The sequence below is a fragment of the Theobroma cacao genome, chromosome 1 (genome assembly GCF_053813885.1).
Source record: "Theobroma cacao isolate CCN51 chromosome 1, ASM5381388v1, whole genome shotgun sequence".
NCBI lineage: Eukaryota > Viridiplantae > Streptophyta > Magnoliopsida > Malvales > Malvaceae > Theobroma > Theobroma cacao.
Window position 1 is genome coordinate 20,710,240 of NC_142639.1, and position 72,089 is coordinate 20,782,328.

Genomic DNA, 72,089 nt, shown 5'->3' on the forward strand with positions numbered 1-72,089 from the left:
TTTTAAACTATTTCCAACTTAAACAAATGAAATATTAATTTCCGTCTCACAGGGGTATTTTTGTCATTTATCCCAAAAATCTCAAAAATCATCTAAAAATATAGTATGTAAGTGGAAAACACATATTTCTTAATCAAAAATAATTTTGGATGTCTAAAACATTCGTTTAAAATGGAATTATGACTGTTATAATAAAATAAAAATATTCAATAAAATATTCAATTTTCACATAAAACGATATTTTAAGAACACTGCATAAATAATTTTTATAGCGTAAAAGCAAAATAAATTCTTACATACCGTAATACAGATAACCAAAGTATAGAATTTAATTTACAGTGACACGTGGGCCCACGAATGACCAAAAGTATCAAAAGAAATGAACCTACAGTCTTTGGATGTGGCAAGTTCAACTGTAATCCTTGCCGATATCAGTTATCTACAATCTATTCTGAACCTGAAATGGGTGGAAATGAGGGTGGTGAGATTATAAAATCCCAGTGAGTAAACAAACATCACTCAAAATATCTAAAGTCGAGTAAAAGGAGACTATTAAAACATTTCATCAAACTGTAATTTATCATCTTTCAACTTATTTCAACCAAATGAAATCAATTTATTTAAAGCAAGTAATCAGTATGGCTTATGAATTTCTTAAAAAGCTTGGCTCATGCCAAAAATTATTATCATACTCAGTTATTTGGGATACCTTGGCCGAGGGCTATCCCAACTGAGTCCGCCAAGGCTATTAGAAAGTCATGTTTTTATTTTGAAAACATAGCCATTCCTTGACGTTGGCCGAGTTCCCCTTCACGAGGTGGTTTGGCGTGAAGTGAACTCTAAAAGTTATACCTCAGGAGTTACCCTACTCGCCTCTCCAACCGAGGTAAAAATATAACAGGATTCCGTGCCCCTCTAATAGGCTAGTCCACAGAATCCAGCCCACTGCAGCAGGTCAAACCCACCATACAATAAAATTTTGACAGCATGACAGGGCTAATATATTACTACCCAGCCTGCAAGGGTGAAATAAAGCGATTCATATAATTCATAAAAACACAGCCCAGCCAGTCATGCCAATACAATAACATAAGCCATTAATTCAATTTTAAATTTACAACATATCAGTGGTCTCCAATTACTCTATTTTCAAAATCGTTATTTCGTTTCAAGACAATTTATAAAATATTTTCATTTAAACTCATTTTGTTTACAAAACATAAAAATTTACCATTTGAACTCATTTTCATAAAATTCACCAAAACCGAATAAAAACATACTTTAGATAATTAAAATGATGGTAAGGTTACTCACCGTGTCTAGAGTGAGGATTTTCGAAATACTCAGACTATTGGTCCTCGGGTGCAATTCCCTTGCCTTTATCAGAGGACTCACCACCTTGACACAATACAAAATCGAGAAATTCACCACATTGGTACTAAATTGAAATTAAACTAATTTAGACTACTAATGCTTGATATGGAATGCAAAAATGTCTAAATTTTTGCCTAAATGCGGTGTTAGCCTATTTCGATCTTTTACCCGATAAATTGATATACGCGTCCGTTTAAACTCCAAATTAATTTTTTTCAGTTTCTATACCTCAATTGCACCCAAATTGACTTAATGTCCCTCAGTGTGGTGCAAATTATCAGTCCCGATAACAAATTACGAAAATACCCCTAGTGGGTAAAAATTTGTAACTTTGCTCCGAAAATTTCCATTATTTTTCTAGGCTCATAATTCATCATTATTCATCATAATTCCTCAAATAACCATCAAGATCAGCAGCCAATATTCCCCTAGAAAATTCAGCATAATGGGTTTCAATGGGAGAAAATTATATTTCTAGCTTATTTTTGCTACATTTCAATATAACTTAACTAAAATCACTTAATTCAATTAAAATCAACCAAAAATCAAGCTCAAAACTCATCCATGGAGGTTTGGCCAGCATGGGTGTCCATACCCACTTTCTAATTTTGCATGAAAATGAGAAAAAAATGCATGGGTAGTGAAAATCACAAGGAAAATCAATGAAATTTACCTTTTTAATGCTTGATTTCTTGATTTCTCTTGATTTTCTCCAAATTTTTCAGGTAGGATTCTTGTTTTTTTTTTCCCCTTTTCTCCCCTGGTTTGGACAGCTGAAGAAGATGAGAATTCCGGAATTTTTACCTTTTTAAAGGCTAAAATAATATAATATTATTTTATTCATTTTTTTAATGTTTTATTAATTCCTTAAATTCTAGCCATCCATTTGTTTCCAAATTTTCACCATACACTTGTCCCACATATCCATAGCTTAGGTAAAATTATCAGACTTATCCAAAGTCTTGGTGGAGTAATTTTTGAAATTTACACTTTTACCCCCGTAAAAGTCAAAAATTACATTTTTGCCCCAAAAATTGAAAAATTGCACATAGACATATTTTTCATCCCTTATACTCATACCATTCTCCAATTTGTCAAATTTGATCTAAATTCTCTCAAAATCTCAAATTTTGTCTGCGGGTGGCAAAATTACGATTTTGCCCCTACACTCTAGAAATCACTGGAATTAAACTTTTTCACTGCCAAACCCTCAAATTATACTCCAATACTCAAATCATACTCCAATAAGTCAAATGGGGCTAAAAAAATTCTTTTCTAAAAATTCCCATTGTGTCCTTGGGTGGCAAATGACCATTTTGCCCCTGGACAGTAAAAATTCTAGTTTGACTTCAAATTGATCCTCGAACTCCAAATCACCATATTAAACCATTCTGGGACTTTAATATTCTTAATTTCATTTTAAATTCTCTATTTGATCTAGTTCGAGACTTAAATTAACTTAATTGTACCATTTGGTACATTGTCGTCTTTTAACGATTTTTCTTTCAAGGCTTTCCAAGTATGCAAGCATATTGTCAATCATATGAATGACATGGAAAGTATTTTATAAGATCGGGCTTGACATCCAAAGTCTCGGTGGAGTATTTTTTGCAATTTACACTTTTGCCCCCGTAAAAGTCAAAAATTACATTTTTGCCCCAAAAATTGAAAAATTGTCCATAGACATATTTTTCACCCCTTATACTCATACCATTCTCCAATTTTTCAAATTTGATCTAAATTCTCTCAAAATCTCAAATTTTGTCCATGGGTGGCAAAATTACGATTTTGCCCCTACACTCCAAAAATCACCAGAATTAAACTTTTTCACTTCCTATCATTAAATTATACTCCAAATAGTTAATCTTGGTCAAAAATTTCACTCCATGATCAAATTATTATCTTAGGTGGTAAAATGACGATTTTGCCCTTAAATATCAAAATTTCTAATTTTACCCCAAATGAACCCTCGAACTCCGAACAATCATTTTTAGTCATTCATGGACTATAAAATATTAAATTTCATCCTACAATTCCTATTTGAACTAGTTCGAGGTTAAATAAATTTAAGTGTACCGTTAGGTACAATATCAGGTTTCGTCTTTTCTTATGTGCTTTCCTAGCATAATAACATGCTACTCAGTGCATGTATGTCATGACATGTATTTATAGGGTTGGGTTTTACAAAGGGAGTGAGCTGATTTTGTTGTTTTTAGAAGGTTATTGGCTGATATTTAATGGTTAGAAATGTTGGAGAGAGAATGGGATGATTTAGAGCTAAAATGGAGCGCGTTAGCAATTTATCGGGCAAAGTGCCAAAAATAGGTTAATACCGCGTTTAAGCCGTTTTAGGCTATTGCATTTCATACCATGCATTAGTATAGGATTTAAGTTAATTATATAGTGATTTAGTATCAATGTGATGAATTGTGTAAATTTTTGTAATGTGTCTAGGAGGAGAGCCTTCCGGAAAAAGCAAAGAAGTCGTACCCGACGAGTAGTGATCGGGGCGCTTAGAAAGCTTTTAGTTTGTACAAACGGTGAGTAAACTTATTATTATTGTAAATTATCTAGAGTTTATTTTAAATGCCCTTTATGTATTTTATGAAATGAGAACGAGATTAAAATGGGATTTTTGATGTTTTAGGAATAAATGTGACAAATAAAAATATATTGTATTGATTATGAAATTGAGTAATTGGAGGCTGCAAATTGACTTGAAAAATATATATTTTCCTAGGAATGGCTTATGAGAAATGAGTATATGTGGCTATATTTTGTGAATGCATTGGGAAATTTATGTAAGTTGTTTTTACTATACAGGCTGGATAAATAAATAAAAGCCACGTTATACTGTCAAAATTTTATTAAAATTGGTGGGTTTAGTCACTGCAGTGACAGGTTTTCGTGGACTGCCTATTAGAGGGGCACGGTAAACCCAGTTATATAGTTACTCCGGTTGTAGAGGCGATGAGGGTAACTCCCGGGGTAGTATTAGAGCTCACTTCACGTCGAACCCCCACGTGAATGTGTAACTCGGCCAACGCCAAGGGACGGCTTGTTTTAAAAATAAAAATGTGTTTCACGTGTGAATATTTTAACACCCTTGGCGGACTCGGTTAGATGCCTCGGCCAAGGTATCCCCGAGGATTAGTTTTGGCTTGAGCCTTGTTTTAATAAAAGACATAAGCCTTAACAACTGTTTTGGTAAATTACAAATATTTTATGGTTTAAGAAATAAATTGAAAACATTATGAAATGGGTAGAAATTTGTTGTTTAAACTTGCATCCATTTTACTCGTCTTTAGATATTTATGATAATGTCTGTTTACTCATTGGGATTTTATAATCTCACCACCCTCTTTTTCACCCATTTCAGGTTTAGTATAGACTGTAGATAGCTGATCTCATCAGGACTACCATTGGATCTGCATTTTCCAAACCGTAGGTTCACAGTCCTCTTTACTTTTGTTTATTCGGGGGCCCTCTTGTTATTGTAAATTAAATTAAATATTTTGGCTTACTGTATTTCAGTATGTATAAATTTATTTAGCTTTTACGCTATAAAAATTATTCACATATAACTCTATAAATATTGTTTTATAAGAAAATATAATATTTTCCTTAATATTTCTTTTATTTTCTTATTATATTCAAATAACAGTAATTTCGTTTTAAATGAAGATTTTAGACTTTTAAACTCATTTTGAATATGAATTATGTGTTTTGTACTTGTATATTACATTTTAGCCAGTTTCGAAATTTTTGAGAAAAAAATAACCAAAATACCCCTGTGTGGCGAAAATTTTATTTTGATTGTTTTTGATCTAAAATAGTATATATTCTCTAAAAACTCGATATTTAACAATGATTGCTCATAGGAAAGGAAAGAAACTGATATGTAAGCCTTGCGGGGTTCCGGTTGGCATTCCGGATAATGAGTGTCAATCGAGACGTCGCGGCGATTGTCATGGGCCTGAGGGAGGTTCCGGGTCGTGACATTGTGAGAATATAATGTTTGAAGAAAGTAAAGGATAAGGATTATGCATGCAAGGATTTAAGACTTCTTTAGTAAAGTTGCTGCCATATATGATTGTGTGTTATATGATTGTGAATAATGTTGATGAAAACTATGAATTTGGTTGAGGATTTATTGGTTGATATACTACCATGCATATGAATAATTAAGTATATTGGGTTCGCATTGTTGCTAGGAAATGTGTAAGTGAGGAAAGTGTGTTGTGGTCGCGTGTCGAAGGAACTGACGGGTGATCGGCAAGTAGAATTAGATAGATACGCACTCGAATCAATAGCGACATAGCGTCCCGCTATTCTAAAGTGAGTAAGGGGTGTCCATTTTAAAATTCCCGTACCTATATATATATACATGTTGGTTTACTTTAAACGCAAATTGTGGAAAGCATGAGCTGGTAGAAATGCTAGGAAATTGTGGATGCCATGACTTTGAAAATGGCATTGAATACATATATATATATATATATATATATATAAGCTACATATATGTAAAGGGTTTTTAAAAATTGGGAAAACAAGCTTTTTAACACTGTTTATGTCAAAATGTGCCTTATTGATTGTGTGATGTGCATTCATGAATGAATTTCGTATTCACCATGCTGATTTGACATCTAAACCTCATGCAAAGGTTTTTATAAAACCCGACCCTATAAATATATGTCATGACATACATGCACTGAGTAGCATGTTATTATGCTAGGAAAGCACCTAAGAAAAGACGAAACCCGATATCGTACCTAACGGTACACTTGAGTTGATTTAACCTCGAACTAGTTCAAATAGGAATTTTAGGATGAAATTTAATATGTTATAGTCCAGGAATGACTAAAAATTATTGTTCGGAGTTCGAAGGTTCATTTGGGGTAAAATTAGAAATTTTGATATTCAAGGGCAAAATCGTCATTTTGCCACCTAAGATAATAATTTTATCATGGAGTGAAATTTTTTACCAAGATTAACTATTTGGAGTATAATTTAATGATAGGAAGTGAAAAAGTTTAATTCTGGTGATTTTTGGAGTGTAGGGGCAAAATCATAATTTTGCCACTCACGGACAAAATTTGAGATTTTGAGAGAATTTAGATCAAATTTGACAAATTGGAGAATGGTATGAGTATAAGGGATGAAAAATATGTCTATGGGCAATTTTTCAGTTTTTTGGGCAAAAATGTAATTTTTCACTTTTACGGGGGCAAGTGTAAATTTCAAAAAATTACTCCACCGAGACTTTGGATAAGTCTGAGAATTTTATCTAAGCTATGGATATGTGGGACAAGTGTATGGTGAAAATTTGGAAACAAATGGATGAAATTTTAAAAATGGGTCAATGGGAAAGTGACACATGGCATTTTTTAATGAAATAATATTATTTTAATGAAAAGTCAGCCCATTTAAACCCAAATTTTGAGTGCTGGCCGGCCATAAGGAAGAACAAGAGAGGAAATAGAGAGGAAAGGAAGAAAAAAAGAAAAACCAAAGAGAAACAAGAAAATTCAAAGGGGAATTCGCGGTTTTCGACCGTTTACGCGTCTAACGGTAAGATTTTTCGATTTTAGCTTGATTTCTACCTTTCCTATGCCTTTATTTCCATTTAGCATGCTTGAGGAGAGAGATCAAAAAGTGATGTCAAGGGCTGGACGAAATTCTAGGGGAGAGAAATTGAAATTTTTAGGTTTTGATTTTTAGTTAAATTGATAGTTTTAGTTAGTTAAATGTGTTTAGAAATTAAATTGGGCAAGAAATCATTAAATTTTCACAATACCCATTCTTGGCTGGATGCTCAATGCTGTACAATGATGATGAATTGATTTTATTCTAAGGGAAATGAAGAGAAAATGATGAAAAACGATTAATCGTGATAGAAAAACAAAGTAGAAAATTTGCCGAGTTAATGTCTCATTTTTGGCCGAATTTTTCAAGGAAGGGAGTGAGCTGATTTTGTTGTTTTTAGAAGGTTATTGGCTGATATTTAATGGTTAGAAATGTTGGAGAGAGAATGGGATGATTTAGAGCTAAAATGGAGCGCGTTAGCAATTTATCGGGCAAAGTGCCAAAAATAGGTTAATACCGCGTTTAAGCCGTTTTAGGCTATTGCATTTCATACCATGCATTAGTATAGGATTTAAGTTAATTATATAGTGAGTTAGCATCAATATGATGAATTGTGTAAATTTTTGTAATGTGTCTAGGAGGAGAGCCTTCCAGAAAAGGCAAAGAAGTCGTACCCCGACGAGTAGTGATCGGGGCGCTTAGAAAGCTTTTAGTTTGTACAAACAGTGAGTAAACTTATTATTATTGTAAATTATCTAGAGTTTATTTTTAAATGCCCTTTATGTATTTTATGAAATGAAAACGGGATTTTTGATGTTTTAGGAATAAATGTGATAAATAAAAATATATTGTATTGATTATGAAATTGAGTAATTGGAGGCTACAAATTGACTTGAAAAATATATATTTTCCTAGGAATGGCTTATGAGAAATAAGTATATGTGGCTATATTTTGTGAATGCATTGGAAAATTTATGTAAGTTGTTTTACTATGCAGGTTGGATAAATAAATAAAAGCCACATTATACTGTCGAAATTTTATTAAAATTGGTGGGTTAGTCACTGCAGTGACGGGTTTCCATGGACTGCCTATTAGAGGGGCACGGTAAATTCAGTTATATAGTTACTCTGGTTGTAGAGGCGAGGAGGGTAACTCCTGGGGTAGTATTAGAGCTCACTTCACGTCGAACCCCCACGTGAATGTGTAACTCGGCCAACGCCAAGGAACGACTGGTTTTAAAAATAAAAATGTGTTTCACGTGTGAATATTTTAACACCCTTGGCAGACTCGGTTAGATGCCTCGGCCAAGGTATCCTCGAGGATTAGTTTTGGCTTGAGCCTTGTTTTAATAAAAGACATAAGCCTTAACAACTGTTTTGGTAAATTACAAATATTTTATGGTTTAAGAAATAAAATGGAAACATTATAAAATGGGTTGAAATTTGTTGTTTAAACTTGCCTCCATTTTACTTGCCTGTAGATATTTATGATAATGTTTGTTTACTCATTGAGATTTTATAATCTCACCACCCTCCTTTCCACCCATTTCAGGTTCAGTATAGACTGTAAATAGCTGATCTCATCGAGGACTACCATTGGATCTGCATTTTCCAAACCGTAGGTTCACAGTCCTCTTTACTTTTGTTTATTCGAGGGCACTCTTGTTATTGTAAATTAAATTAAATATTTTGGCTTACTGTATTTAAGTATGTATAAATTTATTTAGCTTTTACGCTATAAAAATTATTCACGAATAACTCTATAAATATTGTTTTATAAGAAAATAGAATATTTTACTTAATATTTCTTTTATTTTCTTATTATATGCAAATAACCATAATTTCGTTTTAAATGAAGATTTTAGACTTTTAAACTCATTTTGAATATGAATTATGTGTTTTGTACTTGTATATTACATTTTAGCCAGTTTCAAAATTTTTGAGAAAAATGACCAAAATACCCCTGTGTGGCGAAAATTTTATTTTGATTGTTTTTGATCTAAAATAGTATATATTCTCTAAAAACTTGATATTTAACAATGATTGCTCACAGGAAAGGAAAGAAACTGATATGTAAGCCTTGCGGGGTTCCGGTTGGCATTCCGGATAATGAGTGTCAATCAGGACGTCGCGGCAATTGTCATGGGCCTGAGGGAGGTTCCGGGTCGTGACAGTTTTACAGTGCAAAAGTCTTACAAAAAAAGAGGTTTTAACATGTTATCTTGATTGATAGTTTGGAAATTGTTTGAAATGAGTTTTGAGAACCCAATGTGATTTTTAAACGGTTTTATCAAACTGGGAGATTCGAGAGTAGGTCGAATGTCACATCGGGACAGTATGATCCTTGTGCACAAGTGAGCTCTAGCTAGAGAACCTTTGGGTCACCGACGAGCTATTAGACATGGCTGGGCCACAGTCTATGATAATACGTGGCAAGGCCACATGATGATATACGTGGCTAGGCCACAAGTGATATATGCAGTTGCAACCGCTTGATTTCTCCTATGTCGGCCAACATCGTTGAGACTCCCATGGCTGTGGGATCTGATGGAGCAAAGCTCTCGGATGTTATTACATGGAAGTGGGTCCACGGGTTCTTATTTACGATTACTTACTCGAGAGTGGCATCTCTTTGGGTTTTCAAACTTGTATTCTTTCGCATGGTGAGAACTATAAGATTTTTCCCAGCTCCCCTGTTTATACTATGATGTTGGATTTAACTCCTCACGTATGAGACGATTTGCAAATTTGTGTATAAGCTTTGATAATATTTGATTTCACAAGAGCGTGTGTGAATATTCTGATTTGATGTGAGTAGAGATGTTAAATGATTTCGACGATAGAAATTTTTTTCTTACACTGATTTTAATACATTACTTGAAATTATTATTTGCATCATGGCTTTTGGGTTTAAATGTAAGGCACAAATACCCCATTTGATTTTAAATTGCTTATACATATTCATATGTTTTTAATGCTCAAACTTATCTGCTTTATGCTTGTTTCCCATCTACGCCCTGCTCACAGAGCCGATGATCTCTGAGTCTGTGAGACTCACCCCCTTATTTTCCTTTTGCAGATAATGATCAGCCTAACGTGCAATCATCGACATTTATGGTCCACCGCAGATAGGTAAAGGCATCTCATAGCATTTTATTCTGAGTCACTCAGCTACTAGAGGTCGAGTCATTTTGTAGCATAATTTGATTGTAAATAATGTTAATGTAAATGTATGGTTGGATACTAAAGACCTTGATGTACTTTTACAATCATGTTGAATGACGGTTGAGTTGATTTATGATGGCTATTGTTTAAATTATGTTACCTAAGTGATATATGGTTCAAGTAATTAAAAAGAAAGGTGAAATGGGTTCATTGTTACAACAAAGGTTTCGATCGAGTAGCGGTCATTACAAATAGTTTCCTACTTTAGAAGAAATTTCTAAAGTTATGTGATAGCATTGAACTTTCCTTAAAATTTTGGTTTGGCTAGAAGTTTCCAAAATTTGTTTAGTCACCGTTTAGGTAACTTGAACAACATACAATTTAGGAAACTAATCCAGGTTCTAAATGATAGAAATTAAAATGTTTTCTTAGATATATTTTAGGAAGTTTACCTAAAATAAAGAGGTTTCCAAAATTAAAAGAAGTTTTAATAATGGAAAGAATTAAAATGGAAAGTCTTAAAAAGGAAAATTTTATTTCAATGAATTTCTAATAAGAAATAAGGAGTAAAATGTTTACTTTAAGTGGTTTGAAAATGAGAATTTTTTAAACACTAAATTGAAATAAAACAATACTACATAATTTGAGTCTAGCACTTTAAATGAATTAATTGATGCTTTTCTCAAATAACACACAAGATCACCAAGTGATATTGAGCTTGCATTTATTTCTATGCTTTTGATTGTGATTATAAAGCATGAGGATGATTATGAACTTAGACCTTAGAAGATTAAGTCATGGATGGTTAAATTTATTTCTCATGGTATTTATTTTAAAATAGGGTCTACGCACCCTGCCTTACCTTTATTTTCTCTAGGTTGTTAAATTCTTTTCTCACCTAACTCCTCTCAAATGTAACTTGAGGTTTCTTGATTATAAAATGTAATTAGTTACATCAAAGTGTAAAACTAGGGTTAGATAGAAAAATTTTTGTAACTTGAAGATGGAGATCCAATGGCGCCATGGAGATTCAAGGAGATTACAAGCAAAGCTTGAAGACGATGTTTGTATAAATCTCCTAGGAATTTGACCAACTGATTTCCTTAATGGCTCGAGGAAATTAGAATTAGTAAAGTCCATAATCATCCTAGTAGTTGGCATGAGATAAATTTATTTTTCAGTATATGTATATGATATATGTGAAATGCGATAAATGTTATGCATGTCAACAATGCCTAATCAATGAGACCTTAATTAATGAATTAATAAATAAAATCCCTCATTAAAATATTGAGTTACAAAGTTGCCTTCCATCATATAACAAGATAACCAGGCTATTCTTTTATTTGGAGGCTTTTTGAGTTACTCAAGGCTAAACTTTTACACGAGTACATGTGAGTTATTGGTAGGTCTTACTCAACTAGTACCATGTTGTTCGGATGTGTCACATATAACCGCATAGTATTAGATGCTAAGAACGGCATGATTAGAGCATCAATACAACGAAATAAAAAAATGAAACAAAATAAAATCATGCCCCTTACCTTTGGATCACCTTGGTTGTTTAATGCAAAGTTAAGCACCATATAAAATCACAAAAAGTTTTACTTTCCAAGTGATATCATAATCAAATGGATTCCTTTTGGTAATAAAAACGTGAACACCTTTTGTGTGAAAGAATCATAGCCACTCAATCACTTGGCCTGCAATGTTTCATACATGATTACAACGGATCCTTCTCAAGGAGAGAGCTTTACCCCACGGGCTTGTGCTAGCAAGTGGACAACGATTTGTCCTCTTTTCTTCTTTGATTTCCAACAAAGAATCAGAGGAGAAGTTTTCAAAAACTTCTTAAGAGTGGGAGCACTCAAAAGGGAAACTACAATTTTTTTTTCTCTTTTGAAAAGAGTAGCTATAATGTGATATTTATATCTAAGTTTAACTTATTAAAATTTACAAAATAAGTCCTTAATATTATAATAATTATAATATTTAACTAATACCTAATTGAACTCTTTTAATTAGGTCCTTAATAGTTAAAACCTGAAATTTGATTTAAGTCTAACTCAAATCATCATACTCTCAATTTAATCCAATTACAACCTTTGTATGTGACCCATTAAGTTCCTAACATATTGGCGATGGAATTGAATTATAATTTTATTAATTAATTAATTTAATAAATTATATTCAATTTTAAATTAACTAATTCAATTCCATAAACCAAGATTGGCATCTAGCAATACATCATGGCCACCTAATTGTTAAGAGAGTAAAAGGATTCTTTGACAACTTTTTTAGCGCACAGTTTATTAGTGTAATTCATTCCCTCATCATATATCTCGGAGATGATAAGAGGTTGGTGCAGTGCCTATTCTTATTGACCTCCATATTTGTTCCTGCAGTTAAATCATTAGCTTTATGGAGACTTATGAAACTCATTTCATAATCTCCTAATCACCTTGGCCAAGGATTTGATTAATCTAATGTCAACCAAGAACTAATGAGATATTTCCCCTTGAATCACTTGGGGTGATGACTCCTATCTTGACTACTCATTTGCCTTCATATGCTTCATACTATACCCAAAACCATCCTATTTTGGCATCCTTGATTAGGCACTCGTAAAGATGAAATCACAGCATAGTACTCCAGATACAAGACAACTCGGTGTCTCAAGTCTAGGGAGTAGTTACACAACTGACACATGAGAAGTATTGCATAGACACTTAAGTGAGGTACCAAATGCACTTCTCATGATAGGTCATATTCAGTTAACTCGCTCTCCTATGGCAAGCACCCATATGCTAGTTCCAATTATTTCTATACTTCAACCTATGAGAGTGATTACTCACTTCACAAGTACGGAATATAACATGTGCCAATCTTTGAGCATTATTGATGCCCTATCTCAATAATATAATGATCAGGAACTTTTAGGAATAATGCTTTGATGTATAAGGATCTCATAATTGTATCCCAATACAATTCCTTTGCAAGGCATATATAGTTTCATGGGCTTTATCTACATAAGTACAAAAAATAATTAAATCACAAACTTATGGATAAAGAACTACCTCAATGTTATTATGAATAACAAAATGTCATACATGAATATCTCAAAATTGAAATTCCCATACAACCACAGATTAGCTTGTAGGGCTTATACTAACATTAGAGGTATAGTTAGAGAAAATGTATATGATACATTTAGACAAGGAGTTGTCACCTAACTGATCCAGGAGTTATATAAGATACAATTGGTAAGCTAAGTTATCTACCTAACTAATTTCATTATGGCTTGTTGAGTCACTCAAGGTCATGGTGGGATGAAAAAGGTCCTGGCTCAATAAGAAATTTAAAGGTTAAATTTCTCAAAATAGTAGAGGATGGCTATTATTTTGATAAAATATTGAGAATAATCATATAAGATTCTAAAACCTTGCCTTTATGATTATAGAATCTGCATTAATGACTTATAATCATATATGTTGATTTATATAAGATATAAATCTATCATGGCGAATAGTTTGTCACTTAGAAGCATACTTGATGCAAACAAGTTGGCAGGCCCAAATTTCATTGACTGGTTTCACAATATCAAGATTGTCTTGAAACAAAAGAAAAAAGCTTATGTCCTAGATGGTCCTGTTCTTGAGGAACTTAGCGATGATGCTACAAATGAGGAAAAGGAAGCCTATAGAGTTTATATGGATGATCTCGATCAAGCCACATGTGTGATGTAGGCTAGTATGGCTCCAAATCTTCAAAAGCAACATGAAGGTATGAATGCTCTAGATACTATCCTAAACCTTAGAGAAATGTTCTATAAGGAAAGTCACACAGAGATATTCAACATTTCAAGGGAATTTTTATAATGAAAGATGTTTAAGAGAAGCCCAGTAAGGCCTCATGTTCTTAAGATGATAGGATATATCAATCAACTTGAGCAGTTGGGTTGGGTTATGGATCATGATTTGAGCATAGACCTTGTACTTTCTTCGTTACTAAAGAGCTACTCACAATTTGTGTTGAACTTCAACGTGAACAAGATTGAGGTAACCCTTTCAGGCTTATTAAATATTCTCACACAGGCTAAGAACACTATTGCGAAGGTGAACCCTTCAGTTCATCTTGTCTCTTTTAAGAAAAATAAAAATAATAAAAGAAAATTTTCTAAGAAAGACAAGGATGAAAAGGAATCACTTCAAAAGGTATGAAGCCTACTAGAGGAGTGAAGAAGGACAAGGACAATGACAAATGCCATTTTTGCTGCAAACTTGGACATTAGAGGAACAATTGCATGGATTATCTTGCATCCATCAAAAGGAAGAAACAAAAGGAAGTTTCCACATCAGGTATGAATCCTATGATGATTTATTTTTCACTACTTGGTATATGATACTTTACTCTTTATTAATGGTTTTAATATGTATGACATATGGAAGGAACTAATGACAAAGAGCAGTGAAGAATAAGACCATGAAGGCAACAACCTTAGTTGATGGTGATCAAGCTTGTTGACCTGGATTAGATTGTGGATCAATAAATAATTTTAAAACATAGAATGTTTTCATGGCATGATTGCCAAGATGAGATGTTTTGATTTTGGGCCTATGGCTAAATATTTATATTATGTTTAGGAAACATAAATTTATATTTTGCTAGCATGAGATGCTTAGCTTATATATATTTATATATTTACATTACATTTCATTTTATTTTGGAATTGTTCTAAATTATTTATCCTTAAGTATAACCTTGCGTATATGATAATCAATACTAAGTCATAATGATAAGATCATTGTTAGATTTTTTCTTTTGATTATGAATCAAAGAGAAAATTAATGAGTTTAATTAGATAAAATTGAGTCATAACTCAATGAATTCATAATAGGATTATGAACATATTTAGTCAAGGAGCATTCTTATTGAGAAAAAATATCTAAATTAAGATTATTTAGAACTAAATAACAATTGATTATCATATTGAATTCATAAGAGATGAATCACAAAGCATTCCAACCCAAGTTCATCGCATGAACTAACCTTTGATAGGATTTCATCCCATAACCCATGATGAACAACTTATAATTTGTATCTATACATAAAAGTTATGGATATAATGCCCCAAAGAAAGTAAATAAGTTTACTTGATAAGATTTTTATACCTGATAGAAATAGTGGGAGCTAATGACACTTTAAAGGTCAAGGGTCATGAAATTATGAAATCCAATAGATAAGATTGATTTAATGGGATACATAAAGATGCATAATTCATCCATTAAACACAAACCATTAGTAGGATGCAAATTGTTGCACTACTCTTATAAGATGAGTCTGCTAAATAATCCAACATTAATGATTGGATAATAATTTCTATTCAATGTAATAAATTCAAAATAGTTGAGCACATTGAATAAGATAACCATATTTTGTGCACATCATAAGGTTAGTGGGAGTAAGATAAGTTACTCATTAAAAGTGCATAAGATACATTTACCAATCTAAGAAAAACAAAATGCGACTAAAAAGTTAAAGCCTAAAAAGAGACTCAACAAAAGAATTTAGGATTACATGTTAAAGGACTTTAACATAGAGAGAATCCTAAATGTTAGAAGTGACATAAAGTCATAATTGAGCAGTTGTATTGGATTGGTTCCAAAACAAGAGATAATTGTATGATTATATCTATAATCGAATACAAACCTTTTGTTTAGGATACAAAAGAAGAGATACTTGGACAATTGGTTTAATGAGCCAATAAATGATTTCGAGTTGTTAAAGTAACAATAAGAGCCATAATAATGGAATCAAAGTCTCATTGTGATCTAAATTAGGATTTCGATTATGACAATGGGGATTGTCAAACATGTAAATTAATATATTTCTAAATATTGCAATTTAAGTTGTCCTAGTAGAGACACAATCGCTAAGTGAAAGAGTTTAATATTGGATACGTTAATTTGGTATATGCCCTTGAGCCAATTGGATTGGTCAAGAAAAATATATATTGTCATTTAATGCATATTTAATCGCATTATTATATGTGATAGAGGTTTTCTTTCATGTTAGTGCAATAATAAAGAGTTATTAAGTACTAATTGGATGAAGCCCATGGAACATAAAAGCCTTACAAGAGAATTGTAAAGTTGTTAAAATTATGAGATCACTTTGCATCAAAGCCATGTTCCTAAAATTGTTCCTAATCATTGACAATGCTTAAAGATTGATACATGTTAAGCCTCCTTATTTGGGAAGTAAACAATCGATCTTATAGATTGAAGTATATGGGATACTTGAGGATAACATGTGGGTGCTTATTAAAAAAAAAGTTCACTGAACATGCCTTTTTATGAGAACTCCATTTGGTATTTCACTCAAGTGTCTATGGAATATGTTTGCATTTGATAGTCGTGCAACTATTCCTCAAACTTGAGACACTAGGTCATCTTGTATGGGGAATGATATACTTTGATTTCACCCTTACGGGGTTTGGAAGTGACCAAATGCCTAAATAAGGTATTTTTGGGTATGCCACGAAGCATGCGAAGGTGAATGAGTTGTCAAGAGAAGACTTATCACCCCAAGTGATATGAAGGGATGTATCTCACTTGTTCTCAATTCATGATTAACTTGTATTAAGTCTTTGGCCAAAGCATGATGAATTGGAGGAAAGTTAATTTCCTAAATTCATAAGGTTAATCATGAATTATGAGAAATAATATGGAATGTTATAAGTAGACATTGAACCATGCTTTATGACATATTCGGGATATCTGATAAGAGGACTGTATTGCATTGAAAGGCTCATCACTGAAGGCCTTTGTCAAATTCTTTAATTGATTCTCTAACATTTTGGTGGTTATAATGTATTACTAGATGCCGCTCATGATCTATAAATATAAATCAATTATCAAATTGATATTTGATTAGGATTTATATTTATTGCTAACATGTTAGAAGCCTAATTGGTCACACATATTAAGTGACATGATTGGGATTAAATAAGGATAATTAATTAAGTTGGACTTAATTAGAATAAACCAAAATAAAGTAAAAATTAATTAAGTTCAAAAAGACTTAATTAAATTAAAATACAATTGTTGTATTTAGGTTTATAACTTAGTTTGGCTATATAAATATATTATGTTAGCAAACTAAAACTATAAGCCTCCAACCACTTCTCAACCGTTTAATAAAATAAGAAAAGAAAAATAGTTTTCTTTGTCTGACAAAAATAAGATTCGGTAAGAACTTTTGGTCTTTTTGTTTTAGAAACAAAAACTTGCTAGCACAAGAAGGTCTTATTCAGTCACTATGTGGATTACTGTTAGAGGCCAAACATTTAAGTGGCTGAAGATTTGGCAAATCCTAAAGGTGAAAAAGCAAAAATTTCGATTGCAAGATTTTAGACCGTCTTCGAGTTTTTGTTCCATCACAAGCCTTTTAGATTTAATTAGCTCTTGATTACGATATCTTGAGTAAGGTATGTAACTCTTAAACTTATAAATGTTCATAACTAATTTGAAAGTTACATGAAAAACAAAAACATTGATCTTGTAGGATTCGACTGTTTCTCTAATTAAATACTAGTTTATTTTTCAATTACGTTATTTTTTAACTTATTGATTATTTTCATATTTGAGCATAAGGTTGAATCCCAACAGGTACTCCAAGCGCATAGCACAGAATAGACTCCAATATAACTTCAACATGTTCTCCCTGTGAGGACAACTCCAATTGAAGGCAAGCTTACCAATTGGGTCCCCTAATTGATTGCCTAGTGACATTTTTTTTTCTTTGTTCAGTAGGTAAAAAAAGAAAGGAAAAGGGCAAGAAAAGAAAAAGAGAAGAAAGGAAAGAGTTGTCGCTAACCAATAGTGAATTCAAGGCAAATAGATGGAAGCAAATTCCCCCACCTAACCTATCAGATGCTTTGGCCACATACAGATACACACAAGCACACACGACACCTTATCAACTGCTACACTATTTGATATTCCATGCATTCGTCTTTATAAATCTTCTGTTTTTATGTTTTTTTGGCAGTCTAATATAAATATACACTAGAATTTGACCCCACCATGCTGGGTCAACTATTCTCCTTCAAATTTTTTTCACTCATTTTTCATAAATCTAAGGATCATTTATAACATAAAAGATTTTTTATCAGCACACAAAATAGGATGACCATATCAAAATTCTAAAAGTAAAAATGAAAATTTGATATTTTAAGATTAGGTTTTATGGTTGATTTTTTGTATCATGCGGTGAATATTGTAATTTTTTATTTTTAAAATATAAAAATCAAATGATTTTAATTTATTGTAAATTATAAAACTTTTATAACAACATTTGGAACAAAAGAAAGAAAAATAATGGTAAACTTTTTATTAAATATATAGATTGAATTTGCATATAAATATAATAAAAATTTTAATTTGTTTTTTATCTTATCCATTCTAGCATTCTCCTAATTTAACAATAACCATAGATCCACATAGCATTTTTATTTATTTATTGGATCTGCCAAACTAACATAATCCAACTAAAACACACTCACCCTTTAAACTCTTTCGCACATAATGACCTCAAAAAACTGTAAAATTGTACAAATATTTTTTTCTAATTTGAAATTGTGTCATTTTGAATTCTAGCATGTGTATTAAACATACTAAGCCCGTTTATCTTTTGATTCTGAATGACATTGTTTTGTATTATAGTATTTATGATGAAAAGCCCCTAACAAAATCCCATTTGTTCCTTTCTTTCTTCTCTCTAAAACATTAGCCACCGCCATTTTCTTCATCTCTCTAAAACCAAACTCTTCCTTGTTTGTTTTCTACCATTTGTTCCTATTTTTTTTTTCTTTTTGGAATGTATTATTCCCTATTTCTTGCTTTTTTTTTCATTCAAATTACACCTCCCTTTGGTTTATTTTTTAATTTTTTATATTTATTTTTTAAAAAACACACTTTCCTTTTCGTTTTCCAAGAACAATATATCAATAAAATATCCAAAAATTTTAAGTTTGATACTTTTAATTTAGCTTTTGTTAGAGGTTTGTTATTTCTTTTTTTCCAAAACAATTTTTCTCTACTTCTTCCTAAGAGTAGTTTTTGTCAATTAAACTACCAGTAAAAGATCCAAAAACTCAAGATGTGATATTTCAACTTAATTAGTTGCTCTAAATAATCATTAAATCTAGATCTTAGATTTTGAGTCTTGTTTTCCCCTTTTCTACATGCAATATTATTGCGATTTGCTTTTCCATGTTATTATGTTTAAAGTACTTGCGATTGTTACTTTTCAATTTTGATTTTCTTTCTTTTGTTGTTGAAACTATACTTCTATTCATTTCTTACTATTTATTTCAATAATTTATACTCTTTATGCAGACCCTATCTATGTTTGTAAGATTTTTGTATCGGTAGTAATTTTTCTCTAAATTTGGAAATTTTTTTTTGACTGTCATTTCCTACTCAATTTTTTATTTTCTTTATTTTAGTTTTTGACAAAAGAATATTCTCCAATTAAGAAAAGCATCATTTTCTCCTACCTTATAATTGAAGGAAACTTGTCATTCAATTAGACATCCAATCGAAATGGTACCAAACGGACCTTTTCTGAAGCCGAAGAAAGAAGTCCCCTATACACGATCCTAAATGCAATTGACCCCACCAAAAATAACCCAAAATCTCTTCTAAATCAGCCACATGTCAATAAAAGATGCTAGAAACGTGATCACAAGTTCTCCTGGGGCTTCACTTCAAGTATGTTATAGATTAAGTGTAGATATGCACGCTTGCACCTCAACTCACTACCATAAAATAGGATTTTGATTACCTCATTTTCTTACAATAAAGGCATCATAAAAGATGCCCCACACGTAACGCCGACAGCCAATTATTATCTGATGATTAGAACAAAATTGAACAGGGGGCATATACCGAAATGCTTCAGACACGAAGAAGAAGCTCTCTTTTGTACCCTTAATTCACATTAGAGCATCCAAAATATCAATGATTTAACAGCAGAAGCATGTTTTTGGAGCAAAATAGGGAGGGGGAATTAAGTACCATTTTTACCTTCTTTCCAAGGTCTACCATCATAAATAACTGTTAATTGCTATTATGTACATAAAATCATCCTAAACATTAGCACCCCTAGTTGGCCGACATACATGGTTCCTTTTGCGTGCGTGTTCTTCATTATGGTGCTGTGTCCGACAAGCATATCCATACCAACAATCTTCCCTTTGCAATGCATCAGGGGGTAGAAGCTATAATGTCACATGGGCAGGGTAAGTAAAATGGAATTGAAAAAGAAATACTAACCAATCAGAATCACATCTAATAAACAACTTGATCATATAATGCATAACTATGAAACTTGGAAAATCTTACATATTTGGGAATTGAAATCCGGAACCAATACAACAAAAACGAGACCAACTTTTCATAACAAGTGCTGCAATCAAAAAGGGCAACTAGAATTAAACATGTCACCATTTTGATTCAAATCTTCTATAAAGAGAGTAAACTAAACCCATGGGCATACCTCAATGTCTTTTGTAAGGGGCATGCCTTGCAAAATTATTCTGACGGAGAACTGATGTTCTTCAGATTTTTAATACATATTGAACTTTCAAAAAAACAAAAACTAAACCTATGGGATAAGGTTGTGTGTAGCATAACCTTATTTGCTTTTTACCACTACAAAATTGTATTTATAATAATACTGTACCTTTTTTGTAGGGTTAACTGATTACATTTTCAAATCCAAACCAATAACAAAAATTTTAAAAAGATAGATCCTATATTTAACCATATCCTCATCAATTATGGACAAAGATAAAATTTTTATCTTGCAGACACCATACATATGGCAGAATTATATCATCTAATCCTGTCTCCCCCTAACTGAATCATATCATCTCTATCATCCTCCATGCTAAATGCACTCAAAGATTGTAATGTAAAGGCAACTAGTATGCTGCCAATGGTTCCTATTTCTCTATTAGTCAAGAATATAGTTATTCAATACACTTGCAACAACCTCCACCTACTCTAAACCTAAAAGGGCAATGCCAATGGCCATTTGAACTATTTTGGCACATCATTCCCTCAGACATGGATAAGAACAAATGTTTCAACATGGCACATTTGCTAGGGGAAAAGATCATAAGGGACAAAAGAATTTATTAGTAACCACCAATTATTGAAAAGGAAGCAGGCAAAAATATCAGACCAATAGATACTACAGACAAACCCTACAATTGGTTTGGGCTTCTTATTAGGTAACTGGAAATAGGAGGGCTGGGAGGTACAAGCTTCAAACAAAGACAAAAACTACCTGCAAACATGTGTTGCTGCAGTTATCCTCTCAGCATGATTGAGTGGCATCCTTGTTCGGTCTGCAAAACATGTGAAACTACCTTCAGAAAACTACCCTCACAGACAAAATTAGAGAAGTTTATTAAATTGGAAAATCTATCATGTTGCAAGTGAAATCAAAAGAAAATCAACATCAATCATAGAAGAAAAGTATGGAAATTGAGATCAATTGGCTTTTGAGTGCTATGCATGGTTGTCAATACCGTAATGGTAGGGTTGTTACTGGACAGTACATCTGAATTCAAAGAAAATGATAAATTATGAACTTAATTTTGTTTAAAAAATTCACCACTAGTGACGGTTTGTGTCAGACATATCAGCTTATTTGAGTAAATTTGAGGAAAAATGGTGCTTCACTCAGTATGCAGTCAAAGAAGGCAGCCCTTTTTCTCTTAGTAATTTGTATCAAATATATCGAAGAAGAGTTAGAAAACCGATGTTCTACAGAATCCCAAATGATCTAAGAAAAGACTGTCATAAATTCTTCTCTTCCAGGTTTTTCCATCTCATAGAAGGCATTTCTTTCCCTATCCATGTGCGAGCCATAATAGATGTCTCACAACTACAAATGTTCAAGCTTCAGTAGTGACTATATCAATAGTTATCAACAATTTCAAAGACGGGAGGTCTTTTAAGTAGAATGTAGAGTATCTAAGTTGGCTTTGAACTTTGCACTGAAGTTAGAGAAGAGAGCAGAAAAACAAACAGGGCCAAAGAGACAAGCGGTGTTGCGATGGAATGTATTCATTTCTATTAGGTAGCCAACTAGTTGATATTAAGAAATCTTAGAACATTACTAGTTGGTATTAAGAAATCTAAAAACATTCTTTTATAGAATAATTAATTTTGTAAATTTAAATCACCCATTATGGATATTTTTACTTTTTCTTTCTTTTTAATTTTTATAGCAGGATTTTAAATGTTGTTAATATTCAAATTTTCTTCTTGTGGTTCTTATTTATGTATAAAGTGCATATATAGATATGTTATTGAAATATAAACTTTAAATCGATTATGAATCTGCAATGATAAATTGAAATACATATTAAAAGAAACAGAAACACGCCAAACAAAAAAAGAGAAACAGAAACACTTACCACTATGGTACTGATAACCTTGGTGCTATGTGCAATGAACTACAAGGAAATTCTCTACTAAAGCATCCATCAGAGATAAATTGAACAAGAACACATTTCATTCACAGAGGGCACAAGCTTAGATGCACCATCAAAAAAAAAAAAAAAAGGAACAAGAAACTCTAAATTATGACATGGACCACTAAGGGCACCTAGATGGATAGTCTTCCGATCTTTCCTCATAATGTTAAAGCTGTTGGACAAGGAATCTTTAGATGACATGAAACCTGCCCTAATACAGTTTAAGCAGAGGTTCAAGGAATCCATTATTTAGAATGTCAGTGGAACACAGCTGTAAAAAGGTATTCATCATATAGATAATCTTAACCACAGCTTAAAAATATTACTTCGGTTAAGGGTAGCTGTTAACCAGGTCACATATTATTCCTAATAGAAATTGTGGAAAAAATGGATACTGTGTAAGAAAGGTTGACTTACTAAAAGATGAAAAACAAGATGGTGAACCAATACAAGATATGTTACCCAGACCTGGGTGTTAGTATCAAACATGGGTATGTTAAAGGCATGTGCTGTGCATTCAATTTTTCCCAAGTTGCAATCCCATTCCCCAACTTTGAAATGACTCCAATATGGGAAAAAAGAAGAGTTGAAACATGGAATATAAAAGTACCCAAATTCGAAGCACAAAAAATGTTAAAATATCAACATACCAATTTCCCTATTGTTTAGCTTTCTAATCCATTCTGCAACAACTTCCTGCAAGGTTCTCCCTGTCTGTCTAATACACCTCTCTGTGATCTATGCAAAAAGAAGTGCATCAAATCATAACTATACTAGTGGTGCAGTAGAATAGTGGAATATAATATGTTAAAGAGACTACCATACATCTTGTTCATGTCTATTCATTTCATGAGCCAAGAAAGGAATCCCAGTGATAGTGTGCTCTGAAATCTGTAAACCATATGAATCAGTAAAAATCATAAATTTTGTATGTCAAAACATTGGCACCCACAATAAAATGACAGAAATATGATATTGGGCAAGTCTTGCAGACACAGATAAAGAGAAACTTTTCAAGCAATAATAATGCAACAATTATAACAGGGCTTTTAAGAACTAAAGCATAACACTCAAGAACCAGAAGTCTGCTGAAGAATACATTTATTTGTATGGAAAGAAAAGTATTATAACTAAGAGAGAGAGAAAGAGAGAGAGAGAGATTATAGAAAATGAGGAGTGACGGTCAATTTCATAGAACTCCTCTTTTGAAAAGGGAAGGGGGTACTGTTGAAACAAAAATGTTGTAACACTTTGCTTTGAATAACAGAAATGCTTGTGCTGGAATATATGAAACCTCTTTTTATTTCCAAAGAATGTCAAATCTGAAAGTAACACAGAACAGCAAGGCAGGCTTGCTTGTGCTAGAGGCATGCTTTAGACATGTGCAACATTAGTCATCTGTAAATAAACACCACATGCCAAGAGAACAAAGACAACAGTGACACATACTTTGTCCACAATTAATAGACATGGAGGTCAGGTCAATGGGTTTTCAATGAGCAGAATATACCGGTCTAAAAATCTCATTATTGCACACAGGATAAAAGTCACTTCTGGTAACCATTTGAGCATGCCAATATGCACCACAAAATGTTCTATCACATCCCATACCTGCAAGAGTGAACTGAAAATTCTTACAAGATGTAAGAGGTTTATGCTGGAACTTCAAGAGACATTCCCATGAGGCTCTGACCAGGAATTACAAATGTCAATGTAAGCGTACTCCACTCACTGAGGTAGTCCGTCAATATTTTAGGTTTGGTGCATTACGTTTCCTTTCAGAAATTATAAATTGGTTTTCTTGAGAAATTCATGTAAAATAGTTTTTGAGTTACAATAGATACATTGTTGATTTTGTTGGATTTGGAATTTGGTAGAGATGAAGAATTGGAGGTGAGACCAAGAGAAATATGAACATTCATGACAAAAGAAACAAATTGGATGAAAATTGATAAAAAAAAAAGAAGAGAAAATAATTTTTCTGCTAATAAATTATAACAAATCAAACCATGTCAAGTTGTCAACAACTCTACTTGCTCAAAGGTAATAGAGTTATCAATTTTCCTTTATTACCATAATTTTTTGATGTACTTGGACACAATTTAGACAAATCAAAATTCAAGGATCTAGTCGAACATATAATAACAGTATAGGGACTAAATTGATACAAAAATAAAATAATTAAGTAGTAACTTGAACAAGGAACTACAAGCAAGTAACATACTCGGTGTCTAGTACTAAGAAGGATAGGAAAGAGGGGTAGGGAGTGATAGGAAGGCATTCCACACAAGCACCCAAAAACACTCCCCGAGGTAGAACAAGGAGGGAAAAAGAGAGATATAATAGAAATTAGAGGGAAAATCCAGGATAGACAAAATAAACTAGAGGGACGGAGGAAATTGGAGGGAAACAGAAGAATCGGGGAGGGAAAACCAGAATGAATCAATAGAGGGAGACAAGTTCAATACTCAAAATCTCAAATATTCACAATCGAAACCTCCTAGAAACCGAAATAACATAGGTACATATAAACCCTAGACCCTAACAAAAAAAATAACAGAATTACTAAATAAAGTCTTTAGGTCAAGTATCTGCTTTCCATGCTCTATCACTCCTGCACACCAATACTTACAGTGTTGTAGTTCACTCATATCAGCTCTAGAAGGCATCATTCCACCACAAACTTGACATTGTAAATGAATGGTGTGCTGGTTGCATTGAAACCCACCAATTTCAGAGCCTAAAATTTGCAAGTTAACCAGTTAGATTAAACAAGGAAATGCCAGAAATTAGAAACATAAAGCAAGAATTAGACAGAAACACCAATCAAGAGCTAAGTTCATTATTTACAGCAAGTCATAAAAAGTAAGAAACACTAATTAAAGGAGGAAAAAAAGAGAGAGCATGATGTTGATGTTATTTTTCGCTTTTAATATTGGCATCTAATGGTGCAATGCAACAATAGAACTATTAAAGACTGAGAAACAAAAGAAGGGCATATGCATAGTATAAAAGGGAAAATAAAAGAAAGAAATCAAGAATATGATTTCCAAAGACAAGTCCTAATGTAAAACTTATCTCACCACACTGAGGGCATTGAGGCCCTGCATCATCGCTTTCCTGACTATCATATTCTTCATTGTCAAGCACCTCATCCAAAAACGCCTGAGCCCTTTTCCTTTGGATACCTCTTCCGGACCTAATGACCTAGCATAGTAAGAAGTACAAAGAATAAGAGACAAAACAGGAGAGAAAAATCATAGACAGATTAGATTATAGCTAAATAATTCATGCAGGTTTGCCAGAGAAACCAAGATATCATGCAAATAAAAAGAACGAAGCATCTTTCTAAGCTGAATGTTGTAAGAAGCAATTACTGGGGACCTCAACACTGGTGGATGATATCAGAGAATTATTAATGTATATCCCAACAAAGATACATTATGGTGCTTATAGCATTTTTAATTATTATCCAAGGATAGTCTTGAAGGCATTGCTTACTGCTTTCCCAACTAAAATAAGGACTTTATAAGGTGATGTGGGTACAAACTAATCACTGGTTTACCAACGTGAAGAGGTTGCCATTGTTGCTCTATTTTCAGCTGAAAGAACTCCCTGAAGTCCAGCAAACAATTATATACCAAAACTACATTTTGGGTTGTATACGGCATCTAAAATTGGAAAATCTTTACTCTTGTTCTTACACAACAATGTGAAAGCTACGTTACAAGGATTGGGGTGTTAGCAATAGGTTAAGATGCAAACAATATTATAGGCATGTGGATTATTAAATGTCATATTTGCCTAATCCCAGCACTTACTACTCGAGGGTATATAGCATTCTCAGTGACATCATCATACAAATAAACAACATAGAAATTACAAAAGACAGACAATGACACTCAGTGCAACTACTCACAAGGTTTGATCTTATAGTTGCATAAGAGTCTATAAGTGCAACTTCTTCATTTGAACGTCTCAGTGAAGGATCCGCTCGCAGGATGTCCTGGACAGAACAAACAAGCAGTTGATTAGATAAAAACGAAACAATACAAACAATATTACATCCTACTCTAGGAAAATAACACAAGTTTAAACCATTAAAGTGCTCATAAATGCAAAAAGATAAGAACATGATGTGTGAATGAGACCTCTGATCATTACAAAATAGGTCCAAAGAAGTATCCACTAGCAGCTCTAAAGCGCACTAAGCATTCTGGTAACATGAGGAAACTGTCATGCTACATCTAGAGATGGCAAAAGGGTGGGCTTGAGTGGGTTCTGACCAAGGTATCTTTGAGTTCAGATAGTTCCAGATTCAATTCATCTCAGGTCTGATTCTTTTGAGCTTCGGCTTCTTTTCGGTTTAGGTTTTCTCAGGTTCAGGTCATCCCTGTTCAGGCAGTTTGTGTCCTAAGATTTAAAAAAAAAAAATGCCGCCCAAATAACTCAGCTTCTTTTAGTTTCAGTTTTTCTTCTTTTTTTTTTTATTCAAAGGAAACAAATTAGTCTTTCTTATTCTTTTAATTTCCTATATTAATTTTACCAAACTCCATTAGCTTTGTGGGAATATTTCTAGTAGATCATTAATTTTAATGAAAATTCAATTTTATGAGTAGAAAGTAAAATTAATTGTTATTACATTTTTGTCTTTGGTCATTTCACATTTTATATAAGATCATCTGATAGACTCAGGTCCTTCCAAGTTATGACTTCAAGCCATTTTGGTTCAAATCATTTGCAATTTGAGTCATTAAGTTCAAGCTATTTTGGATTTGGATACTTTCGAGTTTAGGCTCATTGACTATTTTTTCAGTCAATCTGAGTTGGGTCTGGTTGGATTCAGTCAAGTTTTCGTGTTTGGTCAACTTAGGCCACCTATAAATACATCTACTGGGAGAGAAAGCATGCACCAAGAGATTTTGAGATAGGTGGTGGAAGAGAATAAGTGAGGCAAGCATCATAGTTCATACCTCACTGTTTGTGACAGGAATAATTAGTGCATCCATTACAAACTCTTCCTAATGGCATTATGCATTTGATTAATTAGGGATAATGAAGTCTAATTATTCAAGGTTGTCACCATGGTAGTGGAGAAGTCAAAAGGATTCTAGTCAACTAAATGGCAAAGCTCCAAGCCTTAAAAGTTAATTACGTTGTTTTGATAGTTTTTAAATTAGGGTATTAAAGAGTGCAGAGAAGCAGCAATAAGAGCTAAATAAAGCAAAAAGTCAATGCTTAGAGGTCAAGTTAGGAGATTTTTCATCAATAGGAGATAGTAACTCTTTCCCATTAGACATCTTGAAATGCTTAGATTGCTTAGCAATGGTGTTTTGGAAAGACAACAGCTCATCTTCAACAATAATGAAAAAAAAACTTGAGACAACAATAGGGTAAAAGTACACAAATTGATAGACTGACCAGAAAAAACAATTAAAGAGTTGGGTTTGAATGATAGTGCGTGCATCCCCTTGCTCAAAGAGCTGGGTCTGGATCCTTCAGGTCATTCGCAAAGATTTAAGAGAAAAGAAAAATGATGTTCAACAATTATGCAATGTTTGATGCTGAATGGATAGTATGATAATGAAACACCTAATCCTAGGAACAGAAAAAAGGATGAAGTGTGACTACATATTTCATAGTTTACAAATGTTGATAACAAGGGATTGGCATGCCTATTGGTGTTGTCAGTAAGTGCTAGAATGTCCTTGGCCAAGCTCACATCAGGCCTACCAAGACTACCTAGCCTGACCCAAGCCACTTGTTTACATATTATTTTATTGTTAAAATAATAAAACATTGATGTATATTAATTTTTAATTATTTTATTATATTTTATGATTAAACTTAAATAAAAATATTATTTATTAATAAAATAATCTACTCCGGTCTAGTCGACCCAAGCTTGGGTCTAAAAATCTATGCCTGAGCCCAACAAGATACATGCCAAGCCTATGAGCTTCCACGGGTAGTCTGGCCCTTGGACATCTTTAGCAAATGCCTAATGGCACTACTGCCAGCAGCTGGATGAGGCCATTGGCAAGGCAATTTGGCACTGCCAATGATTAGATCTAGCCATGGACTTTATTTTTTATGAACTTGAAATAGCTATTACATTGGAGGTGTCAAAATGGCTTTTTCAAGTTCATCATAGCATAGCTCATTCCAATAAATAACTGGGCCAAACTCTAAAATTGAAGCAAATGGAGAAATAGCCATTCCACCTAGAATAGACCTATTGCACTTGGTAAATTGCATGGATGGTCCTCGAACTTCTAAGTTGATAACATTTTAATTGTTTTATATTGGTCCAATGGAATGCTCAACCTTACTAAAATTGAAAGTTATTAGAATGTAGTCCTTCCGTCTATTTGGTTTGTCAAAACTGTAGAGGTTACATCTAAGCACGACACTGCTATTTATATTTGCTATATTTTCTTTCCTTTATCCTTTTTATTTTTCCTCTTTCTTGCCTTCCCACACTCCCAACCCACCAGCAAGGAATGTGATGCCATAAAAGGATGTGTTGTGTGCAAGGGCCATTTTTGGTGCCACCAGTACATTAAGGCTAGATCCAGCCTTTATAACTAATCAATGTGCGTTGGGCCAACTATGGCCTTAGTAAGTGCCCATTGAGTCACTTCATATTTGGCCCTTTCTTGCACTGATCAATGCATTAAGGCAAACTATTGCCCTACCAGACATAGATCGACACACATAGGGCCAACTTCACCCCAACTTTGTGCCAATCAGTGCACTACAATAGGATTCAAGCACAATAGGGTCAGATTTGACCGTATCCATTCCATATGGCTCACAATGGCGCATTCTAGCCCCAAGGAGACAAACCAGCGCTAGTCAAGCCAAATCTAGCGCCACCAAGTTAGATTCCCCTCATCCCAGCTTCCCCCCCCCCCCCCCCCCCCGCCCAAAACGGCACATTTGTTCAGATCTAACCATACCAATGCAAAAAAAGAAGGAAAAAGATGAAGAAAGGAGAAAACAATAAAGGAAAAAAAGAAAAGGAGAGGAAGAAAAGAAAATAGAAAAAATTATGAAATTTTTATCTTTAATTAATCATTTTTTTTAAACCCTTTTCCACTCTAGTGGTCCTACATAGAACAACTTATTCCACTTGCATGTCATTCTATCAATCTTGACAGGTCAAATTGACAGAAAGACGACTGATAACCATTAATAGGGTTGAGGATTAAAACTTAATAATTTAATGATTAAGGACCAAAATGTAACCACAATAGAAGATTAGGGACCGTCCATGCTATTTACCCCTATTTCACCCACACATGCGTGTTCTCAAGGTTGAAACCAAGACATTTTCTACACTATTCTGTGGTTTTGGTTCAAGCAAAAACTAAGCCCATTGGTGTTTATTCTATTCGCCATGCAAAAGTAAACTACAACTTTTTATTCTTTTAATTTTCTCCCAATCTCAATGTCACTAGCATTTGCTCGATTACCAATAATTAAAAAATAATGAACCGGAAAAGTAGCCAAGCACATCCATAGGAAGTTATAAGTAATGTTCACATTACTAACTCCTTACTCATATTACAGTACCTATGATCTATTTTGGCAATCTGAATTCTGAAGTTGCATCACCATGGCATTTCTTCAGTTATCAGAATTTTGGAATATCTGATAAAGGGTACTAATATTACGGGATGATTCAAGCCAAAATACCTCAAATAATAAAAATAGAAAAGAAGAGGCAATTCAACATCCTACCTCCTCAATATTCCGCAGAAAATGGTTTCTTCCAGCAAATTGTACAACAGCTCTACATTGGGGGCACAGCACACTTGAATGTTTCTTCTGTGACCTCTTTAACCACTCTGAGAAGCATCCATTGCTAAATACAATAGAAGGAAGCTAGAATCAAAATCAATTATGGCAATGTATTTTACTATATAAGTAATACATAAATTACAAACCAGAAGTTATGAAGGCAAGGAGCAATAGTGACAACATCATGCCATATATTCAAGCAGATGCTGCATTTTGCATGCTCAACATCTACACAGATCTGAAAAACACCAAATACCAAAACATATATGCCATAAGCATACCGAAGAATGCAACAGTGAACATGAGAGAAAAATATTACATGATTAATGTTTATTCACCTTCAATTGCCTTTTGCAGGTTTCTGGACCAGGCATTAGTTTAAATTTGTAGCTCAAATATCCTAGAAACAACAAGAGAAAAACATGACATAATCCCACCAGCACGTTATATCATTTAAAATAAAACTACTATTATTTAATGTAACTTCAAGTATTTCTTTGCCCAGCAGATTACTTCATTAAGTATACAGAACTACTCATCAGATTTCTTATAAAACCGTAGCCTAAGGGCCTAACTCAACCCAACCATTCCCTTTACTACAAGGGGATATTGCATAGGGGAAGTAGCTTCTAAGCTGGAGGACATCAGTTATATGCTCCCACTGCAAAAGTTAAACTGAATTACTTCACATTTTGTGAGGAGGGACGAGCCCTTGAGCCATGAGAAAAATGGCTGCCTCCCTCCCAGTCCACAATGTCCTTAAATTAAAGCATACTAAACTCTAAAATTCCTTTTCATTTGAAAAAGCAGAAATCAGAAAACAAACTCAACACTTCGCGGTCTAGGCATCATATTTATCAGCAATTTTAATCTATAATACACAGTTTGCATAAACTACTATTAAAATCAACAATATTAAAAAAAAAAAAGAATTAATGAGTGATCTATACAACGATTTAGCTGGTTGAATTTAAACAGTCAAAAAAAGTCAGTTAAGAAAACAAAACCATCAGATCAAACTAAAGCTTACCCTCTCTATTAGGACCCAGAACTATTTCAGTTCCACATTTTATTTCAACAACATCTTCTCTTTGGACAACAGCATCATCAACAAGCATATCATTTGAACTGCAGTAGGAGAAAAGAGAAATAGGTAAAAATAAATACCTGTATCCAGTAGTAATTGGAGAAATAGAACACAAAATTTACAGGTTAAATGGGATAATTACTATCATGAATGATGAGTACATCACCAGTCAAATTAAAATTTCGCACCAGTTATGTCCATTCATCAATTTGAAAATTATAAAAAAAAATCAGTTTTTATAGGAATTACAATTAAGTTTAACAAAGGGATCCAACTGGGATCCTCTTGAAGGAATCCCACAAAAAAACAAATATTATCTTGCAATGCACGTTTTTATACGATAAGCAAGATTATGGACAAGCATAAGAGGTCAAGAAATATCATACTGTCTGTCAATAAACAAGATGAGTACTACGAGGGACATATTTACTCAGATATTGACAATTAATTAAAACATTATTATCCACAAGGAAATCCATTCTCCAGAAACTTTACATAAAGAAGATTTCAAATTGTATACAACAAGAATAAACATATTAACTTCATATGAGATGATTACAACGGGACATACCATAATAGGTAATATGGATACTTTATGAGAAAGGATATACAAGGGATCTAGCAACTAATTAAGGATAACATGGTTTAAACTTTAAAATACAGATTACCACTTAAAAAGACTTCTAATATATTGTTTAAGAATAATTAAGGCAAACTACAAATCTCGTCCATTCAATTAGCAAGGCCAAACTTCATGTTTTATTATTGTACATTCAAGACTTTAAAATTAGAGATAAGGTATCACAGCCATAACTTTAAAATTCTGTGTCCTAGGAATTACATTTTATATTAAGCTATCTCTTTCCAAAATTAAATGCTTCTGAAGAACACTGTACCCAACTCATCCATTGGATGTTATAAATAAGACATAGTACGTCTATTACAATGTAAAATAAGCATATAAACATGTTTGTGTCTCAAAGTATCCTCAATGCAAGGCATATTTTAATGGGAAGTTCTACTTTTTCATCAAAAGGAATCAGAAAGATTATATCTCAAAATAATATAGAAATACCCACACCAAGCCCAAGAAATTGTCTGGTCTAGGATGCAGATATATGAGGCTAGGAATAGTATAATTCAGCAGAAGTATCATCTTCAAGAAAGGACATATTTGCCAGCAACAGAAGTTACAGTTTCCTAAACATTTATTTAGTCAACTTAGATTCATAACATTCTGGCAAAAAAGAGAAGGCAAAAGCTCCTCTTCTCATTACTGAACAATGAAATAGCAGCCAAAGACAGTCCTGGCCTTCCACAAGGACAAAATTTTGTTTCCTTCTTGATGTAAGTATCAAAATAGCCACGGGAACAACAAACCGGTCTTCTGGGGTTATCTGTGACTTCCTAGACAATTAATATAGAAATCAAATATTCAAAGAACAAGTAGCTGCATTCCATGTTTATCAGACTCGGATGTCAATGCTGGTCATGTGCATATGTCTTAACACAGATGCAGTCAATTTTTTACTTACATTTGAAGTGTCATACCCCATATCTATACCCACTTTGTGGTATCAAATGCGTCTAACAAGGGTAGTACTTAGAGCAACACGGATTACATAGGAAGATTCAGGTTTAAATGCTTTATTGGACTTCAAAACAACCTTACCTGTTGATGCATTATAAAATGATTACTACATCACTAATCTTTGTGTAGTTATCTCATCCAACACTACAGAAACCCAAAGATAGAAGAAAAGATGTAGGCAGGGTTTGGGAAGTCCGCAGAACACAATATTTTGCTAATTACACAAAGCCTGGAAAACCTAGAAATTGATGGACTTAAGTTCTTATGTGTACAGCACTTAATCAAGCTTTAAAATTTGTAAGACAGGAAAAACCCTTCAAATTTATAAGAAAACCAGTTTTTATTTGGCATAAGTTATAGAGGATTGCATGGGAACTTGCTTAGACAAGCACTCATTTATTATCATGATATATTTTGTAGTTTCAAGTAGTTATTTTGCTAATTATAACCTAAAGTTTTTTTACTACTTCCTTGCTAAGGACACTTGAGGATGATTACTCTCATTTGTAGCACTCTAACACTAAGTAAAGATACAATAACTTTAATGATAATGAGGAGTACTTCTTTAGTTGTCACCCACTCAAAATTAGCCTTATTAGAACCCCCATATAAAGAAATGCAATCTTTCATTTTAAGAAGGATGTTTTCAGCTGTATTTCTCTAGAGCGTGGCAAGATGCCATCTTACATGTGGTGACTCGAGAATATCCCAATTGTTCTTTGAAGTTTTATTACTATTGATACCGTTTGTTCATACTTCTCTGTATATGTAACTATTGTGCTGCATCATATAGACTTTGAAAGGTTCGGAAATCGATAGTCTCCAGAAATACTTGCACTGAAAAATGTGGCAAATGCAAAGGCAGATAGAATTATGACATTGATCTATACATTATCACACACTATTCTACAGGAGTTTGGTTGCAGTTGTGCAAACCCATTTTCCTCTCTTGATTATTGTAAGACCAACATTAGAGATTAGAACAGGTAACTTGATTGAGTCACACACATTATTCATGATTTATAAAGAATGTTTTTACTAAATCTAGTTACTTTACTGAACTTTTTATTTTACATTATCAATAGATATTTAAAGAATTGCTACCAAACAAATAAATCCACAGATAGGCTAGTCATCAATTGCAAATACCTTTTATTTTTCATCATTGCTGTTAACAGATCCGGATTCCTTGTTATTCTGCACCATTCATGCTTCTCTTGAGAAGAGGACGTGACCTGTGAACTTACTATCATCTCATTTGAACATATCTCAACATCTGAAAGTTGTGCATCTAATGGTACTGCAACAAATAAAAGTTGATGAATATCCTAGCCCTTAATGGTAAAAAGTCACCAAAAATTTCATATCATAAGACAAAAGCATTTTCACGTCAAAATCCAGCATTTGATTCTTTGAGAACTCATATCAGAATCATCCTACTCATACCAATATTAGTAACAATAGTAGTTTAATAATGTCCAGCAATGATACAATCATAGCATGTATCATTGCAAGCAGTCAAGCATTCAAGGTAATGATGATGTAAAATGAACTAGATAACGAAATTGTTCAAATAGTCAAAGCAAAGAAGAGCCAAGTGCTGCCCTAAATTTATGCACTGCTTATGCAATATGAAGAAGATATCTAACTTCACTAACAAATAGATATTCCAGAGATATGGAAGATAAAATTCCTGTTTCCACAGTAAAATTATACTCATTTAAAACACGACCCTCAAATTGTTTAATCAACAAAAATTTAATAATTTCAAGATTGAAACAGCATGCAGCCAACATGTGGAGAGTTGGACAAATTCCAATTCGGGCTGTGCCAGAAATGAACGTTTCACATTTCAGCAAAGATATGCCCTTGGTATACGTGCAGGTATTGAAAAACAAAATCCGACGAAGAATTCCCAATTCAATTTAAACACACAGATGATACATAAAAACAAGCATAACTGGAAAATACAATGCAAAAGATACGCATAACAAAGTTTAGAATGAAAGAACATAACAGAATTTTTGTTGAGTACAGATTAATTGAGTAAATGACAGAAGAAATAAAAGGAAGGAAAGGAAAAATGGGAAATTGGGGGAGGTACCAAGCTTAGCCCAGAAGTGGGAGGTGGGTTTTGAAGTAGAGGATTCCCCAACTTCAGCCGTGGATGAGCTTGTTACCATATCCATGGAGCCTGGCCTGGGGTATTAGGCTTACCAGAGAAAGAAAATCTACACCCTTTGTATTTATACTTTGGTTTTGGGAGGGCGAAGCTTGCTGCGGAAGACTGAAGAGGGACGCAAAGGTCCCACTTAGTATTTTAAGCCTGGTCAAGTTTGGAATCTGATATGTAATATATAATATAAGTTAGTACATTAGTGTTAATTGTTGAGTTTGGTTTCAAGAGTGAAACGACACCGACTCGGTGATAAATTTATTAAAGAACCAACTCAAGTCATAGCAAAAATATAAAATGAAATATATTAAATATAATTTTATCTTTTTCTAAATTAAAATATAATTCAAATTACAATAATTTTAACCTTCAAAAGGTTTTCAGAATATGACACCTGACATTGTAAATCGGTTGATGAATGGAGAGTATTACAGGATTTTAAAGAAGAGGCTGGTGCGCTTTGGTAATTTGGACAAAGATGTATTTCGAGTTTTGTAGATACTGTCTAAGGGTGTTTTGGGGTTTTACTCTCTATACAAGGGTCTTTGTGGGTTTCCGTTTGCAATTCTTTCTCGAATGTTCTTCTCTTTCGTTGTCTTTATGGGTTTTCATCCATGTGTCTGGATTCCTTGTATTTTGGTGGCTTTTCTGTTTGTTCTCTACATTTTTAGTCTTTGGATTTTTTGTCGGTTGTTCTATGGATTAATGTTTTAGGTTTTCTTGCTTCTTTGGTTCTTGAAATGGTTGGGATATTGAGACATTTTCTATCTGTTGTTTGTGTTTTGGGTTCTTTGGATTTCTGGGATTCTTCTATGCATCGGTGCTTTGGGTTCTTTGGTTTCTTTGGTTCTTGACAAGGTTGGGGTTTCGAGGTTCTTTCATGTGGCTATGATTTGGATTCCTTGGATTTTTTTGGGTTTTCCTGCATGTTCTTTGCGTTTTGAGTTGTGTTGGCTTTTTTTTTTTTCATTTTTGTGGGTTTTCTAGGTTATTTGGTTTTGGTCTTTTTCTTGTATGCCTGTTTCATTTGGCTTTAGATTAGTATAATTCAAGATTGATCGGCGCAGCATTTTTTTTTTTTAGTTTATGTTTCTCTTTTATCTATTGTCCGTGTTTTGGGTTCTTTGGTTTTTTGTGGATTCTTCTATGCATGGGCTTTTTGGCCTTTTTGGTTCTTGACACGATTAGGGTTTTGAGGCTATTTTCACGTGGCTATGATTTGGATTTTATTAGAATTGTTAGCTTAATGAATCAAGTAACAAGAATATTCAAGAGATGCGTGAATTGAATTTTAAAAGTTTTTTAAAAAAATGGAGTATGAACCAATGTAATCAACTATGGAAAAATTCTAGTAGACTATGATTATATTTTTTCTTAATAAGACCTTTTCAAAAACTATTTAATCAAATATATAGTCAATTATGGAAGCTTGATAGTCGACCCTAGATCAAAATTTGTTTTGGAAGCTTGTAAGAAGAATTCCAAAGAGAATTATGATGAATGTTCAAATCTTGAAAAAGTTTACTTTATTAAGTATGGACAAATGATCACTTTTAAAAAAAATTTAAAATATTTTTCAAATATAAATTAAGTATAATACAAGAAAAATATTTTCAAGAATAACTAAGAAGTTTTAACGGCCTTCTTTCCGATCGTTATTGACGTCTAAGATTTGAGGGAGAATTTGTCAAAATCCTAAACAAACTTTAGTTGAAATTCTTGTTAACTAAATCGAACATTTTAATACGTATATTAAAATACTAGGATTTCCTTATAACGTTTCGCCTTGTGGTGACTATTAAAAATTCTATTGAATTATGTAAAATACGATTATTTACTTAAACCGATTAAGAGCTTTAATCAAAATTCGGCAATTAGATAACAATATCCAATTCTAGCAAGCTTCAAGATACATTCAAACATCACATTTTAAATCCATTACACAACCTCGAAGTTTCTCAGCAATACAATTCTAATAAACTAATAATTTTTATAATTTTGACCGTTCTACACAATATGACCTTTATGTAGCGGAGCAACTTGGAGTGGAAATCTAAGAGATGCCATTACCTATGTCATAATGAGTCAAAATGTGCTGAGGCAATACACGCGAGCTGATCATTTATCTGCAAAAAAAGGAAGATAAGGGGGTGAGTCTCATAGACTTAGTGATCATCGGTTTCTTGAGCAGGGTGTAGATGGGAAACAAGCTAGAGATAGAAAATTTGAATATTAAAAACATAAGAATATATATATATAAACAATTTTAACTCAAATGGAACATTTGTGCCTTACATATAAACCCAAGAATAGTGATGCAAAATAACCATTTCAAGTAATGTATTAAAACCAGTGCAAGTGAAAGACTTTTACTGTCGAAATCATTTAATATCCTTTACTTAAAATGGAACCAACATAAGCACGCACGCTCCCGTAAAATCAAGCATTGTCAATGCTTATACACAAGCTTATAAATGATTTCATCCTTGAAGTATTAAACGCAAAATCATCGTATAATTAAAGGAGTTGCGAAAAAACCTGTATTTCTCATCATGTGAAAGATTCGTGTTTGAAAACCAAAGAGATATCACTCTCGAATAGGTTACCGTAATAATCAACTCGTGGACCTGCTTCCACTTAATAACATCCGATAGGCCCCCCTCCACCGGATTCCCACAGCAATAGCAATCTTGACGATGTTGGCCAACATCAGAGAAATCATATGGTCGCATCCACGTATATCAACTTGTACCTTAGCCACGTATATCAACCTATGGCCCTGCCACGTATATGTATCACAGACTGTGGCCTAGCCATGTCTAACAGTCCGTCAGTGACCCAAAGGTTCTTTAGTTAAAGCTCACTTGTGCACAAGGGTCACATTATCCTGATGTGACAATCGACCTGCTCTCGAATCTCTTGGTTTGACAAAACCATTTATAACTGAATTGGGTTTTCAAAAGCTTATTTTAAATCTATTTCCAAAATACCAATCACGGTGACGTTATAAATCTGTTTGTAAGAATTCATGATGTAAAACCCTTGCATGAGGTTGAAATATTAAATTCAAGCATGGTGAGCATAAAGTTTATTCATGAATGCACATCACAAAAACAAGTAAGGCATGTTTTGACATAAATCGTGGTAAAGAGCTTGTTTTGCAGTTTCTAAAACCTTTTACATATATAGCTTTTATATATACCAAAATGTTTCTAAAAAACATAGCATTCACAAGTGCCTAGCACTCTACCAACTCATTCTATCCATAATTCTAGTACAATCCGATTGCAAATCCATTTAAAAATCACCTACCGAAGCTAACAACTCATGCTATCCACAATTGCATTTAAAGAAAACCGGCAACGTTTATTATATGTATGTCAATATATAGTTTATGGAACTTTTGAAATAGACACCCCCTACTCACCTCACAATGGCAAGATGCTACTTCGCCATTGATTCGGGTGCATCTCTTGCTAATTTTACTTGTCGGTCACCCGTCACCTCCTGTGGTGCACCACCACAGTAATTATTCTCTAATTGTCAATTTACTGCCAGTAATTAAACTCAAAATACTTAATGACTTGACAATTTGTTCTATCTCACATTTGCTACCCTCACTAGCTTAATGCTTTTATAGTTATTCTTATTTCAAAATTAATCTCATGCTCAAACATAATTATATATGGGCAGCAACTTTACCCAAGAAGTCTTAAATCTTTACATGCATAATCCTTTATCCTTTACTTTCTTCAAAACATTATAACTAGTATAAACATTCTCTTTAGCCGAATCAAAGATAGCACAATCCATTCTCATTGCTTGCTTACCTTTAGAATAGCTTGAACTTTACATGCATCTCTAATATGCCTCAAAGTTTTGATCATCAAGGCTTAAATCCGCCGCTCAACCAAAGGTTGATGACATGCATGCATCTATTTCTTTCGAATCTTGGAAACCTTTGTTGCCACAAACACTTTCCTATGTTACCATCCGGTTTTCAAAACATATTCAAACTAAAATCACAATTCTTACCTTTCCTCACTTGGATCTTGAAACCAAGCCACGCATCTCCTTTAAATCTCTAAAGTTCCCTTTGAATTATAAGATATCAAGACTCAACAAAAGTAAAGGAAAGGAAAGCTCATGTTTTCTTTAGATTTTTCTCCAAAAAGTCGAGCCTTTCCTTGCATGTCTCTTTTCTTTTCTTTTCTCTCTTCGTCTCAGGTGGAGCTCCACAAGGCTAAATTCTCTCATTCTTTTCTCTCACAGATGCAGTTTTGCCAATGTTCTCCAAGCTTTCCTTGTCTTTTCCTTTTTATTTTAGTTATTTCCCACCTTTTACTCCTTCACGTCTCCTATTGGACCACTTTACTATCCAATAGTTTTTCATGCACCAATCTTCCTTTTAGTTTATTGGTTTAATATCCTTTTCTCATTGTCCTTATCCAACCACCACTCTCAATGACCAATATCCTCCCATTCCTCCATTCTTCCATTATTTTATGTTTAAAGCAACCTTAATTGCAACCATTAGTCTTTCATGCATTTTTCCCCTTTTTTACTTCATTTGGCCTACTCATGCACCAATCTTATTACATGCAATAGGATTTATTCTTATTCTTCTTTTTACTTCACATGGTGGGCGTCTCACATGTTTTCCACTAACTTTCTCCTTTTTGCATGTAATAGTGAATCCACATGCACATTTCATTATCCCACATATCCTCATTATCTCAATTAATTCTCCATGTTTCCATTCCTTCCAAACTCACATATATTATTATTAATACTCATATCACTAAAATTTCACTCATTAAATTCATATTCTAGAATCAATAAAATAATATTTATTCATCAAATCATCAAAATTATGTTGTAACTCCCCCACTTAAGTTCATTGCTTAAATTATGTGAGTTTGTCCATCACTCACAATAGAAATATCTCAATATTATTTTAATAATATTTTACTAATAAAATATTATTAAATTTTAAAAATTTTCATTTGGCTTTCAAGGTTCCATAACATTTAAATTTATCTCAGTTTAGCTCCATTGCTCCTTTTTACTTCATAACGATGACCTTAATAAAATATTATTATTTTATTACGTACGAAATATTTTATTTCAAAATATTCCATTCCTCCTTCACCACTCCTAAACTCTTGAATTGAACCTTATCAGTCTTAATCTTGTTCTTAAAGTCGTATTAACCACCGTTTTAGGTCACGAGGTGTTACAAAAGTAATGATGAAAAATGTTTTTAACAAAAAGGTAAATCAATTCTGTGATGAGTATCAATTCAAGGCTTAAGCAATTTGAAAAAAGAGTTTTGCAAAGTCAAGTGCAGCAATTTAAAGCAATGATAAAAAAGAAAATGAAGATATAAGGATTTATAGTGGTTCAGCTTTCTTAAATGCCTACATCCACACCCTTGGCATGCCAAGGAATTTCTAATCCACTAAAAGGATTCTTGCTTTTTAATTGGAAGTGATAACCCTTACAACAGTTTTTTCCGAGATCAAGCGATAACCCATGGTTTTAATAGGTTCACCACAAACCATAGTTTTTCCGAGCTCATCACAAACTCATGGTTTTAATGGGATCACCACAAACCCATACACTAACTTTTCAAGACTAAGTTAGAACCTTTACAAGAATAGCAAAAGTGCCTTTAAAAGGTAAATTTTACTAAGTGCGTACAACGAAGGAAGAATACCTAATATTGGGTATAAAGATAGGATATAAAGATTAGAATGAAAGCACAAAGAAGGTTTAAAATCAAGTAGGCTTGGTTTTGCTTGGTTTTCTCTTGTTTCTTTTCAAGACCATGATCTTCAAGAGTTCGGCCCTTTTTCTTTCTTCTTCTTTAACTTGAAATGCTTCCCAATGGTCCTTTTTATAGTTGAAAGAGTCTTGGAGTCGTTGGAGGTGATTAGAGCAAGAAACTAGCTGTTTTCCTTTGGAATTTTGTGTCTAACGGTCATTTGTAGTTGACTATTAAAGTTCTCTAATCGATCTTCTTCTAGAAAGCTTGTATTTTTGAAATCTAGCTTGCTATAATCGACTACCACTCGCTTAGGGTTGACTATGGCTTCATAAAAGCTTGGATTACATGTGCTTACTTTCTTAGGATCGACTAGGAGTTATAAGGTGGACTATGGCTATTTCTACAACAGTCTAGCCTTTTTTGACATGATTTTAATCTTCATTTAATTTGAATTGGGTGGAGTGGTAAACATGAAAGTTGTATTCCTGTCTCTTAACTTTTCGATGGTTTAGGAATCACATCAATTGGATTTTTGTAGTGAGAATTATGCTTGAAATGTCATGGCATGTACAAGATACACACTTAGCCATACTTGCATAATTTATCACCATAGGATCAACTTGCATTGCTCTAAAGATTGATTGGAGCTTTGTTTCTCTAAGATTTCTTGATATTTTGGCACTTAACTTCAACTACTCCCTTGCTTTTTCCTTGTGATCAAATGTTGAGTTGAGAGTGAGCTTTATGGCGTAACCTTGGTGTTGTGAAGATCAAGAATTGAGTGATGACTAAGTTTCTTAACTTATGTCAAGCTCGATGAAATGTAGATTGATGATTTTTTAATGCCTTGTGATAAACTCCACCACTTGTGACCTTATCTTGCAACCCAACCTCTCAAAGATGAATGTTAGAATGATCATAAACTCATACAACTAAAACTTATACAAGCTTATATATAGTTCAATAACTTCAAGAATCAAGCTTGTAAAAGTAACCTTAGTGTTGTGAAGATCAAATATTGAGTGATGATTGAGTTTCTTAACTTGTAGCAAGCTTAGTGAAGTGTAGATTGATGATCTTTGAATGCTTTAAGATAAACTGTACTGCTTGTGATCCTATCTTGCAACTTCAACACCTCAAAGACGAATGTTAAAGAGATTATATACTTGTACAACTAAAACTTATACAAGCTTATAGATATAGTTCAACAACTTCAAAAATCAAGCTTGTAATTATGTAAGAACAAGTGCATGAGGGTCAAAACATTTCAAGAGCATATCAAGGATCACTCAAGTAATGCAAATGAAAATTTAAATCATTTTGTCATAATCAAAACCATAATCATTTTAAAGTAAACAATCTCCCTTTTTTTGATATGACAAAACCATGAGCATAATTTGCATTTGAAATAATTTTAAATTCTCCCCCTCATCATATTCATTAAATTTGCTCATAAATCTTGTCCCTCTTTTTGTTAAATCAAAAAGGTTAAGAAGTGTGAGCATTAACATTTAAGCTCAAGAAATAATAATTAACTAAAGTCATCAAGAATATAAGCATTAACATCATGAATTGGAAACCTTTATTCCACCAAGTCATCATATATATGCACTCAATATCCTTAATCAATTTCAACAAGTAATATAGCCATTCAACACAGTCAAGCATCATTTATCAAGAAAGATAAGCATAAAGATGTTCAATAAGCACATATTCCATAATATCACTAATATTTAACTCCAATGTCAAGTGTTAAAGATCAATATACGGCTCAAAATACCAATTGAAAGATATGAGTAAAATCTCCCCTTTTTGAAAAAGCAAATAAGCTTAAATTCAATTTTAAGGGATGGAATCATTTTATAGCTCATTTTATCAATTGGTAAAAATCTAGTGAAGGCTCCCCTTATTTTAAAAGACATAAAGCATATCAAGCAAATCATTTTTGCAAAACTCTAACCAATAAAAAAGGATATGATCAATTTAAAGCTCAAATGAAAAGAAACAATTGTAAAGCTCGATGCAAATTTAAGGCTAGATGCCAGTAAAGAATGCCCAAATCTTGATACCAATCATGCATTTTAACATTCAAGTTTAAGTGAGAAACAATATAAAGCACAATATCAATTTTGGTGTTTAGAAAGATATTACCAGTAGTGAAGAACACCAAACGTTGAATTCTCACCAAACCTTGTTATTAAAGACCTCAATTACTTATGACATTAATGAGTCATGGCAATGAATAACTCCCCCTTAAGAATTCATAAGCTCAATACAAATTGTTGGAGATTCTTAATAGATTAAATATTGGGAAAGAAATCATGAACTTAGAATAAATGAGCATTCAAATATGTAAGCAATATATTTCCCTAATTCTCAAATATTCATGGAACAAAAAGAGTATAAGTATTAAAAAGAATTTTCATCAAATGCATCAAATGCTCATATTTTCAAGATATATGTGCAAGTAGTTCTTAGGAATGTCCAAGGTATCATTAATCATCAAGTATCATTCCTAATCATTTTCAAGCATCAATAAGCATTCTTTAATTTTTATCAAGTATAGTTATTAAGCATCATCAAGCTTTATCAACCAAGAAATATTAATCATTTCATAAGAATTCTCCAATTTATATAAAAGTGACAATTTAAAGAGAATTTCCACAATAAGTGCATGTCATCAAATATCAATAGAATATCATCATTAAGCACTTTCAATCATCAACTATTCAAGCATTCTTCCAAAATATTTTCAACAAGTATTTCAAGAAATATTCTCCATATAATATATAAAACTATCAATTCAAGGAGGATATTCACATCAAGAGAGATATCATTATCAATGAAGCATTACCAAAGCTTTTAGCACATGTTGAGATCATATAAAAGAATATTATGATAAAGTAAGCGCAAGCATGATTGCAAGAAAAATTTGGCTATCTTCACTAATCATGATTCCAATTTAACCCACGACATGCAAGTATGAATTTATTCTTCTAAGAATATTTAGACATCTATCAAAAAGATGCAAGCATTTGAAGTTCAAGATATATGCTATTTCTCAATAACCCTCATAATTCATGAGTGATGCTAAGTGTTATGGAATGATGAAAATCAAGTATTCAACTTATGAATATGTTTAAAGTAAGCATCTAAGCATCAATGAATACCAATTATCAAGATTCAAGAAACGAGCATTCAATTGGTAACCTATAAGCTCAAGTAGGATGCACACAAAGTCTTTAGATTATGTAAACATTTAAGCTCATGGAGGACATAATTAACATTTAAATGCATGTTCAAAAATATTTTAACTATGTCATCACAAGATATGTCATGATCAAACTTGACAATCAAATTCATATTTAGATGCATAGCTCAAGTTAAATTTTAGACTTTAAACATTAAGGTCAAGCTAAGTTAGATGTCATGTAATCATATGACTTGACCAAATATAATGGATGAACTAAAATTATTTTTCATGAAGTTCAATGTGTTCATCATAACCAATTCTATATGCATAATCAAGGAATCAATTTTGAAATAATCAATTAAGCACAATCATAAAACATATTCCAAGAATTGATTCTAGATCAAGCATTTTAACATTTTAGTTTCTCAAAAAATGATTTAATCAATATAACCATATGAACATTTCATTCTTAAGAAATAATGTTATCTATGCAAGCACATGAGTAATAATAGGATCAACAAGTTCAAGCATTTACTCATGCATTTAATTTCATCAAGAACAAGTCAAAATAGTATTTTCAACACAAGGCATACTTGTCAAAGTTTTACATATACCAACGTCCAATTGTAATGCTTAAGATCATGCTTAAAAAATACTTTCAATCAATTTCATAAAGCATAAATGCACATATCAAAAATAATTTGTTCAACCAAGCTATATCATGAAAATCAAAGATAAACCACATTCAATCAAATGAAATCAAGAAGTTTTTGCAAGAAAATCATTTGACAAAAATTTAATTTCTCTTTTCAAAAACTTTGCACTTGAAACATATCAGATTTGAGTTTGACATGCTTTATGTAAAATCATGAGCTCAAAGTCATGCAATTTCATTTAATTATGTTCTAAATGATTTATGAAAGGTGTAGTGAGCATAATTAATCATATTTATGCATATCAAGGGTCATTTTCAAATATTTCACAATCTTGTACCAAAAATGCCTTTATAACTATTCAAGCTTGCAAGCAATCATGCACATTCAATAAGAATAAGTCAAAAGAAATTTCTTCATCGTGAGGCAAAACTTGTTCAATTCATAACTCACTATAAGCTCTAGGATGGCAAGCATTTTTCATATCAATTCAAGTAGTCAATTCATGTTAAGCTCATCTTTAATTGATTTGAACTATTCACGTAAGTTCTAAATTATGAGTCAAGATTGTTTAAATGGTCAAATTATCATAGATACAAGGAAATAAAAAAGTCAACTCTCTAAACTCAATTTTTTGTTGAGACAACTAGAATGAATGACAATGTAACTCATCAAATTTGCTCATATGATATTACATTATCAAATCTTTCATGTTCAAGATTATGTTCAAAAACCATTTTTCCTCAAAAACATCATATGAAATCGATTTCACAAAACATGAGAAAACTTTGTCAAAACAATTTTTCACAATCAAGTAAAATCAATAAGTAAAATGATAATATATTCAAGTTCAAATATAAGTGTATAGTTTTAGTCTCATATGTTCATGCTTTCTCCAAGATCATGCAATTTGTAACATATATCATATTTAAATCAATTTTTCATAATCAAGATTTGTCAATAAAGCTAAAAAAAAAATATTTATGCACTCAATATCCAAGAAAGAATATGCAACCATAATTTTCTGTCAAAAGAGACAAGCAACTTTAAAAACCAAGCCAAGCAAATCAATCTCAAGAAACTAAACAAAATTCTTAAAATTAAAAGCACAAAGAGATTTTTATTATAGAAGTCACTTATTTTCAATTTGTGTGTCAAGAGAACATCCAATCTTTGAGTTGTTTCTCCTTACTCTGGCACATTTGATTTCTCATCTCATTTTTGCCTCTTAGAGCTAACAAAGGATCTTTACTCAAAATGTTTAAACTTGCAAATTGAGACCAAATTTATGATACCAATTGTTAGAAGTGGTAACTCAATAAATCAAGTAACAAGAATGTCCAAGAGGGGGGTGAATTGGACTTTAATTTTCTTTTTTGGAAAATGGAGTATGAACCGGTGTAGTTGACTATGGAGGAACTCTAGTCGACTATGATTGTATTTCTTCTTAGTAAGACCTTTTCAAAAGCTATTTAACTAAATGTATAGTTGACTATGCACTACAAAAAAACAAGCTTTTTTCGACGAAATTTTTTATTGGAAAAAGTTAAAATTTTGTTGGAAATGCCTTTTTTCAACAAAAAAATTCCATTGAAAATTTCATCGCTAAAAGCATCATCGGAAATACTTTTCGTTGGAAATTTGTCGAAACTTCAAAAATTTCCAATGAAAAATTTCATCAAAAAAAGTACATAATCTGTTGATTGTCTCGTATGAATTCCATTAGAAATTTCTGATGGAATTCTGTTAGAAAAGCATTTCACATGGAATTTTGCTGAAAAATTTCCACGAAATTTCCAATGGAAATACTTTTCCAACGAAAAATTCCATTGAAATTTCTGTTAGTAATTTTTGATAGAATGTATCGTCGGTAATTCCTTTCTAACGAAAATTACCAACTAAAATTTCGAAAATAAATTATTAATTAACATCTACAATTCACATCCAAAATTTATAAGAAAAATATGTATTAAAATCTTAAATTCAAAATCAAGTTCATACAATAAGAAATCTTTATAAACACAAAATATCTAAAAATGTCAAACAAATATAAACATAATGTTAAATGTGCTATTGTATGCCACGCTAAAAAAAGTATCAAAGTCCAACAAAGGAAAATATTTAAAGCATGTGGATCAAATTCTGATTGAGAGATGCATTTTCACCATACTTCTGTGATAATGTAAAATTACACATTTCCTAAAAAAAAACTTATGAATTATACGTTATTGATAGATGGATGGTTATTTGCTAACACAACCTAAAAAATATATATCGAGTGAAAAAAAAGCATGAAACATATATAAATAAAGTATATATAAAAGGGGATTTATCTTATGCTTTATATCTACCTTACACTGTAATAAATAAAATTTGAAAAAGAGATGGGAATGCTAAACATAATTCCAACTAAACTCTTTTTTTAGCTTTCTCAATAAAAAAAGGGAACTAAAAATTACTAGGTTAGAGGTTAACTATCAATACTCGAGAAGTCAGTGACAATTTTGCACAAACTCAATGAAGATTGCAAATTTTAAGATTTTAAATCCCTTTTATTGATATAATTGATTTCACCTAGACAATGAAATCCAAACAAATTGAATGTAAAAACCAAAGACTTCAGAATATTAATCGTATGCCAATTGATAAGGATAGCTTGAAGAGCAGTTCTTAGTTAAGAAATCAACAAGATTTTCCATTAACGCTCTATTTATTCCACTATAGAATTTTAAAAGAATTTGTGTGTGTGTTGGATCTGTTACAAAATTATGTGGAACATATATGTCTTTATGCTGAATGGCTAAAGTAGTCGAATATAACTCACAACTCATCACAACATCTTTCATTAGTTCTTTTTGAACTTAAGAAATGAGTTCTATAGATAAGTACCAAATCTTAATAGCAACATTACCACACACCCAACCACCCCAACCCACATTTCCTCTCTTTATCTTAAACTTGAAACTTTATTTTTTTGAGGAGTTAGGGGGAACACTCTGTGGACAACGTTAAAATTAAAATGCAATTACTAAGCAGCTAATTCCATATTTTCACTAAATTAAAATGTAGTTACCAAACTGCATTGCCAGTGTTGCTTTATCTAAACAACAAGGGACAAAAGTTACAAGGCATATTATAAGTCCAATAGTGAATGCTCAATGGGTCCAATTTTATTTAAGTGTAGTGAATATTCTTGATTGGTGGATTATGATCCTTGCTATTCATCCTACATTATACAAGGAAACTTATAATATACCTATAGGTCTAGTATTGTTTTTGCAAAATACAAGCTAAGCTCATATAAAACCCTAATTTGCCAAGCCTTGAAATCCAAGAACTGATTATCTATTTATAATTTCAAAATTTGCCAACCTTAAACCTATATTTTAACATCCAAAAGAGATTGATGCCTGTTTGAACTTTCTAAAGCCAATTGCAACTAAGAACAACTTTAAGGCCAGCAAAATGGATGACAACATCAAAATTATGGCATTTTTTAGATATAGAGAAGTCAATTCCACAACATTAGTCAAATAATATTCATTTGAAATCATTTATGAAAGTTAAACCATAATTGTAGAGCAAAATAGATATTAAGATACGAGATTAAAATTTAGAAAAAATGTTAATAGTACAATGACATAATCAAACCACAAATAACCAAAAATAGAAAAAATTATATATGTCCAATTAACATACTATGTCTTAGATGAAAGCTTCTCTAAGTCTTCACTATTACTCAGATCACCGTACAACCAAACCAAACCAAAACCTTGATCATGCTCAAAACAATATATAAAATCTTGAACAGAGATCTTAAAACCAAATGTATGATCATAATACTAAAAAAACAAGCATATAGTAAAGATTCAAAGATTTCATTTTTTGAACAAGAAATGAAAAATTTCCATACCAAATTGAAGTCATAACATTAAATTCCACTACTAACAATTAGCCACTGTCCATTTTATGCAACAAAATATCCAAGGCTTGACCAAACTAAGCTTATAGTCAAGGCAAAATATCAAACAAAAGATAAGAGGATACAACCTAAAGGGAACCAAAGGCAAGGAAAACAAAATCCAGCTATTGCAAGTAAATACAAGATGGATTAGAAGATGTTGCATCTCAGAAATGAAGGCTAGACTAGTGTTAGAGAATTTCTTACTAAAATCAAAGATAATTTTTTTTTTGAAACATAAGCACAGAGTTTTATATCACCAATCAAGTTTGTAAAGTTTTAAAGCAAAATAAAAACTATTCATAGAAATTTTTCAAATATTCATTAAGATTTAAAGGTTCAATGTTTTTATATGCATGCAAATTCAATAATAAAAACAGAATCACCATCATGAAAATATTTGGATAAAGATTTCTTTGCCTATTTTTTGACTGGTTTAGCAATTATTTGTAACAAATTATAGCTAAATTTGCTAAAAAATCGGTAAAGTGAACACTTGCCTAAATGATTGAAAGAGTATACATTATTGCATACAATGCTCAATGTGACTAACTAAAGTTCTCCAAGTGAATAAATTCCAAAAGAGTTAAACATAGACCTACAAGGCAAATCCAACAAGTTAATAGGCAAGCCATCAAATAGAAAACACTATAACTTATGTACATGCAAAAAAGATCCAAAAATCAGCTTAGCTTCCACTATGGATTAGAAAGCATGAGACTCCAAAAACATCTATAACTATAAGATGCTCCACCATGAAACCCGAAAGGATCTCTTAAATTTTGATCAACGATGTCAAGCCCGACTCTTCAATATGTTTATTATGCCATTCTTACATAAGAATCCATGTTTGCTTACTTGGGTACCTCGAAAATCGTTAAAGGATGGCAATGTACCAAATGGTACAACTAAGTTGATTTAAGCCTCGAACTAGTCCAAATAGAAATTTTAAGATGAAATTGAGAATTTTAAAACCCCAGAATGACTTAAAATGGTGATTCGGAGTTCGAGGACCGATTTGGAGTCAAATTAGAATTTTCATGACCTCAGGGCAAAATGGTCATTTTGCCACCCGAGGTTAAAAATTGGAATGTTGGATGAAATTTTTGACTATGATTGATCATTTGGAGTATAATTTGAGTTTGAGAAGTGAAGAATTTTAATTTTGACATTTTTTCGATCATAGGGGTAAAATAGTCATTTTGCCTCCTAGGGGCAAAATTGTAATTTTACACCACCCAACACTTGTCCAGCACATGGATTTTACCTAATATTATCATGGATAATTGAGGATATTTAAGTGTTAGAGAGAGATTGCTTAATGGCTAAGTATGACACATGGACCAATGGAATGGTGACATGTGTCAAATTTATATCTTTTTATTTTTTTGCTTAAAAATCAGCATAAAATCAGCCCATTTCTCATTCATATGGCCGGCCAAAGAAGAACAAAGGAAGAAAAGAAAGAACAAGAACCCTAGGTGCAGGATTTCAAGAGAAAAAGTGTGGAAAATCAAGGAAAACAAGTGAAAGAGGTAGGATTTCTCAATTTAAACTTGAAATCTATTTTCCTTAAGCATTTCTCCTTATTTTCCATGGTTAAATTTCATGTTTTCATGGTGAATCCATGACTAGCCGAATGGGTATGGAGAGAGAATGATGTGGATTGATTTGATTTCAAGTTATGTTAGTGTTTTTAGTTAGTTTACCATGTCTAGAAGCAAAACAACAAGAAAAGAATTCATTTTCCCCATCACCCATCAATGGCCGAACCTACCTTGTATTGAGTGAGGATGAATTTGATTTTTTATTTTAAGAGAATTGGTTAGAAAATGATGAATTATGGTGTGGAAAAGTAGTAGGAAAAATCACGGTGTTAATGCACCATTATTGACCGAAAATTCTAAGAAGAAAAGTAAAGATGGTTTTGACAAATTTTAGGTTATTTGACTTGTGTTTGGTGAATTAAGGTATTGGAAAAGAAATGGAGCAATTTGGAGCTAAATTGGACGCGTTGGCCAATTAATCTAGTGATAAGACGAATTAGGCCAATACCGGGTTTAGATGGTTATTCGTGCATTTTGCATTCCATATCATGCATTAGTAGTCTAAATTAGTTTAATTTCAATTTAGTACCAATGTAGTAAGTTTCTCGATTTTGTACTATGTCAAGGTGGTGAGTCCTCTGATAAAGGCAAGGAAATTGCATCCGAAGACCAGTAGTCAGAGTACTTCAAAAATTCGCACTCTAGACATTGTGAGTAACCTTATCATCATCTTGATTATCTGAAGAGAATTTTAATTCGTTTTTGCGATTTTATGGAAAATGAGTTTAAATGGTAAATCTTTATGTTTTAAAAGCAAAATGTGATTAAATGAAATGATTTTATAAAATTGTCTTGAAATTGAATGATGGTTTTGGAAAATGGAGTAATCGGAGACTAATTGCTGTGTTGTAAATTATGGTTTGAATTGAATGGCTTATGATAATGTGGGCATGAGTGGCTAGATTTGGTAAATGTGCTGAAAATGTATGAACTGTTGTTTTGCCTTGACATGCTGTGTTGTAAAATAATTGCCACGTCATGCTGTTGGAATTTTATTGATTTGGTGGATATCAATTAGCTTACTGCAGTAGGCGAATTTTCGTGGACCAGCCTATTAGAGGGGCACGGTAAACCCTATTATATCTTACCTCAGTATGAGAGGCATAGGTGGATAACTTCTAAGGTTAACACTTTAGAGTTAACACTTTAGAGTTCACTTCATGCAAAACCACCACATAAGGGTGAACTTGGCCAACGCCAAGGAACGACTATGTTTTCAAAATAAAAACATGATTTATGCGTACATAACTTTTTAATAGCCTTGGCAGACTCTGTTGGGATAGCCCTTGATCAAGGCATCCCTGATAACTGGGTATGATAATGATTTTGGCATGAGCCAAAACTTATAAGAAATTCATAAGCCATGTTGATTACTCGATTTATATGAATCGATTTTATTTGGTTGAAATGAGTTAAAAGGTAATGAATTACAATATATTAAATTATTTTATCTGTCTCTATTTACTCAGTTTTAGATATTTTAGATGATATTTGTTTACTCACTGGGATTATATAATCTCACCACCCTCCTTTCTACCAATTTCAGGCTCAGGATAGTCTATAGATAGCTGATTTCATCGAGGACCACCATTGAATTTGCATCCTTCAAACTGTAGGTTCACAATTTTTCTTACTTTCGGTTATTCGAGGGCTCACTTGTTACTGTAAATTAAATTAAATACTCTGGCTTACTGTATTACAACATATATGAATTTATTTTGCTTTTATGCTATAAAAATTATTTATGCAGTGTTCTAAAAATATTGTTTTATGAGAAAATTGAATATTTTATTCAATATTTTTATTTTATTCTAATAGTCATAATTTCATTTTAAACGAATGTTTTAGACATCCAAATTTATTTTTGATTATGAAATATGTGTTTTGCACCAGCATACTACATTTTTAGCGGATTTCGAGATTTTTGAGGAAAAATGACTGAAACGCCCCTGTGAGAAAAAAATTGTTTTTCTATTGTTTTGATTTGGAAAATGTTTATAATCTCTCAAAACATAATTTTTAGTGACTAATACTAACAAGGAAAACGAGAAAAACTAATGTTAAGCTTTGCGAGGTTTCGATTGACATTATGGGTAATGAATGTTTATCGGGACGTCGCGACGGTTGTCACAGGCCCGATGAGAGTTCCGGGTCGTGAAAACGAAAAGGCAACTCATTTGGTGAATTTATACATAATCATGCCAAGCAATGCTACAATTGTTGGAATGGCATGAAACTCGGAGATAACAATTATCATAACCAGTAGAAAATAAAAATTTAAACATACCATGCCGTGCCACCACCCATGGATTACCTTGGTGGTTTTAATACAAACAAAATTTAAGAAAAGTAATCAAAATATCACCTAGCCAAGTGATATCATAATCACGATGGAAAAACCTCTTGATTGAGAGAAGAAACGACGTTACTCTTATTTCTACTCAAGCTCGTGTACACCACAAAGGGAGGAAGAATCCAAGCCACCCAAGTATTTAGCCTCAACGGTATCCACACAATTACACTGGAACTTTAACAAGGTACGAGCTTTTAACTACTCTTTATGCTAGCAAGTAGACAACAATTGTCCTTTTCTTCACACACAGTATAGGCCAATCACTCTAGAGAAATTCATCAAAAGATTTTTTTCTCAACCACAAGAGATGGCTAGAGAATTTTTGGTTGTTTTTGATAAATAGGTTTTCATAGTCATTTGTGAGAAGTAGTTAAAGGTGATATTTATACCTAAGTTAAACAACTCCCATAATTGCAACTAAGGGCCCAATATTATAACCCATCATAATATTGGTCCAGTGACTTAATTAAACCCTTTTAATTTAGCCCTTGAAAATTAAAATCAAATTAATTTCCTTTTGTCATGTTTGCAATTAAGGTTTAATAGTATAACTATTCATAATATTGATGTCACGACCCAAATTTCGAGCCATGACCGACGCATGGGCCCAATGGACGTAGTCCACTAAGCCCAAGCAAGCCTATTAATTTGACATGTTCATCATTCCATCATAAACTACTAAGTCACATTTATTAACTTAGGATCAAAGTAATATTAAACATTGCCACTTCATACTGGCATATTAAACAAGTGTATATACATTGTCTACAACATGTATCTTAATAATTTACATTAGGTTTGTCTATACACAACAAAAGAATACTCGACTTCCAGCGGAGGGACTCGGACGAATGTACAGCAACTGAATGCTGAGACACCTACCAAAAGATGGATACAAGTCTACGAGGACACCTCGTCCTAGTTACCGACTGCCTCGTGATCCGAAAACATGAAGTTGAAAACGGTGAGTATAAACCCAGTGAGTGAACAAGGAAAGGAACAAGCAACCAAAAGGGAGAATTTAAAATCATGATGCACTTATTTTAAAACAATGCAATTTAATTTCATTCATATTGAAAACCCCTCATTAAACCCTTAAATAATTAATCACTTGGTAGTAATGAACCCATAAATAACAAATAATTTGAAAAATGAAGGCTTCAATGATACAAAAGCAAGTCAAATGCGACAACGAATCTTCAGCTGTAGCGAGAATGCCTTTTCGCTGCAGTGACTTTGGGATTAAGTTATTAGTCGAATGAGGGTTCCTCAACTGGCTGAGGGTTTCTCACCAAACATACTCATTTTAAACTTAATTCACTTATTCCTTAATGTTGGAAGTCCAAGCTCAACTATGGTACCAAGGAAATGGAAAATGGAGCAGCGACCAAACCAAAAAGGAAACAAAACAAAAAGTTTTTAATTGTAGCGAATATAAAATTTTGGTCCTAAAACATAATGTTTCTCGCTGCAGCGAGAATGAATCTCGCTGTAGCGAGTAGCTACAGTACCTTTCTCGTTGCAGCGAGAATGCATTTTTGCTGCAGCAAGAACCAAACTGGTGAGGCTCTAAAAAACCCGAGAGTTTCTAGTTGCAGTGAGAATGAATTTCGCTGTAGCGAGAATAGAGCAACATGAACAAGATTTCCATTCCCCCAATAAAAGCCATCCTGTTAAAATGACACCGACAACATGAAACACATGAAATCCCTAAAGTGCAATGTATCAAGTTTCACATACATTTCAATCATATATCATTTTCATGCTCTTTCATTTCATAAGTAAAGATATGCATACATACATAAATAACATCCATATCATCATAATCACACCCGGCTTATGTACATCCCCCCACATCGTGCACATAGCCGGCGCCATCGTGTGCATTCCCTCACATCGTGCACAATCAGTGCCATCGTGTACATCCCCCCACATCGTGCACACGAGCACTATCATCATCCATCTCTCATACCACCATCATTACCGACATGTGCATCCCCCTACATCGTGCACACACATGGTTACAGTCATCATACGTAATATCAATCATCATGCACAACACACATATATTTATATCATCATATTGTAATAGTGCATGAAGCCAAAGCAATCACATATCACAACATAAAACCATTTAGCAAAAGCTTGTTCCCAAGGCACTTGTTTTTATGAAAAGCTTGATAATTCATTCAAATGTGTGGCAAATACATTATATTTCCCAAAACAAGTTTTGAAGGCAGTTCACTCACCGGTATATTGTTGAGCCTTTAGTTGACTCTAATTCCCTTAATGATCCAATTGGGATGATGGGGCCTCGTTAGAACTTACCATCAAATTAACATTACCATAATGTCAATTCATACTTATAAACCCTAAAAGCTATCCCTTAACAAGCTTTCAATTACCACTTTAAATGGCTATCTATGTTCACTATCTTAATCACTATAAAAGGAATGAACATAATCAACAATAAAACAACTCATAATCCCAATTACTAGCCATTATTCACAGCTAAAAATCAAGCTTGGTTCATCACTCACCTTAGGGTTTCTTTGTAGTTGAATTCTCTTCCAATAGCTTCCAAACAAATGGTGTAATTCTCTCTTTCTCTCTCTAGAATGCCCAACTAGTGAGAGAAAGTGTGGAAATAAGATTTGTCAAGGGTTTTGAAGTGAGAGAGTGAAAGAATACAAGGGTTCTAGTCAAAATGGCACAAAGGTATGAAAACTAGAGCTAGAGAGAAAATTATGCAAGCTCCATATCAAGCTTCCATGGAGGATGGAAGCAACGTGAATTGGGAGGAGAAGAAGAAGAAGAAACTGCTGGAAATTCAAGAAGCTGTTGGAAGGAGAAGATATTTATAGCCTAAGCTTATCCACTCCCTTAGAAATTACGAAAATGCCCTTAGTAAGTTAGCTTGTCCTTCTCCACCCCTATATGCAATCTTTTTACTCTTTTGACACTAGGACAAGATCCATAATGGTCTAGACATGCTTGGGTTTATGAAACTTGAAAAATTTTGACCCAAGGTAAAAATGACCATTTTGCCCCTATAGTGAAAATTATTGAAACTTCTAGTTTTCTTCGTGTTTTCATCATTACACATTATTTATGCGGTCTTATGCCTATTTAGACCTTAAAATATCATAAAACTTTCTTTTGGGAGCTTATTAGAGAAAATGATGAAACTACCCCTAGCCCGTGTTATTGTGTCTATACCTAGTTACAAGCCTAGAGAGGTCAAGGCCTCACAATTGACCTTACACTGAATTAAACTATTTTAATTAAGTATTTAAATATTAAAACCTAGAGTATGATTTAAGTCCAATTTAAATCATCACACTCTCAATTTAATTCATAGTGCAACTTTTGTGTGTGACTCATTAGGTTCTTGACAAGTTGGTAATGGAATTAAATTATAATAGTAATCAATTAATTCAATTCCATAGACCAAGACTGGCATCTAGCAATGCATTATGGCCACCCAATTGTTATGAAAGTCAAAGGATTCTTCGACAACCTTTCAGTGTACAGTTTATCATGTAATTCATTTCCTCATCATATATCCCAAAGAGGATAAGAGTGTCACGACCCAAATCTCGGGCCATGACCGACGCATGGACTCAATGGACATAGCCCACCAAGCCTAAGCAAGCCTATCTATAAAACTTGTTTATCATTCCATCAAAATTACTAAAGTCATATTTTACAATCTCAATTCAAATAATGATGACCATTGCCAACTCGTAGTGGTATTAACCGTCAAAATATACATGTATTGTCTACAACATGTATTCTAATAATTTACATCAGGTTTGTCTATACATATCAAAAGGAGACTCGATTTTCAATGGAGAGACTCGAGTGATGTACGGCTACTGAATGCCGAGATACCTACCAAGGAAACGAATATACAAGGGCACCTCGACCTAGTTACCGATTGCCTATTGATATAAAAACATGAAGTTGAAAACAATGAGAATAAACCCAGTTCGTGAACAAGGAAAGGAACAAGCAAACAATAGGGAAGACTTAAAGAAATCATGATGCATTTATTTTCAAAACAATGCTATTTAGTTTCATTCTCATTAAAACCCCTCATGAGTAAATCACTTGATGAAAAGAGTCCATGCTCAACAATGGATTTGAAGAGTGAAAACTTTAATAGCATTCATGCAATTCAAGTCAAGTAAACGACGGGTCCTCACTGTAGTGGAAAGGCATTTTTGCTGTAGTGAAGTTTGGATTCAAGTTATTAGTCGAAAGAGGGTTTCTCAACTGGCCGAGGGTTTCTCACCAAACCTCCTCATTTCAAACTTAACTAATTAATTTCTTAATGTTAGAAGTCCATGCTCAACTATGATACCAAAGAAGTGGAAAATAGGACAGCAATCGAACAAAACAAGGAGCAAAACAAAAAGTTTTTCACTACAACGAGAATCTATTCTCACTGCAGCGAAATTTCAACCATAAAACAAAAAGTTTTTTGCTGCAACGAGAATCATTCTTGTTGCAGTGAAATGCTACAGTAACTTTCTCGCTGCAGCGAGATTTCGACCAGCATTACCCCTCCAAACCCCAGAGTTTCTCTTTGCAGCGAGAATGAATCTCGTTGCAGTGAGAAATAGAGCAGCAAGAAAAAGTTTCCTTTCTTTCAAGAAAAAAACCATCCTGCTAACATGACAAAAATCAACATGAAACGCATAATAACTCCCAAAGTTCAACATGCAAGATTTACATGTGCAAAACCATATACCATACTCATGAACTTTCTATAACCCACATATCTATATATGTATATATATAAATATATCCATCACCATGCACACCACCTCATCATCATCAGCTCATGTGCACTCCCTACTCGCACATAGTTGGGTCAGCATCTGCTTATGCACACTCCCTACTTGCATATAGCCGGATCAGCATCGGCTTATGTGCACTCCCACTCACACATAGCCGGGTCAGCATCCGCTTATGCGCACTCCCATCGCACATAGCCAAGTCAATATCATCACATAACACATATTCGTATATATATATCAACAAAATGTAGTATTGCATGAATCCATAATAGCCACATTTCACAACATACAGACAATTTATCAAGGGCTTGTTCCCAAGGCACTCGTTTTTAGAAAAGTTGTATAAAATCGTTTGAATGCTTTGTGCTAATACATTCACATTCCCAAAATAATTTTGAAATGCAAGTTCACTCACCGGTATTTTGTTGAGCCTTTAGCTGATTCTAACTCCCCTAATGGTCCAATTGAGGCTGTGGGACTTTGTTGGGACCTATCATGCACAACAACATTACCATTACCCCAACTTGGCATTAATACTATTCCAAAATTATTTTCTAAATTGGGTTATACTAGTCATTCTTAACTAGTTTCCAACTACCATTAAATGGCTATTGTTTGCAATATTGTAATCACACTTAAATGAATAACAATCCCAACAAATAAACTCTCACAAATCTAATTACTAGATATTCTCAACACTTTAAACTCAACTCCAATTTACTACTCACCTTGATAGCTTTGAAACTTTGAAATTCTTTCCAAAAATTTTCCAAGCTATTATGGGAGTTTTCTCTTTCTCTCTCTAAACACCTAGCTAGTGAGAGAAAGTATGGAAGTAGGATTTTCCAAGGGTTTTAAAGTGAGAGAGTGAAAGAGTACAAGGGTTCTATGCAAAAGTGCACAAAAGCTTGAAAATTAGAGCTATTTTGAGAGAGGTTATGGAGGTTTCATATCAAGCTTCCATGGAGGATGAAAGCAACGTGAAAGAGAAGAAGGAAGAAGAAGAAACTGTTGGAAAATGGGAGAAGAAGCTACTAGAAGAAAGAGATATTTATAGCCCAAGCTTATCCACTCCACTTAAATTACCAAAATGCCCTCACAAGTTAACTTCTTCTCCTCCAATCCTTTATGCAATCTTTTTACTCTTTTGACACTGGGACAAGGTCCGTAATGGTCTAGAAATGCTCGGGTTCATGAAAACTTAAAAATTTGACCCGAGATGAAAAATAACCATTTTGCCCCTATTGTGGAAATCATCATTTTTATTTCCTTCTTCATTTTACCCATATTTTCATCATTCATTTATACCTTAGGCCTACTTAGGCCTTAATATTGTTTAAAACTTACTTTTAGAGGCTTACTAAGGAAATGATGAAACTACCCCTAGCTTGTGTTATTGCGTCTATGCCTAGTTACTAGCCTATAAAGGTCGAGGTCTCACAAAGAGTATGGTGCAGTGTCTACTCTTATTGACTTCCATATTCATTCTTATAGTTACATCATTAGCTTTATAGAGACTTATGAAACTCTTTTCATAAATCCAAGTTGCCTTGGCCAAGGACTTCAATAAGCTAATGTCAACTAAGAATTGATAGAACATGTCCTTTAAAAACACTTGAGGTGAGAATTTTTATCTTGACCACTCATTTGCCTTCACATGCTTTATACTATACCCACAAGCATCCTGTTCTGGCATCTTTGGTTAGGCACTCATAGGGATGAAATCAAAGAATATCACTCCACACATAAGACAACTTAGTGTCTTAAGTCTAGGGAATGTTTACACAACTGACCCATGAGAAGTATTGCATAGACACTTGAGTGTATTACCAAATACACTTTTCATGGCAGGTCATGTTTAGTGAACTTGCTTTCATAGGTAAACAATTACATTCTAGCTCCAAGTATCTCTAGACTTCAACTTATGAGATTGGTTACTTACTTCCCAAGTAAGAAGCATATAATGTACCAATCTTTAGGCATCATTGATATCCAGTCTCAATGATACATCGACCATGAACATTTAAATATTATGCTTTGATGCAAAAGGATCTCATATCTACAACCTATTATAGTTCTCTTGCAATGCATATTAATCTCATAAACTTCATCCAATTAGACTTATAACCCATTATAATTAACATTTTATTAATGAAGAAAAACTTCTAATCATTCAACATGAATGATATTGTTTCATGATTGGAATCAAGCCTTAACTAATCCTAATTGGCTGTAGGGCTCATCCAAAGCCAATTGCTACCTCATCGTATGGATCCAATCCATCTAGCAATCGTGTCTCCATGTAGACTTGCTTATGCCCTTCAATGTGGTTAATTACTTTTATCTATCTTCATGATGTCCATACATCACATCATGTCATATTACTATTGTCACGTCCCAATTTCTCGGGCCATGACCAGCGCATGAGCTCAATGAGGATAGCTCACTAAGCCCAAGCAAGCCTATCCGTTTACCTTTGCTTAACAAATTTATCATATCATGCATACACACACACACACCTTTTCTCGGGCGTGAACATAGTCGAAACACAATGGCATTATCGATAATAATATACATGCACTATACCAGTCATGTATTTAGCAATTTACATTGCATACACATATTCACATTGTTAGATTATATTCACAGTGCAAAAGGACCCATGACTTCCAGCGGAGACATTTATAATAAAAGGGATTACTATCGAATGCCAGACACATACCCAGAAGATGCACTACGGGGACTCTTCGATCTAGGGTCCAACAGTCACCTGATCTAAAAACATGAATTTTTATAAAACGTGAGTACAATACTCAGTGAGTGAATATTAGAAGGGAACAAGCAATCTCAACTAGGAAATTTGATAATCATGATGCACCGGTTGAAAATAAGGCCATTTTCATCTAACTACTATTCCAAACCCTTTTTCCCTTAAAACAAGCTATCCTGCTAAAATAACAATAGCAACATGTAACACATGTAAACTTCCAAAATTTCAACAAAACAAACGCTTACATATTTGCATTTACAACCATAAACCCATCATCAACATGCACACCATCCCATCATCATCATCTCAAATGCAACGGCTTATGCGCATATAGCCGGGTCAGCAACGGCTTATGTGCACTCCCACTCACACATAGCCGGGTCAGCAACGACTTATGTGCACTCCTACTCGCATATAGTCGGGTCAACAACTGCTTATGTGCACTCTTACTCGCACATAGCTGGGTCAGCAACTGCTTATGTGCACTCCTACTCGCACATAGCCGGGTCCAAATCAACATGCAAAGAAGCATCCAATGCATATCATGCATTTTATCATATTGTGATAACACATAAACCATTTTATAGCACATTTTCACAATATAAAATCATTTTACTAAAAGCTTGTTCCCAAGGTACATTTTCTAAGACAAGTTGGATAGAATCTTTCATATTCCCCAAAACAAGTTTGAAATGCAACTCCACTCACCGATATTGAAAATCCGAATTTCGGGTGCACTCGGACTAATAGTCCTCAAGCGCAATTCTTTTGCCTTTTTTGGACGTCTCACTACCTTGACAAATAACAAAGTCAATGAATTTACTATATTGTCCCTAAATTGATATAAACTAATTTAAATTACTAATGCTTGATATGTAAATGCAAAAATACGTCCAATTACCGCTTAATCACGGTATCGATTAAATTCGACCGATCACCGATTAATTAGCGATTGTATCCAAATCACCTCCAAATTAATCCATTTCTCCTCTAATACCTTAATTTACCACATACCATTTCAATAAAGCCAAATTCAGCATTAGAACCCTTACAGTTCCTTATAGAAAAATTCGATCATTTGGTGCACTAGCACCGAAATTTTTTCTACATAACTGTTTCACCTTAATTCATCATTTTCCAAGCCATTTTCCTTGAAATAAAAACAATCCCCCCTTGATATTCAACCCTCATTGTTCGACCAACAAGGAACCCTAGAGAAATTGAATATTTCTTTTGTGTTTTTGTTCATAACCATGCTTAACTATCCCTAAACACTAACATAGTTTAAAATCAAATTATTCCAACAACAATTCCTCTTCCATACCCATTTTTCAGAATTGAATTCATCATGATAACTCAATATTCAACCATGGAAATCAAGAACAAAAGCATGGATAAGCTAGGTATCAATGAGAATTAAAGAAATTCTAACTTACCTAGCTTGTTTCCTTGATTTCTTCACTTTTTCTTTGAATTTTCACCTAGGTTTTCTTGTTTTTCCCTTTGTTCTTCCTTTTTTCTTGTTGCTGGTTGCCTAGGCCGAACATGGTGAGAGAATTGGGGATTTAATGGGCTGATTTCTATAGAAAATAATAAAATAATCAAGCATGCCACGTGTCACATGCTTATTGGCCTAATTTTTAACTTTTTGACTTTATCTTCTTAATTTTCCACCACAAATATTCTGGTATTTATCCAATCCTACCACATTTAAAATTCCTTGCTCTTCACAAGTGCTGGGGTGAAAACTTTACCAATTTGCCCCCAGGGTGAAAAAATTACGATTTTGCCCCTATAGTCCGAAATGTACCAAAATCACATTATTTCTACTTTTCAACCTCAAATAACACTAATATTGATCAATATTAACCAAATGGGGCAAAAAAATCATTTTATAAAAATTCCCGTTTAGTCCTCTAGTGGCAAAATTACCATTTTGCCTTTGTGCTCTAAAAATATCGGGAATCACAATTTTTCACTGCTAAACATCATTTTACACTCCAATAATCATAATTATATTCCATATAATTATTCTTGGTCAAATGTGATCAAATCTTAGCTAGAAATCTCCATTTTATCATCACATGGTAAAATGACCGTTTTGTCCATAATTGGTCAATTTTCCTGATGGACTCCAAACTGGACCTTGAACTCCGAATCACTATTCTAAGCCATTCTGTGGGTTTTAAAATTTTCAAATTCCTCTTAGAATTTCTATTTGAACTAGTTCAAGGCTCGATTTAACTTAGTTGTACCACTCGGTACAATACCGTCTTTTAATCGAGCTTGACAGGGTCTCACAACTATATCTAGATCTAATGAGACTTGGGTTCTTTTAGTATGGCTTCATTGTTACATTCATAATGTTTAGAACCCTATATTAGTTTCGTGAACTAATGATCTAAATATTCTTCTATTTGAGCCTTCAATAGGTTGTATATGACTTTGACCATATACATGTACATAGTCCTCTTTCTTTCTTTGAAACCATTCCAACTAAACTATGCTGCATGCATCATATGCATATGTCACTTTTCATTGTGCCATTTGCCTCTTTTAAATTTTGGCACTTTTTTTGCATACACATTGCATCCCATGTAATTGTATCACCAAATAATTGTATTCACTCCTACTAACCTCCTCATGTGTATGAGATAAGTACATTTGTGCATTCTATTAAATCTAACCCTTTGGATCCCATTTAATAGAACAAAGTGTATAACTCCAACGAAAAACAAATTTTATAGATTCATCCCATATGAATAATACATCTCTAATGTATCCTACTAAATCCATGGAGTTCTCATACATATGATTATGCATCTTTATGCAAAATTTTAAGAGTTAGATTTCAATGTAACGATGTAATACTAAAGAAACTCCTTTCTTAGTGTCACATGCTCCCACAAAATCCAAGATCCTTTGTGAGAGTAATATTTGAACTTTTTAAAATATTCCATGATGTTACATACATACATCTCAATGTATGCTTGGAATTGTATTAGTTTGGAATAATATAATTGGCTACATATATATTGGAGTGATATGGACCAAATCATATCACTATATGAATTTGCTTTTTACTTTAAACAAACATCTTTATATTCTATTCATAAGAAAGTTCCATGTCACATAAATCTAAATTCATATTTTGAATGACTAATTATTAAGTAAGAGTAATCTTCACTAAGATCATATCTTAATAAAAGTATTTCATACTATATAGCTCATATGATCTTATATTTTAATTCTCTAAACATTTCAAGAATTCAACTTATATTTCTTTAAGTATACAAGACAAAATCTCAATTTGGTCTTGTGTAAACTTAATGAATTAAGAACATTTGCCATAGCATTTTATGTTCAATGGTTTGTATACATCTATATGTATAAGACCTTTTGAACATACCAAGTCATTCACTTTTACATGAAAAGTGATTTGGTCATATAAGAATTACTAGCTCCTTTATGATTCCCAATCAAAAGGATCTAAGTATCTTCATACTCTAATTCTTACTTCAATGACCAAGACTCAAATGCCATATTCGAGATCATATGCAATCAATTGTCTTGACATTTATATTAAACATTGACTTACTATTATTGTTTTGTGCTTTATGTCATTACTTAAATGCATTCAACATCTAGTATTGAATACTTATGATGTTAATACAATAGTAGTAACTTCTAGCTCAATCATAAACTTTGGCAAACTAGAAACTTCTGTAAGTTCTTCTTCTTTAAGTTTGCCAAGGAAACATTTTTAGTCCCTCATTTGTCCATCTTTACCATAAAGATGTTTGAGAATATTTCCAAGTTAGTGCCCTTATAGTGGTTGTCTTCCTAATTCATAATTAAGGCAATGTAAATTCTATTTCATGGAAGCTGACTCCTAATTATGAATTGTATTTGATAGAAATTATGGAACGAAGTCGATACTTAGTCCATGATAAACACATTGCTCTAGCTTTACCATAAAGCTTAGCAACCTTAAATCTTTCTTTTAATAGAACTATCTTTTATTTTCTCACATAGAAACAATTTCTATATTATCTCATACCTTTATGTATGACCTTGATTATAGAACAATTCTGTTGATTGCAAAGTCATACATGTTGTTTTTGAAGATTTGTAGTTATACTAGTCAACATCACATATGTGGCTTAACGAGTCTATTGAGCATCCCATTCTTTATCACCATTTGCCTCAACATGGGCTTATGGCAAAGCTTTCTGTAGATAGACAACCTTTTGCTTGAGAACATTTCTCAAGTCTTGGTACATTTCAAAAGGGTTTTGGTCTAGTGAGTTTGCTTTGTATCCAAGATGCACCATAGTGACATATTTTTTTAGCCATTTGCAATGTATACAAACATGTTTAAATAGATAAAGCCATTGATAAATAACATGCATAAACTATTTAAAACAAGGTTTTAAAATTTTACGTAGCTCTGTCACTATTTTCTACAAGATGATAACCCTTCATGTCACCTCGAAAGATTTCTATTAGGATTTTCTTAGTGGGTTAAGATCCCATCTATCTAGTCATGGCTTTGAGTGTGCTCAACAAACCATGATAAGTGGATTAGGTAGGTAACTGAGCTTACTAATTGTATATTTATAGAACTCCTAGATCAACTAGGTGACAACACATTGCCTAAACATATCATATATGTTTCGCCCTACCTTTGTCTCTAGTTTCCATAATAATCATGTTTCCAAGCATTTGGATTTTATGAAACTAGTTGAGTAAGACCCACCAATAGCTCAAACATACTCATGTAAAAGTGTGACCTTGAGTGTGTTCAACAAGTCTCCGATCAAAAGAGCAGCCAGGTTATCTTTCTATATGGTAAAAGGAAATTTGGTCATGTGTGGCATGTGACTCAATATATAATGAGGGATTTTGTTTTCAATTTTATTAAGGTCTTATCTTTGCATGCATAACATTTATTAAATAACATAAAATAAATCAATCACATGCATATTACTTTACATTGCATAACATTTATTAAATTGCATAAAATAAATCTATCACATGCAAACTACTTTGGATGATTATGGCCTTTAACTATACTAATTTCCTTGAGCCATGAAAGGAAACTAGCTGGTTAAACCTTAGGGATTACATATAAGAATCTTTAAAATTCGCTTGTAATCTCCTTGTCTTTCTTTGCCTCTTTATTGAAATGCCCCGTACTTTGATATGGTGATAAATAAAGTTGATCGGATGCAAATTGAGGTCAATTAAAATGTTTAAAAGTGATAAAAGATGAAAGGAATAGTTTATGATAAAACATTTCGCACGTGAGGAAATAATAATAAAATAATAATATTTTATCGGAGGAGAATTTGTGAGATAAAAAGATGATTCGGAGGTCAATTGAGGTATAATAAGGAACTTTGGCAACCAAGGAGACAAGATAAAATTTTTAGAATAAAATAATATTTTATTAATAAAATAATATTAAAATATTATTATTTAGCCAGATGTCAAAATCAGTCATGAAGAAGGATCATATGGGTGATCCAAGTGGGGGAGAAGAAATACAAGTGAATTTTTGGAGAAATGAATGACGGAAGTGAAATAAGCGTGTTTTGTTAAGTCGAACTAACGAGGATAAGCAAATATTTAAATATTGTGGTAATACCGTGTTGAGGTGTAATTTTTATATTTCGGTGGTACACGCACAGAGAAGGAAGATAAATGAAAATTGAAATTTTTAGACGCATCAAAGAGATCGAATTTAAAACATAAAGATTGAAGGATTATATAGTGAAATTAATGGAAGAAATAAAATAAATAAATAGTGAAATAATAATATAAGTATAAAAAAAATAATATATATATATATATATATTAGAAGACCAACACGGGCAGCTGCCCATGTGGTCAATAAAAAGAGTCAAAGACTCTTTACTTTGTTAGATGGAGGGGGTCGGTCATGTGGAGCAAAATGGTGAAGGAAGAAAAAGAATTGTGAGGGCCAGTCATGTTGGAACAATTTGGAAGGTTTATGAAGGAATAATATATATATATATATATAAATATATATATATATATATATAAATATAATTGAATGAGTTAAGTGAAGAAGACAAAGAAGAAGAGAGAAGTCAGTTATGAGGGAGAGTAAAAGAGAAACAAAACAACAAAGGAAAGAAACAAGAAAGAAGTAGCCGAGAGAAAGAAAAACAAAAATAAGAGAAAGCTGAGAGTGAGAGGAGGGAGAGAGTTGAGTTGAGGGGCCGATTTTGCCACCATTTAGAGAGGAAAAGGAGCTATTTTTCTACTGATTTTGGGGGTTGGAAAGTGCAACTTTGCTGCTGGTTTTGGAGGCTGAAAAGTGCAGATTTTTACAGTTGATTTTGAAGGTTGTAAGGTGTGGTTTTGGTGGTTAATTGTTGTTGTTTTGGTTGTTAATTTTTGGAAGGAAAAGTGCAGCAGCTTAGCTGCTGATTTTTTTGAGGATAAATAGAGCAGTTTAGTTGCTGATTTTTTTGAGGATAAATAGAGCAGCTTAGCTGCTGATTTTGAAGCCAATATGAATAACTTTAGCTGCTGAAAATTGAAGGTTGAAAAGCTAGAAAGTGTGGCCGGTGGTGAGAGGGAGAGAGAGAGGAAGAACGGTTTGTACATGTGAGAAAAGAAAAGGAAAGACAATCAAGGGTTGCTGGACGATGAAGAAAGGGAGAAAGAAAGAAAAGTAAAGAAAAGAACAAGAAAGAAAAAAAAATGGGCATGACCTAACAAGAAAGAAAAATGGGCATGGCCCAATAGAAATAAATTGAGGAGAGATCATTAAAGAGCCCAACAGCCATAAAGGAAGAAAAGTCCAAAAGAAAAGGAAGATGGAAACTTGGACCAACCTAGCCTAATTGGGTAAAATTTCTTTACTCTACTCCATGGCTTATTGTGAAATTAGACTATATGGTGGCTAGCTCATTTTATTTAATTATACATTGGTTATTTGGTGATATAAATAAAATTTAAATTACTTTAATACAACATTTAAATATTTTATTAGGAGGTGTCATAGGACTAATGTAAAGAAGAAAATACGAAATTTATGAATAGTGCTCGAATAAAGTTAAGAAATTTTAAATGATTCGTTGTGAAGAATTATTGATGTTGGAAGAATTTAGATGCATAATTTGGTTGAGAGTGTTAAGTTGAATGGTAAAATATTGGAAGAAATGAGGAGAAATAATGTATATTCATGATAAAATGAGAGAGAGAAGTAGAATTGATGCACTAAATATATTAGATTTAAATTGTTGCTAGGAAAATTATTGTGGAAGCGTGCCGACGAAGTATATGATTGGCAATTAGGAATAATGGTACTCGTATACTAATCAATAGCGACGTAGTAATCCCGCTATTGTGAAGTGAGTAACCTTACCATCATTTTAATTATCTAAAGTATGTTTTTATTCGATTTTGGTGAAATTTTATGAAAATGAGTTTTAATGGTAAATCTTTATGTTTATAAACAAAATGAGTTTAAATGAAATGATTTTATAAATTGTCTTGAAATTAAATGACGATTTTGAAAATAGAGTAATTGGAGACTACTTGATGTATTGTAAATTTATGGTTTAACTGGTTGGCTTATGGCAATATTGGCATGAATAGTTGATTTGGTGAATGTACTTAAAAAGTATGAACTGTTGATTTGCCTTGAGAGGCTGTAGAATAAAATAATTGCCATGTCATGCTATTGTTGAATTTTATTGTATGGTGGGTTTAGCTTGTTGCAGTGAGCGAGTTCTGTGGAGCAGCCTATTAGAGGGGCACGAAATCTGGATATATATATGTACCTCGGTCGGAGAGGCACGTAGGGTATCTCCTGAGGTATGAATAGAGTTCACGTCACGCCGAACCACCTCGTGATGATGAACTCCGCTAACGTCAAGGAACGGTTGTGTTTTCAAAACGAAATAAAAATGTGTTTTATGCGAAATGTGAATTTTTAACAGCCTTGGCGAGCTCGAGTGTACGCCTCTGATCAAGGTGTCATCGAGTACTATTTGATGGCATGAGCCAAATGTTTATGAAAGTCATAAGCCTCAATGAGAAATTAAATGAAATACAACCGTTTGCATAGGTTGGGATGAATTTTCAAATTGTGAAATACGTAATGTTATGGGATATTTTGATTGTCTCCTTTTACTCGGCTTTAGCTGATTTAAATGGTGTTTGTTTACTTACTGGGATTTTATAATCTCACCACCCTCCCATCCACCCATTTCAGGCTCGGAATAGACTGTAGATAGCTGGTATCGTCGAAGGCTACAGTTGGCTTTACTTCCTAAAAAAAGAAACTATAGGTTTGCAACCTTCATTTATTTTTGTCATTTGGGGGTCCACATGTCACTGTAAATTAAATTTCGTACTGTAGTTAACTATACTATTGTATGTAAGAATTTATTTTGCTTTTATGCTGTAAAAATTATTTACGTAGTGTTTTAAAAATATTATTTTATGAGAAAATTGAGTATTTTATTCAATATTTTTATTTTATTCTAATAGTCATAATTTCATTTTAAACGAATGTTTTAGACATCCAAATTTATTTTTGATTATGAAATATGTGTTTTGCACCAGCATACTACATTTTTAGCGAATTTCTAGATTAGTGTGGAAAAATGACCAAAATGCCGCTGTGAGACAAAAAATATTTTTCTATTGTTTTGATTTGGAAATAGTTTATAACCTCTCAAAACATGTTATTTTACATAAGCCATTCCTAGGAAAATATATATTTTTCAAGTCAATTTGCAGCCTCAAATTACTCAATTTCATAATCAATATAATATATTTTTATTTGTCACATTTATTCCTAAAACATAAAAAATCCCGTTTTAATCTCGTTCTCATTTCATAAAATACATATAGGGCATTTAAAAATAAATTCTAGATAATTTACAATAATAATAAGTTTACTCACCGTTTGTATAAACTAAAAGCTTTCTAGGTGCCCTGATAACTACTCATCGGGTACGATTTCCTTGCCTTTACTAGAAGGCTCTCCTCCTAGACACATTGCAAAAATTTATTCAATTCATCACATTAATGCTAAATCACTATATATTTGACTTAAATCCTATACTAATGCATGATATGAAATGCAATAGCCAAAAACGGTTTAAACACGGTAGTAACCTATTTTTGGCACTTTGCCCGATAAATTGTAACGCGCTCCATTTTAGCTCTAAATCATCCCATTCCCTCTCTAACATTTCTAACCATTAAATATCAGCCAATAACCTTCTAAAAACAACAAAATCAGCTCACTCCCTTCCTTGGAAAATTCGGCAAAAAATGGGACATTAACTCGGTAAATTTTTCTACTTTGTTTTTCTATCACATTTAATCATTTTTCATCATTTTCTCTTCATTTCTCTTAGAATAAATTTCAGATCATCATCATTGTACCTCATTGCAGATTTAGCCAAGGGTGGGTATTGTGAAAATTTAATGATTTCTTGCCTAATTTAATTTCTAAACACATTTAACTAACTAAAACTATCAATTTAACTAAAAATTAAAACCTAAAAATTTCAATTTCTCTCCCCTAGAATTTCGTCCAGCCCTTGATATCACTTTCTGATCTCTCTCCTCAAGCATGCTAAATGGAAATAAAGGCATAGGAAAGGTAGAAATCAAGCTAAAATCGAAAAATCTTACTGTTAGACGCGTAAACGGGCGAAAAACGTGAATTCCCCTTTGAATTTTCTTGTTTCTCTTTGGTTTTTCTTTTTTTCTTCCTTTCCTCTCTATTTCCTCTCTTGTTCTTCCTTATGGCCGGCCAGCACTTAAAATGGGGTTTAAATGGGCTGCTTTTCATTAAAATAATATTATTTCATTAAAAAATGCCACGTGTCACTTTCCCATTGGCCCATTTTAAAAATTTTATCCATTTGTTTCCAAATTTTCACCATACACTTGTCCCACATATCCATAGCTTAGATAAAATTCTTAGACTTATCCAAAGTCTCGGTGGAGAATCTTTTGAAATTTACACTTTTGCCCCCGTAAAAGTAAAAAATTACATTTTTGCCCAAAAAATTGAAAAATTGCCCATAGACATATTTTTCATCCCTTATACTCATACCATTCTCCAATTTATCAAATTTGATCTAAATTCTCTCAAAATCTCAAATTTTGTCCGCGGGTGGCAAAATTAGGATTTTACCTCTACACTCCAAAAATCACCAGAATTAAACTTTCTCACTTCCTATCATTAAATTATACTCCAAATAGTTAACCTTGGTAAAAAATTTCACTCCATTATCAAATTATTATCGTAGGTGGCAAAATGACGATTTTACCCCTAATCATCAAAATTTTCAATTTTACCCCTAATGAACCCTCGAACACCGAACAATCATTTTTAGTCATTCTTGGACTATAAAATATTAAATTTCATCCTACGATTCCTATTTGAACTAGTTCGAGGTTAAATTAACTCAAGTGTACCGTTAGGTACAATACCGGGTTTCGTCTATTTTTAGGACTTTCTTAGCGTAATAACATGCTACTTAGTGCATGTATGTCATGACATGTGTTTATAGGGTCGGGTTTTACAATTCTACCCCCTTAAAATAAAATTTTGACCTCAAAATTTCACTCACCAAATTCAACAAATAGATACGGGTATTGGTTCCTCATCTGATGCTCTACTTCCCATGTCATTTCCTCCATTCGAGCACTTTTCCACAACACTTTGACCATTGAAATACTCTTGTTCCTCAGTACTCGATCCTTTCAATCCAAGATACTCACAGGTTGCACCTCGAACTTCAAATCGTCATGCAACTCGATCAGAGGTGCTTCTAGGATGTGAGAGGGATCTGGTACATATTTCTTAAGCATGGAGACATGGAAAACGTTGTGGATCTGATCTAACTCCGGAGGTAGTTCTAGTCTATATGCCACTGACCCAATTCTTTCAATAATACGAAAAGGTCCAATGTATCTCGGATTGAGCTTTCCTCGCTTTGCAAACCGGATCACACCTTTCATTATCCAATAAGATATCATAATTTACCACAATAATATAATCAAATAAAACTTAATACCACAAAGCATTCAAATTATTACCTTTCCAAGGAGAAACCTTAAGAAAAACTCTATCATCGATCTCAAACTCCAAGTCTTTTCTCCGTTTATCTGCATAGCTCTTTTGCCTATTCTGGGCTACCTTTAGCCTCTCTTGTATAACCTTGATCTTGTCATTAGTTAGCTCGATCAATTCCACACTAACTAACTTCCTTTCACCTATTTCATCCCAACAGAGCAGAGTTCGACACTTCCTTCCATACAGAGCCTCATATGGTGCCATCCCAATACTAGACTGAAAACTATTATTATACGCGAACTCCACCAATGGCAAATATTAGTCCCAACTCCCAATAAAGTCAATGACACAAGCCTGTAACATATCCTCCAAGGTTTGAATGGTCCTTTCGGATTGACCATCCGTATGTGGGTGAAAAGCATTACTAAATCTCAACTTAGTTCCAAGAGCTTCTTGAAATTTTGGCCAAAATCGAGAAGTGAATCGAGGATCTCGGTCTGACACTATAGAAATGGGAACTCCATATAGCCTCACAATCTCATCTATATAGAGC

At 33.0% G+C, this 72,089-nt stretch overlaps 1 protein-coding gene across 2 annotated transcripts; it reads right to left on the reverse strand.

Annotated features, from left to right (window-relative positions):
* Positions 1-20,092: 20,092 nt before the first annotated feature.
* LOC18612892 (RING/U-box superfamily protein) lies at positions 20,093-35,495 on the reverse strand. 2 transcript variants are annotated; one of them, XR_001926190.2, is made up of 16 exons: positions 35,270-35,495; positions 34,315-34,465; positions 31,518-31,615; positions 30,826-30,887; positions 30,634-30,725; positions 30,428-30,551; positions 26,601-26,687; positions 25,765-25,888; positions 25,314-25,421; positions 24,192-24,292; positions 23,507-23,572; positions 23,332-23,419; positions 21,484-21,544; positions 20,689-20,728; positions 20,535-20,598; positions 20,093-20,410 (listed from the first exon to the last, which is right to left on the reverse strand). XR_001926190.2 is itself a non-coding variant. In XM_018113876.2 (15 exons), the coding sequence occupies exons 1-15, from the start codon at positions 35,352-35,354 to the stop codon at positions 20,279-20,281; spliced, it is 1,443 nt and encodes a 480-aa protein (XP_017969365.2). In that variant the 5' UTR covers positions 35,355-35,493; the 3' UTR covers positions 20,093-20,278. The 2 variants fall into 2 exon arrangements, 1 of the variants encoding a protein (XP_017969365.2); XM_018113876.2 differs by lacking the exon at positions 20,689-20,728 and having other exon boundaries at positions 35,270-35,493.
* Positions 35,496-72,089: the final 36,594 nt, after the last annotated feature.

Coding starts and splice junctions, on each gene's coding strand:
- LOC18612892 (XM_018113876.2), bottom strand. CDS start 35,354: ATGGATATGGTAACAAGCTCATCCACGGCTGAAGTTGGGGAATCCTCT. Junction 31,616..34,314: donor GCAATGATGAAAAATAAAAG/GTATTTGCAATT, acceptor CTCCTACTGCAG/TTCAAATGATATGCTTGTTG. Junction 30,552..30,633: donor CCTTGCCTTCATAACTTCTG/GTTTGTAATTTA, acceptor TATTGTATTTAG/CAATGGATGCTTCTCAGAGT.